Source organism: Porites lutea, chromosome 13, assembly GCF_958299795.1.
Source record: "Porites lutea chromosome 13, jaPorLute2.1, whole genome shotgun sequence".
Taxonomy (NCBI): Eukaryota; Metazoa; Cnidaria; class Anthozoa; order Scleractinia; family Poritidae; genus Porites; species Porites lutea.
Window position 1 is genome coordinate 10536176 of NC_133213.1, and position 72089 is coordinate 10608264.

At 38.4% G+C, this 72089-nt stretch overlaps 3 protein-coding genes across 3 annotated transcripts in view; all 3 read left to right on the forward strand.

The window, feature by feature from the left end:
- The first annotated feature begins 14857 nt into the window (after positions 1–14857).
- LOC140922352 (tetratricopeptide repeat protein 28-like) lies at positions 14858–17939 on the forward strand. The gene is made up of 3 exons (XM_073372343.1): positions 14858–15175; positions 15234–15896; positions 17735–17939. The coding sequence occupies exons 1-2, from the start codon at positions 14858–14860 to the stop codon at positions 15876–15878; spliced, it is 963 nt and encodes a 320-aa protein (XP_073228444.1). The 3' UTR covers positions 15879–15896; positions 17735–17939.
- A 13200-nt stretch (positions 17940–31139) lies between these two features.
- Positions 31140–44912, forward strand: LOC140922353 (uncharacterized). Its single transcript, XM_073372344.1, has 3 exons — positions 31140–33576; positions 42039–42401; positions 44875–44912. Exons 1-3 carry the CDS (start codon positions 31140–31142, stop codon positions 44910–44912), a joined length of 2838 nt encoding a protein of 945 aa, XP_073228445.1.
- A 14446-nt stretch (positions 44913–59358) lies between these two features.
- LOC140922354 (fibroblast growth factor receptor 2-like) overlaps positions 59359–72089 on the forward strand; it is a 20661-nt gene continuing 7930 nt past the window's right edge. Inside the window, exons 1-9 of the mRNA XM_073372345.1 lie at positions 59359–59637; positions 64800–65111; positions 67026–67313; positions 69319–69351; positions 69618–69737; positions 70193–70211; positions 70637–70670; positions 71109–71370; positions 71622–71732. Coding sequence (XP_073228446.1) covers positions 59520–59637; positions 64800–65111; positions 67026–67313; positions 69319–69351; positions 69618–69737; positions 70193–70211; positions 70637–70670; positions 71109–71370; positions 71622–71732 — 1297 coding nt within the window. The 5' untranslated portion in view covers positions 59359–59519. The remainder of the gene's footprint in view (positions 59638–64799; positions 65112–67025; positions 67314–69318; positions 69352–69617; positions 69738–70192; positions 70212–70636; positions 70671–71108; positions 71371–71621; positions 71733–72089) is intronic.

Consider the following 72089-nt stretch of genomic DNA (forward strand, 5'->3'; position numbering starts at 1 on the left):
TTCTATGAATTTCTTCAATTTTTTTCGGGAAATCATCTGAGAAACCGATGTTGGTTCCTTTTAATTATAGAAGGAGCGAACATATTCTTTTTCCTATTCATATTCACGACTAAGAGACGGGAATGGGTGGGCAGCTCTAACTATGGAGCCTGAGTGTTTAATGCCGTCCAAATAACATACAAAGTTTAACATCCTAACTAAAGAATGGTACACAAATATTCCTAAATCAAGTCACTCAGGCTAAACTATTCACGTGCGCCGCCTGATACGAAAACCCAAAAACCCAATGGGAAAAAATTGGGAACGTATTCCCCAACCGATGCGGTCGCACAACCACCGGGGGTTAAAGGTAAAAAATCAATCGATAGATGAATAAAGTAAGATATAAAAATAAAATTTTATAGTTCGAGAGCTGAGATGAATACATTACAACTGTCAAAACCTTATATGCCTTACAACAATAGAGTCAATTAACGCCATAGCGGCTCACGTGCGTTCATACCAATAGGAAAGTATTTACATTCTCTGTCACTGGCACTACGCTTAGCTCCGCCGAATGTAAATACATGTCCTGATAATGACTGAAACGAGCAATAATTGGTTTGGGATAGGACGGAGCTCTTAGACTAGAATTATTAGTGAAGATTCGGTGAACTCGCTTGAAGCGGGTATCGTTGACTTTATCCGCTGGAATTTTCAAATTAGCGACGAAGACACTTCTTACCAGCTCTTCAGTATTTTCATCCTCTTCTTCCTTGACATTGAAGTTTCTTACATTCTCACGTCTTGTACAGGCTTCCAACTTGATGTTTCTGCGTCTTAGCGCTCCAGTGTCCTCGAACAAGAAGTCAATGTCTTCATTGTTTTCTTTTACTTGTGCAGAAGTTTCTTTCTGGCTTTCTTGTAGACTTTGAATTTCTTCCTCGGCAGATTGCAAAGATTGTTTAAATTCTTTACTTCATCTCTCAGCTTGCGTATTTCATCTTTTAGTGGTGCAATTTCACCACACGCTGTTAAAACTTGATCTAGTTTAGTGTTCATATCCTCGAGGCGTGCTGACATCACTCCACCGACGCCCACATGTTCATCATCTTCATCCGTTTGCGAGCCATTTTCTCTCAGCCTTTTGCTCGGATTCTTGTCCGCCTTGTCCTTCCCCATTTCTGGATTATATCTATTTGTAGGTTTCCATGACAGGTACGTTATTAAAGGGACGCGATCACGGTTATGCGTATGCGCACCGTTTGCTTCTTCAGAATAAATTTGTCGGGTGAACACTAGATTCGAAATCGCCATTACTGGTACAATCATTGAAAATCCTTCGTTTTATTTCGACATCCGTCGCTTTGGCTGGCCTAGTTATACTTCGGTAGGGGTGATTAACGTGTGGTTGTGTTATTTGACTGGTTAAGTTTTAAGAAGACGTAAAAAATAATGTTTTGATCATGGAGGTTTAGAAGAGCATCGTGGCCGTCCGGCAACAGGACGTTCTCAAGAGTCTTTGGAGACAGAGAAGCTTAGCTGATCGATCTGGTATGGTTCTAGGAGTAGTGTGGCTTACGAAAAGAATACACGACACTTGGAAAGTGGTTAAAGGCATGAGTTCGTTCAACTTTGATTTGATTTTTGACTCCGACCTGTAGTTATACCGCAACAGGCCGCGCGATCTTCACCGATCTGGTACACTTGAAATGTTCCTTGCATCTTTGATTTACGATCGTATAGGTTTAAGAATTGATGTTTTTAAAATAAATTATTGCCTGAATATTCTGTTTATAATCTAGTTTATTTGTGTGTTCTACTCAATAACATTTATGTTGCGGAACACTGACCCGATGCAACGCGAATGAATTTGTTCATTTGCTGATAAGCAATTGAAATTTATGCTCAAAACGAAGGATAATCTTTATACTCATACGTTATGTGTTTATGTCACCGGTCAGGCGCTATTTGTAGGTATTTTTGGGTTTATATAAGGCGAACTGACAGAACAGTAATAAAATGTTTGTTTACAAATTTTGTTTGCCGATCGGTGACTGCTTTGTTAGCGTGGGTACGACCTCGTAAAAATACACGTTGGTAAATGTTTGTTTCAAAGCAGGACAGCGCTGTAAATCTTATTCTTATCGGCTGCAACATATATCTGAGGAGTAGCAAAGAATAAACTTGAATTATGGAGATATATAAAATCAAACCAAATGCCCGGAAATACTCTCGCGTCGCGAACAATGAATTTGAATTTTGTAAATTTACTTGCGTGCACCTAACTCGCTTCCGATTGGTTTAAAAACAATCCGCTACTGTCAGAACTCACACATACGCATTACCGTGAACCAGTCCCTTAAAAGCGTTTAGAACAGCATATTTGGTGGAGCTCGCAAAAACACATCCTACCTCCACGAGGTGCACTGCGCATTGATACCACGGTAGTCTGAGTCCTCTAAAGGCATGTCCACTTTGGGGAGAGGAATAACTTTTGCCCAAAAGTACGGCCATGTATGAGTAGACAGCGACAAATTCCAAACGTGAGTAACGACCGGTGTGAGTAGCTTAGCACAGTCTTTCCAGATCCAGTACGGGAGGTTATCTGGTCCTGTTGCCGTTTTCTTTACATCAACTAAAGGGTTCCACACACACCGCTCAGATCCCTTACCAAATCCAACACTGTTTTGAATGTATTTTTAAGCTATTTTTGAAAACTGTTTTTAACCTGTTTTGTGAAATAGGTTTTAAATAGGGTGAAAAGTGTATTTTTAATGTATTTTTCGACTGATTTTAAAGGTGTTTTAACCTGTTTAAAACGCTATTAAAAAAGAATTTTTAATGTATTTTTAAATTCGTTTAAAATATATAAAAAATTCCAGGGCTTTTGCAAGGTTCAAAACAGGTCTAAAATAGTTTTTAAATATCTTATAAATCGGAATAACAACAGGATAAAAACAGTTTCAGAAACATATTTTAATTTGCTATACTATTTTAAAACTATTTTTAATGGCAATTTTAAACGTATTTTGAAAAAAACAGGTTTAAAATAGTTCCAAAAATATATTTTTAATATATTTTTCGACTGATTTTAAAGGTGTTTTAACCTGTTTAAAACGCTATTAAAATGTTATGCTTCAAAATATATTTTAATAGCTTTTTAATGGGTTTCGAAATTTAGTAAAATAATCGTATTTGCAAATACAATAAAAATACTTTGAAAATAGTATTAAAATACCACAGAGGAAGAAAAGCAATAGCACGCGTATATTGTGAAAATACATCAAAAATAGGATGCAAAAATGCAAAAACAGTATAAAATTGTAAGAAAATAGCCTTAGAGTTGTCTGAAAACAGTACAAAAATCGGTCGAAAGAGCATAAGAACAGTACATAAACAGGATGAAAATACCATTTAAATTCATGAAATAAAATGAATACAAAACCGTCGAAAATTACTCTGAAAAAGCAAGATTTACTTCTGTGAAATTTCTCCACACAGTCCTACGCTAGGATTTCACCGGAATTATCTCTTAGCCAATTACTTTACGTTGATTTCCCTACGAATTCTCGGGAAATTCTTATGGAATTTTTCAGAAATGCTGAAATCAATCTTTAGCCTGTGTACAAACCCCCTCCCCTCAATAAAAATCGGGGAAAGGGAAAGGGGGTCGGTACACAGGCTATCAATCTTCCGCTTCAAAAGAGTATTGCGTTACGTTACCGGTAAATAATAATCTACATACATGTAACTTACATTTTTTATTATATTCACGGCTTTACTCAATTATTATCAGAAGCTTGCAGGCTACGCCTGAACGTTTAATTATTGGCTGATAAAGAACAACATAAGAATAACACCATAAAATTTACACGAGCATGAAAGAGGTCGGTGACGTGACATCAAGTGACTGAGAACAGCGAGGGCTGAGTGAGCATGGAACCCTGTAAAAACTAAAATTGCCGTACAGGCGGGAGTATATAAATGTTTACTACCCTTCATTTGTTTCTCATATGGCACATACTTAAGCGTCTTAGTAACATGTTATGCATATATTGTGTATAATACTCACATAACAGAAGACTCTTGGATTAACACACAAGACAGCACAAGACCGCGTGCTTCGGAGAGAAACTGAACCAGATCCTTTCAAAGTACATAACAGTCGCTGAGGAGTCATACCCATTTTTGATCCGTGATAAATGCAACATCTACGTGTTCAGACAATCCGCAGAGTTGAAATGTATACTTTTGTAAGATCGTAACAAACAGTAAAATCAAGCGCACCCGCCATCACAGCAACCGCCGGTACAATAATTTGAAATGAGCAAAGGACAAAGGACGGTTTGTTTATCACGTGCATTTGTCACATCACCGCGGCGCGAAGTCGTGATTTCAGTCGCGCGTGACATCTTAGAAATAATATGCCATGCATGTGCGGAATAATCTATGAGAGAAAGATAACCATATGTCGGAGTTTATTCATATCTGAGCTTTGTTTCTTGATGCAATATATATGAGGTGAGATCTTAGCTTGGATAATTTATTTATTATGTAATTTCAAGGGCTTATTTTAGATAAACCTCTGTTGACCGCGTGCATCCGGCTCTCGGCCCGCGGCTTCGGCTGTTTGTGAAAAAATTTCTATATGAAATTAAAATGCGATTTTAAGAAGTTTCTTTTAAAAAACTTATGGAAAGTCCCGTAACTGCATTAATTGAATCACGGCTAAAATCTACGCGGAGATTTTCGCAGAGAGCTTGCAGGTAATGAACAGTGAGGAACGGATAGATCTTTTATCGGAACACTGTCACAGTTACGTGTTGTCAGTCAAAGCTAAAACCTATTCCTAATTTTCTTCTCTTTTTTTATTTAATTTAGATTTAATTTTTCGCTCAGCTTCGAACTTTGTTGGGAGGAGAATCCGGTCCACAATATGTGACAGCTTGTTTTGAGTCATTTATGAGTTCGTGACACCATGAAGGCTTAAAAATTAACTTTGTGCAATTGTTACTTTTATTTATAGTCTGAGTATAAGTCTCCCAAAAGACATTACAGTATTGCACCCTAGTAATAATAAGTTATAAGTACACTACTTTAAAGTATTTACAATAAGGTAAGCATTTGATGACTTTAAGCAGACTTTAAATAGTTTATGGATAATCTGTTTTTATAGTCAGAGTGCTGTGTGCCCAAAATACAATTCAAATAGACCTCAAAACAGTGTTTAAGTACCCTATTTAAAAGTATTTAAAATGCGGTCAGTTCTTAAGGTTTTAAAACATATTTCAAATAGTCTATTTGAACTCTGTTTGTAACTTTGTCAGTGGATGCGTCTCAAAATACATTTTAGATACAACTCAAAACCGTGTTAAAGTACCCTATTTAAAAGGATTTAAAATACGGTCAGCATTTAGGCTCTTAAAACATATTTCAAATAGTCTATTTGAACTATGTTTGTAACTTTGTGAGTGGATGCGTCTCAAAATACATTTTAGATACAACTCAAAACAGAGTTAAAGTACCCTATTTAAAAGTATCTTAATTACAGTCAGCATAAAAGCCCTTAAAACATATTTCAAATAGTCTATTTGAACTCTGTTTGTAACAGTGTTAGTGGTTCTATGCCCAAAATACATTTTAAATACTCTATTTTAATCATATTTATTAAACAAAATACATTGTAAATTGATGAGAGAGGTTTTCCTTTACATGAAATACAATTTAACTACACTCAAGATATATTTCAAACAGGGGCGAAAATTTAAATTTTTTTGTCAAATAGTATTAAAATACAGGAAAATAGTGTTCAAATACTGAAAATACATTTTAAATACTTTAAAATCAGTTTCAAAATACATATGGTTTGGTAAGGGATAATTCCGGGGGCTTTACACTGTCCCGGATATCCATATCAATAGGTCTGGCGTAGCTGTCATTATAGAAAAGGTTGGCGAAGTAGTCGTTCAAACGAAAGAGAGAGTTGTTGTCCAAATTTATCGACGGTGACCTGCGACGCTGCGATAGGGCGTCCACACCCTTTCACCAATCACCGTCGGTTTTCTTCTGTTCTCGGTTATCACCTCAGAAATGCGCTTGTTAAATAAAGACAGGCGTTGCTTGTTGTTTAATGATATACGGGACTTAGTTCTCACACTTGACTAATGGGGACATCCAAACTGGGTCACGCGATGACATGCGTATGGATTTTTGCGGCATGCACTTATCCATCACTGCAAGAATCGTTTCCTCAAGCACCCCGACCGCCTTGTTTTTGTTTACCGCGTTTAAGACGTCACTCCAGTCCAGTGTAGCCTCCAGTGTAGCCAGTGCCATGTAAAATGACTTTTTCCGATGTTCCCTACACTCCCGCACAAGAACTTTTCGGCGCACAGGTTTAAGTTTTAGTCCCGCCGGTAAAACAAAGCCTTCATGGTCTGTCTTAATAAGCATATGTACGGAATATGCTTGACCTAACAGATCCGCTCGGTTGGTCAGACAGTTATCCAACTCCACGCGTTACCCCTCGCGTTATCCCGGTAGCTATGCTTGGGAGGGTTATACAGGCCACAAATTAGCATAATGTGATCGGACGGCAACAGCACTGTCAAAGCAATAAACTCATATAAATTGGACCGGTAAACATCCAGGACTTAAGACTGTCTCTCACATAGACCGCAACACCCCCTTTTTTTCCTTTTGTGCTAGTCTGCCCAGCCTCTGTCCCGGCTGAACACATTGTAATTTGGGATATTCACCACGGCGTCCGGCATATTGGTGGAAAGATGAGTTTCGCTGACAACACACACATCAATGTCCTGAGATCTCAGGTCAGCCTCAAGCACCACAGGTGCTCGTACACGATTCTTTGTTTTCGACAAGCCACAAATGTTCGTAAACAAACACTTTGGGACAGCGAATCCCGTTGATTTGGATGTGGATGTCTTGTTAGTTGTGTTGACGAGCGGAATATTTATTAAGTTACTCCGATAAACTTTCCGACCTTCAGCCTTGACGAAACGGCGGCCTTGCATCACCGGGATTTTCTTGGTTGAGGTCGATCGTGAATTTCCAGCCCCAAGTTGCCCACGGTACTTTAGAATGCCGAGTGACTTGAACTGAGATAGAACGGCCAGAGATGGATTGGAAGCTTTGTTTCGGAGATACAAGAGTTCAGAGCGTTCCAAAGACGCTAGCTTAGTTCGCATTAACGTCAGGTAGTTCTTATTGACTCCTCCGAGACTCCTGTCTGTCTCTGGACCAGGTCGAGACTCGACGTCCATGTCTATAGTGATATCTAGCATGATGTATTTCTCTGGTACTGCATGCAAGGTTAGGCCATGGACGCCCCACAACACCTAAATTTAGGCATAATAGACTTGGATCAAATATTTTTGAGAAGCCAAGGACTTTCTAATCAACTCCCCTAGAGTGATAACTGTAGGAGTCTTGGGCAGCATTCAGAACGAGAAGAACCGTGCACTAAAAATAGTAAATAGGCGAAGAGCTCCTGAAGACGTGGCAGCCATAATGGCGCCTTGCACGTGAAACTTAACTATTCGTGTTCTTCCACTGCCACCGCAAAATAAAATACATCTGGTATCAAGATTTTTCTGTCATTTAAAGCTGGTTTGTTTATTTGGTTTTGGGCTGAAGAAAGCTTCGCTACGAAATTCAACGAGAGTGAAAGCTGAACAAGTTGGCTTTTGCGGCTGGGTACAGGAAACGTTTCTGAACTCACTTACTCCATTTCAGGAGTTGCATCCCAGGTTAGCCTAAGCAAATCTAATCTTTTAGACCAAAATAACCCCAAATCTAAATATTAGTGGAAGAATGTGTTGATATATATCAGAGATTTTGAAGTAGTTTAAAAAACTTACAGTCGTGTATTATCAGGTTCAAAAAATCTCGGCTTCGCCTCGAGTTTTTAAACCTGATAATACACTCCTGTTCCTTTTTAAACAGTGCTTAAGAGTAGTTGTCAAAGAAAACCGGGCAAAAAGGTAAAAATGTCAAAGAGAGGGGGTCAACAGAATAAGCTCATACTAACATCAAAGATAGGTCAGGTGGAGTATTGGACAAAAATATTCCAACGTAGGTTCTTCACTGCTCTTGTACTAGAGATACGAGCATCATATTATTTGATACCCTCGGACGTAATTTTTATAAGCTAATTATGAGCGTTTTCTGAAGCTCACAAACTCCTCAAAATTAAACGAGCGAAGTTTATTTTTTTTATGCGATACAACACAACACCGGAATATCTTCGAAAACCATCATCTTTTTTTTATCTAGCTACGGGCGAGGCCAAAACTTTCTTATTTCACCTGACCTAAACTTAGTGTCTGTAAGCGAGCCAAAAATCGGTCATTTTTGAATTAATATATAGCGCACAACTAAAAGGATATTAAAACTCTGGCAGCCAAATTGCAGTCTACTATCATCCATGCTACCAAAACACTAATAATCATTTTGGCTCGTTGAAACAGGAAGAAATTAGAAAACTCACATTTTTCATAGTTGCCAAGAACCTCTTTCTTGAAAATAGGCCGATCCCTTCGTGTTTGTTTTAAGTCCTCTTCATGATTTTTCTTCCGTATTTCGCTGTAAGTATGGACAGCAGGTAGAGGAAATATAGAGAAACTTGAAATACTGCAACTATTACATTTTGAAACGGTAAAGAGCTGAACCATATCTAGTTTACCCTTACTTAACTTATCGTGTTTCAGTGTGGGGATCGACATATCAGTCTAATTTAAATCGGATTATTAGTCTGCAAAAGCAAGAGAGAATGAGCTAAGAGAGCGAATCCCTGTACCCCATTATAATTTTTTAAAATCTATTTAAAGTTCGCGCGCGTGCTGCGTAGGTTATTTTTATCTGTTGTTTCCGTGACGCGCGTGGTCTACTTTCACGTGGTCGTGACATGTTTCGCCGCCAAAACTTTGACGTTTGACAGCCATTATAGTAATTAGCGCCAGGAGCCGAAACTAATCGGCTCCTGTTGTTGACATGTTTTTGACCAGCACGTTCCGCTCATAATTTAGGAATGAATTTCATTTACACAGGAATTGCAGTATTGGACTCAAAATTTCACTTTGCGATTAAAGATTGGGATTTTCTAACGGCTGGTAGCCATTTAAAGTAACCAATGTTGAATTTTGACACACGGTGAAAGGCAAAGGTTATCACGCGCGAAACACGAAACCTTGAATAGGTGGCTGGCCTCAGTTGTTTATGCAAATGTGCAAGATATTTTTTCTCTTTTCCAGGAATGTTTTTCGTTCAGAAACGGCACATTTGCTTTTAAGAATTATTCTTGAGAGTTTCAAACTGCATTACTTCTTCTTAACGCCTAATACTTGCGATGAATATTTCGCCCTACGAACTCAAATCAGGTCAGATACTTCAAGCTGTTAGACAATCGCTAACCTGGATGCCAGAGACCTTTTTATGCGCGGTTTCCGGTTTCGGTCAATTCTTTATGGTGAGCGGTGTGCCCACATTTCTCTAGCGCCCTCTCAAAATTCAAATGTTTGGTGGCCAAACATTCATGTCTGAACCCACTTTGAACCTATTTTCGCGTTGTGTCCACGGTTTGATCCAAACCACGGTATCCAGCTCGCGGGTGTGCGTAGATGTCGCCAGAAGAGGCAGTTGTCGTCTTTGTACAATGTTTTTATACTGATGTAGCGAAAACCTCATTTAGCAATTTCCGTCGAGTCGGAACCGCTCTCCCCGCGAACTTCCACAAGCCAGGATCGTTTTGCTCTTCGGCAGCTACTCTGGCCAGATTATTCCATGCAGAAATCTTTTGACTCGTCAGCGAAAGTAATACCAAGTTTAACCATACCAGAATGAGCACAATTCAGTGAAGGACACCGGAGAAAGAAGCAAAAAACCATGTGACATTGACCTGAAAATCTCCATGAAAATCTTGTTCCATTGCTCACCTACCTTTCCTTTCACCTAATCCTAAAATCCTAAAAGTTTTCCTAAAAACTCTTCCCACCAAAACGAAGCCTACTAAATGCCCAGCAAGAGAAAAAAAAATGAGGCAAGAAAAGCGAAAAAAGAGGGCAGGAGAGAAAGCGAAAAGTAAATTTTGCTTTCTGCCCATGTCCGAAATTCTCAAGCTGATATTTTGTATCTGGATCACAAGGCCGCGAAGTGTACGACCTGTAAACCGGTTTGTGGTACGTTTTAGCTCTTTGAAGCATGACAATGGGTTTGAAAGATCTCTTCACTCTGCACAAGTTAGTGGACAAAGTTGTCCTTGACCGTTAAAACTGATGACGTCACAAAGGGTAGAAAGTACGTGGATCCGTACGGGCGGTTACAGGCGGTTCAGGGGCGAATGGGTTAATCTTGTAAATAAAATAGTTGGAATATTGTATATTATCTTTAATGTATTTCTGTGCACTGTTGTTGTATTTCTGGTTAATGGCAAAATAAAATGAATGAATCATTTAAAGTAGAAAATAACAAAGCGAAACTATCTTGAAAATTGAGTATTTTGCACTCCTTTGTTGGTTAATCAAAAGACACCTTGTTCGCGGTCAACAACTCGCAGAGAGATTCAACTCCGCGATACACTCACATTATTTCGGTAAATAAAGCAAATCCTGAGAAGATATGAACAACCATCTAAATTTTATGAATTTCCATGGCACATATTAAGGCATATTTTCCTACCAAAAGACCAAAAAACAATAAAAAGGACAGCCGACGGCGGATCATTCGCGAAAACAACCATGCGAGGAATAAGCGCTTTCAACTTCCGTTGATTCCAACAGCCAATCAGCGTTGCGGCCAAAATCGGCCCGTAGTGAGCACAAGCTTGTGAGAGTTTGTATCAGGCCCAACGTTTAGCGGTAAGGGTTAGAGAGAATGTATGAGAACCGCTAAAACTGGGTCTGATCTCAGGTTACTTGAACGGAGGCTTGAAAAGTCCCAACCCCGGTCTTAATAGGGTTTAAAAAAACAACAACACCGACAGTCCGTGTTTAAAAATAATTTATATTATACTACAGCCTGAGTTTTCAATATATACCAGGTTATGACGAAAATATTCTGGGGAGGGAGGGGTAAACGGACTGCAAATTAAAGTTGAAAGAAGAAAACATACTAGCAGCATGTAAATGTGAAAGAAATTACACTCTCCTCTCCCATAATTCTTAAGATCATACTCAGCCTATTATTCAGTGATTGCTAATTACAGTTGCTTCCTTTCTTTCGCCAACGAAAGATCATGTAACTCAAGATAAATTTTGCAACGATGTCTGCTCTTGTAGGTTTGATTGGATACAAGAGAGCTAAAAACAAATTGTAACATACAACATAAATCTTAAATTCAGTGTTTATTCCACGCGGTAAAAAGGTTGGGCGAAAATGAGTCCTATTTCCTCCTTCCTTTTTTTGTGGTCCGGAAGGTTGAACACTTGATGTTCTACCGGGGGGGGGGGGGGAGGGGGGAAATGCAAATGCAAATGAAATAGGCGTTGTTGATGGTGACCTTCCACGGAGCAAAGGTGCTCGCCGAATTTGCCTCCTATCCTGCGACCAGTGTATTCAATGTACATAGCACGACATTTTTTACAGGTGATCAGTTGTGTAGATCACACTTGTCGTAGTGTAGCTATAGCGTCCTTTTGGTTGTACAACTCCGTTCACGTGCTTCTTAGTAGCAAACTATCGGGTGTACGCACATCTAGAACGTTGAAAAGGACATGTGTTATTAGGCTGCTCTTTCTCTCGATACACAGAAAAGGTACTGTAAACAAGGAAATCTCGAAGGCTAGTGTCGCACCGATAAGCGCACAAGAACTTGATCACATCTGACGATCCTTGAATAACGAAAAGTGTTAAGTCCAAACCCATGTACCTTTTGTGTACTGTTGTAATTAAGGGGCCCAGCAATCAGTTGTAGTGTCGTACGAGTAGACAAAAGTTTTGCCTAGTCCTTAAAAAAAATTGAGTGAAAAATGAATTACCTTAAGGACGATTAGAATCACGGTCAGGGAGATTGTATAAGTCTAATGGCAGATTCTTGACAACCGTAAGCTCGCATTATTGCAAGTAGATTATGGCACACTGAGTCGAATAGTTTGGAGAAATAACTCGCGATCACTCCTACATCCTTTTTTCAAGTCTAAGGTAAAGAGACAGACTTCTGTTAGGTTTTTGAGTAACGTAGTACAACGCGAGTGGCCACAAAGAAAACCGGACTTACTTGTATTGTTCCAAAAGAAACGTGACAAATTCGGATACTGGACAAGTCAATTTTCAGCTTTTGGAAGACTTTAGGGATTGCTGATAAGACGGCTAACTGGGCGATATTTGGATTTTTTTATGATTCTTCCTCTTTCTTAAAAAGTCGAGCCTCAGCTCACTTATCATTTTAAAACTAAAGCTTAATTTCCTTTATAGCCAAAATACTTGGTTGGTACCTACAGTCCTTTACAAATAAATTTAGAACTGACTCGTCAGTTATAGGTGCAGTGAAACGATTGAACAATGCACGGGCATCAGGAACAAAAGTTCATCTTCCAGTAAGAGGACTTTAACTCGACTTGTCACCTAACTTAGCAAATTTGTTGGCAATAACTGTACTATTCTGGTCCGAAACAAACCTGTGATCCACCACATGAATTACAAGCTGCGTTAAAACCTTTAACGGCCTTCCTTTTTAGGGCAGTAACATTATTTTGTTGCTGTCTCTGACTGAATAATCCAGCTTTCAATTATTGGGAACCGGTGAATAACTTGTAAAAGCGGTTTCTCATTTGTATAGATGAGTTAATCCTGGATAGATATTATTTTCCGGAAGCTCTTGCGCTTACTTGTAGCGTGAATATTTACCACCTTCTAAAACAGGTTTTTCTAGTGAGACAAGATATCATCTACTTCATCAAACACGTACGCACTGTATAATCAGTGTTGTGATTGAGGATGAGCATATTCAACCTGCTGTTACCAGAATAAATGTAAACATTTTTTTAGATTATACTTTGAACTAATAAAGGACTAAATGTAGGTAATATTAAGTTTGTGGCTATATTTTATTCTTTAGAAAGTCATTTCAAACGTACAGGGTTAGATATATTTGACATACCTCAGAGGAGCACTCTTGATTTGCTGTTTAAACCCATAATGATTTAGCCAAATATTTCCAATGTTCAAAAATAACTCACGTGAGTTACTAAGTCTTGGGAATGATAATGATAATGTAAGGTCTATCAGTGTGCCGAACTCCAAGTTAGTTATGACCTATTTGTCAAAGAAATGGTCGAAACCATTTTCGATTATTACAAACAGTTGCGGTAAACCTAAAACTACTCCAGTAAGAAATTTCTTCTCGAAATAAAATCTGCGTCCGGAAAGCAAACAAACTGCGTCAAGTAAGTTAAGCCACCCTCTTCTCGTCAAATGAGCCCGGTTCAGCAGGACTACCTAAATTACAGATATCTTCCCTCCACATTTTCTTATTCACTTGAGATCAGTATGTTCATATAAACAGGCAAAATAGAAGAGTTAATAGGGTTTCGGTACCTCTAACCGCAAGCATGGTACTCAAGCTGGGCATTTTCTTATCCAAACATATTTTTTTTTTTACTTAATTTAACTTCAGAAAACTGCAGGCACGATGGTGACACACACACATGAACGATCGAGGGAAGATAAGACGCATGGCAATCTCGGCAATGCCCATCCCAGTCTGGGAGATTTTAAAACAATCATGCACTACTATGAACGTCACCTGAAAATTGCTAAAGAATTGGGAGATAGATTAGGCGAAGGAAATGCGTATGGCAGTCTTGGCAATGCCCACTTCAGTCTGGGAGATCTTAAAACAGCCATAGACTACTATGAACGTTACCTGAAAATTGCGAAAGAATTTGGAGATAGATTAGGAGAAGGAAAGGCGTATGGCAATCTTGGCAGTGCCCACCTCAGTCTGGGAGATTTTAAAACAGCCATTAACTACTATGAACGTCAAATGAAAATTGCGAAAGAATTGGGAGATAGATTAGAGGAAGGAAATGCGTATGGCAATCTTGGCAATGCCCATTGCAATCTGGGAGATCTCAAAACAGCCATAGACTACTATGAAAGGCACCTGAAAATTGCGAAAGAATTGGGAGATAGATTAGGAGAAGGAAAGGCGTATGGCAATCTTGGCATTGCCCACCTCAGTCTGGGAGATTTTAAAACAGCCATAGACTGCTGTGAACGTGACCTGAAAATTGCGAAAGAATTGGGAGATAGATTAGGGGAAGGAAATGCGTATGGCAGTCTTGGCAATGCCCACCTCAGTCTGGGAGATTTTAGAACAGCCATAGACCACTATGAACGTCTCCTGAAAATTTCGAAAGAATTGGGAGATAGATTAGGGGAAGGAAAAGCGTATGGCCGTCTTGGCAATGCCCACCTCAGTCTGGGAGATCTTAAAACAGCCACAGACTACTACGAACGTCACCTGAAAATTGCGAAAGAACTGGGTGACAGATTGGATGAGGGAGTAGCGTGTTATCATCTTGGGCTTGTTTTTGAATCTCTAGGCCAAGTTTCAAAGGCTATTGAATATTTCCAGACCAGTATTACTTTGTTAAATGACATCAGGGATCGTCTTCAATTGAACGATGGATGGAAAATAGGCTTACGTGATCAATACCAAAAAGTATACGTGGCACTGTGGCGTGTGATGTTAGCGGATGGCAAGGTTACGGAGGCTTTGTTTTCTGCCGAGCAAGGACGGGCGTAGAGTCTGAAAGACCTTTTGGCATTAAACTATTTATTTGTTGCAAATGATGCTGTTCAAGAAAACAGTGCATTCGATGAGTTGTCCAGTCACCTTCCTCTGAATACAATATTTATGGCAATTGGAGAGAAGGAATTAATTTTCTGGGTTTGTCAAAAAGGAAAGGAGGTTGAATTAAGAAGAAAAGAAAACAGTTCGCAAGATGAAATCCAAACGTTCTTTCAGTCTCTTGTGGACAAAATTGGTGCACGTGATAACGTAGAGTGTGAAGATCGCTCACTTGAATTGGCTAGAGATAAAATGTCTGCAGTTAAAAGACCACCTCGAGATGACAGACAAACCCAGTACTTACATCTTGAAAAAAGAGCCCTGTGTACTTTGTATGACACTATCATTGATCCTATTCAGGATCTATTTTCAGGCAGTGAACTTGTATTCATTCCAGAAGGTTCACTTTGCTTGGCCCCTTTTGCTGCATTCATGAGCCCAGATTCCGGTAGATTACCATCATAAGTCGGGCGTACTTCTTGTCGGTGATCCGTGGGTCCAGGATGTGACAAAGCTGCCGACGTTGCCATTTGCCAGGAAGGAAGTAGAGATGATCGCCAAAAGGCTTGGCTGTACGCCTCTTCTTGGAAGACAGGCCACGAAGGATGAGGTGTTAAGACGACTCGGTTCTGTTGCTTTGGTGCACATCGCTGCTCATGGGAATATTGAATCAGGTGAAATTGCCTTGGCGCCAAAACGCACAGTGAGGCCCAGTGAGGCGGAATTCATTCTGACAATGAAAGAGGTAAAGCAGATTCAGCTGCGAGCAAGATTGGTTGTACTCAGTTGCTGTCATAGTGCTCGTGGCGAAATCAAAGCAGAGGGTGTGGTCGGCATAGCACGGGCATTTTTAGGTGCTGGTGCTCGTTCTGTTCTGGTATCACTGTGGGCGATTGACGACAAGGCCACTCTTGAGTTTATGAAAAATTTCTATCAGCATCTTGTGGCAGGAAAAAGTGCAAGTGAAGCCCTCAACCGGGCAATGAACTGTATAAGAGAATCCACAGAATTTAGCGATGTAACTCACTGGGCGCCGTTTGTACTCATTGGTGATGACGTCACATTGGAATTTGATGGGAGCAAATAGACCACTCACAATGTCGAGGTACGGTTTTTTTTTTCTGTTCGTAAGGTGCCAAATTTATTTTATTTCTTTTTTTTAATTGACTGTTCTTTCTTTCACTTTTAATCTTTAAAAAACGATAAGAGTTCTTACACACAAACGTTACCGGCCACACTACAGAACAAGGACGCAAACAATAGTTACTAAAGATAAGTAAAGAGGGAGATAAATGTATGAATCAATGAATCAACGAATAAATCAGTAGTCTAAAAAAACTAAATAGGCGCCACACTACATCTATGACATTAATTTAACTCCTTTGAAATTAGTATAGGTAATAGCATGATTTGTAGTGATATTTGGCATAAATACCACGAGTGATATTTCAAAATTGTTATACGTAATTTCACGAGCCGTTAGGCGAGTAAAATTTGAGACAATTTTGGAATACCACGAGTGGTATTTATGCCAAATATCAAGTACAAATCATGCTATTATTTGTTTATACTACTACCCGGGAAAGGTTTGTAATTTTCACATGTAGGTATTTCAAATTAAGGTGAAATACCACTGCTCTAAGCCAATCAAATTGCAGAAATTTCTCATGTAGTAGTATAAAGATGAAAATCATAGTAATTTTTTTTTATTCCTCATTCTCAGTGCTAGTCTTCGACTGATTTCTTAAGCGGGCAATTTACGTGAATTGCGCAACAACTCGCATTTATAAATGTTCACCTGACTCAGGGATTTGGGTTACAAGTTCGTTATAGTACGAACCTCTCAGAGTTTATCAGTGACCTTAATTCCAGTGACACATCTGTCTTGCGGAAACCTGGCTCGGGCTTGAATTGAATCTCCTATTGTTTCTATTTGTTGTTGTTATTATTATTATTATATGGCAGTACAAACGTCTGGCTGGATGCCCAGAGTAAAAATTAAAAGCTTTGGCTGGGTGGCAAACCGTAACCAGCCGCAGCATCGACTAAAATTTGTGGTAACTGGTTAAAAATGATTTGATAAGAGTGTCATAAAAATATATAAATAAATAAATAAAATCTTAAAAGCGTTATGGATGTCTTAATTACAAAATAAAAATGTTCGTTAGTTGAAAAACATCGTTCATATAGCTGTCCATTTTCCTGTGGGAAAGTCTAAGGTATGTTATAAAATTTCGATGACGTACAAGATAAAGTATCTGTTAAAATAGGTGTCCAAAATTCCTGTAGATATCTAAGCGCTCAGCTTGAACATTCTAGCAATGTGTAATGAACTAGACTTATTATTATTATTATTATTATTATTATTATTTTTATTATTATTATTATTATTATTATTATTAGTATTATTATTATTATTTTGTTGTTGTTGTTGTTGTTCAGTCATATATCACACCACTGGTTGTATCGGTGGTCACGTATCCCTAGATCATCAAACTATTTCCTATCGCCTTAGGTACCGGTGTCTAGGTTCCTTCTTAAGATCTTTGCTGTTCCCAACAAGCAGGGTTTCTGCAGTAAGTTCAAGATCCCAGGTGTTCCTGTCTTAGTAACCCACATCATTAAGTTTTTGGTTAATGCTCCAAATGCCCCAAATACAATTGGAACAGCAGATACGCTTTTGCAGTTCCACATCTTTTGTATATATTTCGACTTCTAAGTCCTCTTATTTATATTGTTGTTGTTATTATTATTATTATTACTATTATTATTATTATTATTATTATTATTATTATTATTATTATTATTATTATTATTATTATTGCCCCTCACTTCTACTTTTAACTCTTGTTTGCCAATCCAGGCAGACTTTATTAGTCGACCCTAATAGAATAAGGATACTATCATTATTTTTTATTACACTGTTACAATTTTCTTTTAAAGGTGCGTGCAAGGAATTTGTATTGTGAGGCAGCTAAGAAGAACAAAGTGTTAATTAGTGCAATTTTATTTAGCTTGTTTTAGAAAATATGTGTAGCAAAGTCGTTCGATTCAGAAAACGAATTCTGTTTCCTTATATTAAGACTTAGCGTATTGTTTACATACATTAGTCTTATATACAATTAAAACTCTAATTTTTCTTGTTCACGGAAAATTGAAGAATCAAAACAAACGGAATTTTTAGAGTAGTTCGAGACTTTCAACTACGTCTATAACACGAAGGGAAATTTAAAAAGTGTTATTCCTCAACACTTGAGTTTCTTCCTTTTTACATTTAACCATGCAGCAACAAGAAATTATTATTGATCGTCTTAAAAAATCGAAATGGTGAATACAGTAATCTTATCGAGTTATCAGTTTTTATTCTGCTCAACATGGGAACGAGGCCTACGATGGTAAATACATATCTGAGTATAAATGGCTGCCTTAAGTTGTTTATCCTGCCCCCACCCCTTCCCCAACTCACAATTGCACCAATATTGATACTCCGCGTAAACTGAAGGTACAGGTGTTCAAAATGATGTGAATGGGATGGGGGTGGGGTGGGCATGTGTAACGAAGTCCTCTGTATAACGAACGATTTTCTTTCGCCCAGTATAGTAAGATATATGAAAAAGAACCTCGAAAAAACGAAACCTTGGTATAGCGAACACGTTTTGCCAGTCGCTTAACTCTTCGCTAACTCGAGGTTGTGCAAAAGAGCGCAAATTTTTCTCAAGACTTTATATCTTTGAATAGAGAATCCGTGCGACCAAATAGTTGGGACACACAACGACATTTCCGTCTCACGTTTTCGCGACACCAGCTTCCTCAACTGAACAATGTTGTACTGAAGCTGATGCCATCTTTAGGAAATGAATAAAACGTGCCAAATTCGGTAGAGATTAGAATGGGATGCCCAGAGGGTTTTGCTTTCAACTGACTTATCATTTCGGAGGTTCGACACTTTATTACAACATCATTTTCGAGTATCAATATTTTCTTTCAAAATATTTTCCTATGTAAAATTCAAATAGTGGAAGATAGTTTACTGTACAGGATGTATTCTTGCTTGGTACGCAGTTTCCACTGAGAGTTTACTCTCGACCCAGTAAGGGATTGCAGATTCCGGAATTAGGGAAATTTTGGCCTGTAGAATCCGGGATCCAGCAAATTTTTGTTCTGGAATCCGGAATCCTAGGCTTTGGAATACGGAATATACATCTCAAGGAATCCGAATCCGAATCCGGAATCCTAGGCTTTGAAATACGGAATATACATCTCAAGGAATACGAAATCCCACAAACGATTGGAATCCGGAATCCAAGTTCCTCTTACTAAGAATCCGGAGTCCATTGCGTGGAATCCGGAATTCCAGACTGTCTTGGATTCCCTTACATGTTGCAATACCTCAGCTTTTGTTAAAACTAACTTATGATAGCACGATCAGTTTACCTTCTTTAAGTCAATAAACCTGACTGGGTCCTTAATGACCAAAATAGATTTTCGAAGCGTAAAGAGCTCATGTTTTCGTCTTTTCATTTATTGGGATGATGCAAAAGGGGAGGTGATACTAATCTTCCCCTCTCCTCCCTCCTGGGCCAAGTTGTTCGAAGGCCGATTAGCGCCAACCCTGGGTTAAATTGTAACGCAGGTTTCTACTTCTTTTGTTCAAAGGCATTTTTCAGGGTAATTTTCTCGATTACTTTTAGAGCATCAAATCATCAAACGGTGGACAAAAAGAATAAAACTAAACTTGCTCTTTAAGCTTTCATATCTGAATTGAAATTTTGCACTAACCCAGGGTTATCTTAACCCTGCTTTGAACAACCAGGCCCAGACCCTATAAAAATATTTCAATAGTCCAAACATTTTACGATTAAATGGTTACGATTTCAGAATAATCATAAACTGAAAATTAAAAAGATCTGCTTCAACCTCAAGTGCTAATTCAGCCCTGCAGGCCAAAGTCTGATTCAGCCCCTCCTGGAGCCATTTGAGCCACAATTTAGGCCGAAACAGCCCAGTCAAGAGGCTATCCCAGCCCACGCTGACGTTCATTTCAGCGCTGTGGGTGCAAATCAGCCCTACGTAATTGGACTGTATTAGCCCCGATTTAAGAAAGCCAAATTAGACTTACCGAAACGGCCCCATTTTTAGTGCTAACACAGATCTTTCTGATTTACAGAATAGTTTACCAGTTCCTAATTCAAATCCTTAGTATTTAGGTTCAGTTGCTAATTATTTTAGCGAAACTGTAGTTGTTGCAATTAATCAAATGTGTTAAAGTAAACGTATAATTCGCTAGCTTTTGTTAGCTTTCGACACGAATGTTTTCTATTTTCGCTGGTCTTAAAAAACCTCGCTACAATTTTCCATCGAAAGGAAATCTTCCATCCTGAAAAATTCAACATTTATTATTCAATTTCACTGCTTTCTCTCCTTCCTAGTTCTCAAAGTTAACGATTTTAAATACAAAATTTTTATTCTCAAGAGAACTGTTGAAGATTAAACAAGGAGAACGAGTTCTAGAAAGGCTTTGTTTTCCACTAGCACGAGCAAGTTTGATGAAAAATGATTTAAAAAAGAACGTTTTGCGCGAAAATAGAAAGCATTCGACAGATCAAGAGTTAATCATTATTTTTCAGTGGACACTAGTTCTAGGTATTTAAAAGTTTTATTTTAAGGACGCCAATAAATGTGTTTTCTTGTTAAAAGGTTGGTTAAGATAAACGTGTCACTGAAAACAAGGGCATTATTTTTTTTTCCAATGAGCGGTAGGACCTATTAGAGTTACTATTTACAATGAGAGAGCAGTTGCTCAGGTGGTCAAAAGAAAGATTCCGTGCATTCTCCTCTTTTGCACCACAAACCAAACGAATTCACGAATTCTAAAGCATGCAAGCCCTTCCCCTCCCCTCCCCCTCAGAAGAAAACCCTGCAGGCTCCACACAGTCATGTACGAGACAAAAAAACTGTTGCGATGAGGAACCTATCCTGAGCTATATTTCGTTAAATTGCAAGTGTACTCATCTCTTGGGACATTGGCCTCTTTTATCCTAGAGACGTTTAAGTCGTCAAGACGCATTTAATGTCTGAGACCTGACTATATCCAGTCATTTCTGGACGAGTTGGGCATAAATGCGTCCCGGTTAACGGCGTCCTGTTTTTATACCAGGCGCATTTAACGTCTCAGACGTCTGTTAATTCGAACGACGATCTTAGGGGGACGGTTTAAAATCGTCAGACGTTAAATGCGTGTGCCATTTTTACCGTTTTTATACTACACGTTAAATCGTCTTACGTTTCAGTCGACCTTAACGTCTCTAGCATAAACACTGCCATTATCAAATGAATTAATTTTAAAATCAAAACAGTGAACTGATGCTGCTGACCCTCACTGGTTTGTCGTTGTGGTTTTTATCACTTCCTTTTTTCCTTCAGAACGTTATTCGGACTATATTTGAAATCCAAACTTCTTGCGATACGGAAAAATTCTGAAAGCTCAGTGGCTGACTAGAGTATTCCAACCGCCAATGACGCACAGGTAGGATGCACCGTATGACTTCCTTCCCCTTAGTGAATATTCCTTCAAGTCTTTTCTTAGAAAGCTTATTTCGATTTATGTAAGTCGTTGTCTGGACATTATCGAGTGTTGAAGATCGCATAAAATTTTGCTGCTGTAATTTTTCTATATTCTCGCCGTATAATAGTGAATAAACACAATGCTGACAGTAAAATGATCTCAATTTTTCAATGCTTCACAAGGCTATTCGCCGTACAAAAAGATTATACTTTTGACGTAAAACCTATTATAGCCGGAAAAACGCAGATGCGTGTTACGTGAGCCCGGATTATTGACACACCCGTCTACACCCTTCCTTCCCTAGGGCCAATTCAACAACTATGATGGTGTGACGTTACAATGTTTCAACGTCCGCTTGAGTTTGTCACGTGGTTTCGCCGACTACGACAAGGTTAATTTTACTGCTCATCTTCTCTTCAGTTAGAACATTTACTTTTTGTGATTACTGCCAAGTGAACACAACAGTGAGGCTATCCTCGATGTCATGTAAAAAGCGTTAATACGCTACAGACGGTCATAAAATGCTTCTTTCGGCTGGGCTGCTGATGCTAATTCAGCTACTCGTGTGTACAGGTAAGCTCACTGACACTTTAATTATTTTCTTTTCTTTTAGAATACGTATATACTCTGCTACCTTGAAGCCTGCCTCTAGCAATTGCCAACGAGTGGCAGTACCACATGATAAGCTGAATTAATTGAAAACCTTATATGTCCCCTTCATTCATTATGGTTTAAACAAGCACTTCGTTACAACTTCCGCTTTTGTTAAAAATCATGTAGGAGGAAATGTTGCTTGTGCTACATAGAAAAATATAATGTTCAAGTTAAAGCATGGCTGATGATCCCACCTAAGTTTTTGCACTGCTTTGAAATAAACACTTACCCTGAGTTGTAAATTGCATGAATTTTAACAGAAAATGGGATAGCAACGATTTTAGGCGCGCTTAATTGTGACGCGATGATACCAGATTGGAAGCAAAATTTAGTTTTATGTTTCGCTTCATGTGTAGGTATTTAGGTATTTTATTTATTTGCCACACGATTACGATAATTACAAAAAGATGCCAAAAAAAAGAAATGTAGGAAGAGATGGCGAGGAGGCCTAAAAGAAACATAACATAACATAACATAAACTTTATTAATGTGTCTTGGAATGTCTAGCCGATGGGGTTAAGAACCCCTCTACTAATTGGGGACACCTAACAATATAATATAGTTAAAATCCTACTAACTATCTACTAATGAAATAATTGATTTAAAAAGATTAAGAATTACAAAGGATTAAGAATTACAAAGGATGCAATTATAGTTACCTAGCAATATCATATAGTTAAAAAACCTACTAACTATCAACTAATGAAATAATTGACTTATAAAGATTAAGAGTTACAAAGGATGCAATTGGGGCAATTGTCGTCGTCTATCATTACACCTAGATCAAATTTACGAATACAATTTTTGAAACTAAATAATGATGGGAGAGTTCTGATTTCGCTTGGCAGCTTATTCCACAACTTTGGTCCCAGGTAGGTGAGCGAGTGTTTACCATATTTATTGGTCCTAAATCTGGGAATGGCGAACTCTGCCGTCCTCAAGTTGTAGGGTGAGCATTGCGCGTGAAATAGCTCGGATATTTTGATGGGGCATAGTTTGTGTTTCACCTTATACATAAGGATAGCAATATCTTGCAGTCTTCTGTTCTGAAGAGTCGTTAGGTCACTTTTGTCCAGCAATGCTTGGTAGCTTGATTGCTTATCTAGGAAAACTGCGCGTAGTGCTCTTTCTTGGACCCGTTCAAGCTTTCTTTTGTCGGTAGCACTACAGAAATGCCAAGTCAGGTGGCAATAGGTTAAGTAAGGCAATATGGCTGATTTATACAGAGTTAATTTAGCATTGGTAGGGACAAGTTTTTTAAGCCTTAACATTACACCTACTCTTTGACTCGCCTTCTTACATATTTCATTAATGTGAGTGTTAAAATTCAACTGTTCATCTATGGTGACCCCTAGCAACTTAAGACACTCAGAAGATTCGATGGTGTTTCCTTGAAACTATAGAGCTTATGTTAATTAGGCCTCCCCAATTACAATTTTTCGAAGATGGCATAAAAATTACGGCGACGGATACAATATAATATGAGATGAAAAATTAAACTAATCAATATTACGGAAGTTTACAAATGTTGAATATTAAAAGGCTTTTTCCCAAAATTTTTGTTGGAGTATACTAATAATTATTACAAATAAATGCCTTAAGTGCTCTTTTAAAGGAGAAAGGTGAGGAAGCATTGATGATGTTGGTGTTTAACGTGTTGTAAAATTTAGGTCCTTGATAAAAAACGGAAAATTGTTTGGTTCGAGTACGACAGAAAGGCAGACGAAATTTACACGAGTTTCTTGTATTATACGAATGAATTTGACTTTGTAAGGTAAATTTACAATGAAATTTTAAAGGTAGAGTATGGTTTTGATAGGAGTACATGAATAAGCCTAGTTGTATTAAGTATATATCATGAAATTTTAAGATACCAAGATTTTGAAAGATTGGATCAGTATGTGCATCGAAAGTTGTTTTAGCTATAGTTCTGATCACTCGTTTCTGTAAAATCTCAAGACGAATAAGGTTAGTTCTGTAACTAGAGGCCCAAACTAAGTTGCAATAAAAAAGGTATGGATAGACTAGAGAAAAATATAGTGTTCGTAAGGTTTTCGTGGATAAATAGAAACTGGATTTACAAATAATTGCTGTGCATTTAGAAACTTTATTGGCGACATGTGAGATTTCAGATTTCCAATTTAAATTTTCATCCATGATTACATGAAAACTGTTTCTTTTACTTGATCAATTTTTTGATTATTAATTAAAAGTTGAATAGTTTGATTTGTACGCTTTTGAGATGGTTTAAATGCAATGAATTTGGTTTTTTTCAAGTTTAATGAAAGCCCGTTAGCTCTAAACCATATTGACAACTTATTTAGCTCAGCGTTCAGTATGTTAGTAAGGCAGTCTTTATCCTTGTGAGACACAAATACGTTTGTATCATCAGCAAATAATATCAGTTGTAATATTGTTGACGTGTTGATTATATCGTTGATGTAGAGCAGAAAAAACAAAGGCCCTAGTATTGAACCTTGGGGCACGCCACACATGATATTAGCACGATACGAAACATAACCATTGTATTCTTCATTTTAAGACCATGTAACGAAAGTTCGTCTCCATGCCTTTTGTTAACATCAATCACAAGGGAATTTAAGCAAAAAACCAGTTGAATCACAGCGTTGCACAGCTTTCTATTAGCCTAGTTTCAAGCAGAGTGGTAACCCGTAACTGGCTTCTGAGAGAAAAAATATACAAAACTAAAGGTTCCATACTGGAAGTGAAGTGCGGCCCCATGTGGAAAGATCAAGGTTTTGGAACGGTAGTAGATAATCTATTGTATCTCAGTTTAGGATATCACCTGGTCTTCAAGGTTGTAAGATTAAAAAACAAGAGAGTAAATTGTTGTCTCCCTCGCAGCCGTTTTTGTCTCGTCTTCCAAAGGTAGGAGCATTGCGTGACGAGACCAACTTTTGTCTCGTAACTCAGCTTTTGGTCAGTATCTCATGTAAGACTCCGTAATATGTCCAGAATATATATTACTTTTTAAATACGTTATTGTCTGTTTTCCCATGTTTTCCTATGTTTGCCCCTGTTTTTCTATGTTTTCTGCTGTTTACCTATGATTCCCCCTGTTTTTTCCTGTTTTCCTATGTTTTCACATGTTTTTCTCCCCTGTTTTCCTATGTTTTCTCCTGTTTACCTATGATTTCCTCTGTTTTCGCCTGTTTTCCTATGTTTTGCCCTGTTTTTCTTTGTTTTCCTCTGTTTTCCTATGTCTTCCTATGTTTTCTCCAGTTTTCCACTGTTTTCCCCTCGACCGCTCACCGTGGTCTTCTCTGAAAACCATAGGGGAAATAGGGGAAATCATAGGAAAACATAGGAACCGCAAGAGAAAACATAGAAAAACATTCTCATGACATTCTTTATATTCGGCACATATTATGGATTCTTACATGAGGTAACCAAAAGGGGAATAAAAAAACAATCACAGAGCATAATGTGAGCAGTGAATCCCCAAAATATTTTAATCAATAACAACAAGCATCAATATATCTCACTAATATATTATCCGTATGTTTTTAAAATTAACGCTGTTTAATGAAAGGTTGTATATAAAATACATACTCCAAAATCAGTTTGGATTGTTCTTGACAAATACACAATAAAGACATATTTAAAAGAAAGGTTTCAAAAAGCATCTCGATTTAGTGAATTGCCACTGAACTGTACAAATTGGTTTCTGTTGTATTTATTTTTTTTATTTGATGAGATCAATACAAAAGTATTTTAAATGATCAGGAAAACCTTAATTCAGTTTGCCCACCTCGGTAAGCAAATCGAGCGCTTGTTTCATTCGCCTCTTTGCCGGGGCAAATTATGACCTCAATTGCTAGTCAGTTTGTTCGCCTCGTTGCTCCAGCACTCCTTAGAAAAAGTAGTGAACTACAACAGGAAGGTTATCTGCTAAAAACAATTCTGCTGAGTTGATTATTTAGGGCGCTATGAAACTGATTGTCTCCTCGTGACATGATTTCATCAATTGTGCCCGTGATCCACAATGCCCGGGGGGGGGGGGGGGGAATCCGCATATGAAAGGGGTAGGGATGCTCGTCGAAAATTTTGAATTAAACCCCTAAAGGAGACCTATCTGGGCGTCGCTCAAGCTTTTTTTGTCCCCTAAAAGAGACCACGTTATAGGTTATATTTTTATATTTTTTCGCGTGCAACCCTAAGCGAGACCTTCACGGCTAAATATGATGGCGTTTTGCCCAGAACACCCTAAGTGAGACCAAAATCCCAAATTTACACCCCTAAGCGAGAAGACGAGCATCCCCACCACTTTCATATGCGAAGTCCCTCCCCCGGGCCACAATGATCCACAGCTGATAACTGGTTGGGCTCACGGAATGACAGTGCTGCGAAAATGAAAGAACATCTCCCCCTGGAATCTTCAATTAAACGTTCGCTTCCTTCCCCAAATACTTAACTTTACAACTGACATGACAAGCAAATGAATAACTTACCGGCTGCATTACAAAAAATATTAAACTGTCCCTCGCACTCGCGTCCGACTCTCGACTGCCAACCTCATTATACATAACACTCACGCTCTCCTCTAAATCTCAGTTTGACCCAACAAGAAAACACCCACAACCATTGGGTGCGGCTCGCTTCAAGCCAAGAACTAAATCACAAGCTAACTGAAATGGGGTCGTGGAACAACAGCTGGGTGAAAAACCTCCCCGTACGTCCACTTGCACCTAGAAGGAAAACCGAAGGCCAGCTGTACCTCGTAAACAACGGTCCCCCGGGCAAGACCAACTAAATAGAAACTAGAATAAATTTAAAAGTTGTACGAACGAGAAGACCAAATATCTAAACCATTAGAAACCGACAAAGGTGAAGATAACGAATCTTGGACATACCCGTCCTTAGCCGATTCACTAGCCCCGCGGCCATGATGCGTAAAAATGTCGGTCTGGTACGCCAGCATTTGCGGCAGCAGTAGCTCCGCCACTCCTAAAGCTATGCGTACCAATGGCAGAAATATCAGGTACAATATCTTTAAAAGCCTCTAGCACTAATTCTCTTAATCGTGAACAGCTTAAACCTTTACATCTTAGAAGTCTTTTCTGCCCTTCATAATCATCAGCACTGGGATATTCTAGCATTTTCAAAAAGTTCTTACTCTGAAACTTGTAAAAACGCTTAGTTCACGACAGCGAGTTTTATATTCACGGCCTAGCGCGGAAAGAATAACGTCATAGTTCGAGATAACGAACCGATCAGATTGCTTGAATCACCAAGATCGTTGAATGTGTATATAACAAGAACATAACAAAAGTAAAGCGCGCTCTCTGATTGGACAGTTAAGAAAAGCTAGCGCAAATTCAGCAATTATCCTCTCCTGTGCGGTTTAAAATGTACCGATGAAGCGTACAAATGAAAAGTGGAAGTTGAAGAAAATACTCAGTTGTCGTTTTGAAGAAAAGTCAAAAGATCAAGCGACAAATTTGCCCTGGAGAAATTCATCACTGTTTTCTTCGCGGCTAGGAGCTCAGAAGAAAAGCCAAGTGAGTGAATTTTTAAGGATTTAGGCCCGAGATTAAGGTTCATTTTGTGTGTTTTCACAGAAGAGAAAGTCTGTTTTGAAATGGAAATCGACCAATTAGCATTGTATTAGTGATTCGAGACAGCTTTCTTGTGTAGCTTTCATCGATTAAAATTTTAGTTGAGTTATGGACACATTACGCTGGAATTGTAGTGCGAATTTCATTTAAGTACAGAAACACTTCGGTTATCAAATAAGGTTTCAAAAAATGACCTCTCTGTTTATAATTTTGTTTAGGTTCATTCATAACAGTAGTTCAAAGAGCGGTAGTGAAACAACAGAATCTAAGGGGTATTTATATGAGACCGGGACGAACTCAGGCCGGTATGAGTTCGTATCGGTCTCCACACATTTCTTTTCATGCGTTTACATGGGACCGGCCTAAAAATGAACTGAGATCGGTCTGACTTCGTCTAGGTCGCCGGACCCGACACGAGTTGTGTTTACAAGAGAAAACTTGCACCGGCGCGAGTTTCATACCGGGATGGCTCTTTGATTTCGAATCGCGTTTGCACTAGAATGGTTTGCGCCGTACCTTGCGGATCGTACGCAGCGCGTCACTGTAAATGATGGCCTAGCTATCATCTGCTTTTCCACTCAGAAAAGAATTTTCTCAAGGGAGTTGTCTCGGGCCTATTCTGTTTACGGTCTACACCAGTAAGCTGTTTGATATCGTCAGCAAGCACCTCCCAAGTGTACACTGCTATGCAGATGACACACAGCTGTATTTGACATTCAGTCCTGATGTGCAAGGGGAGGACGAGGCCGCGCTAAATGCTATGCGTGACTGCATACATGACTTGAGGAACTGGATGATTGAAGATCGACTGATGTTAAATGATGATATATAAGACTGAACTGATGCTTATAGGTACTAGGCAACAGCTACAGAAAGTCAACTTGAATGACATTACTGTGGGGGACACAGTCGTAGAGGCGAAATCAGTTGTAAGAAATCTTGGGTCATGGTTGATCGTAATCTAGATATGTCATCACACATAAGTAAGCAATGCGCCTCGACATTCTATCATTTGCATAATGTAAGTCGGATCCGGAGGTTTTTAAGTACAGATACCACTAAAGCCATCGTACATGCGTTTGTTACCTCGCGTGTAGACTATTGTAATAGTCTTTTATATGGCTTGCCAGCTTCTCACCTGAATAAGGTTCAGCGCGTTAAATGCCGCAGCAAGACTAGTTTGTCGCGCGCCACGCTACTGTCGCATAACGCCGTTGCTGTACGAACTGCACTGGCTACCGGTTAGGCAACGCATTAGTTTTAAGATTCTATTATTTGTTTTTAAGGCCATCCATGGATTCGCGCCAACGTATTTAAGAGAACTTGTGTCAATTAAAAGATCAGGATATTATAATTTAAGATCCTCCTCGGATGGTTTGTTGCTTGCTACGCCAACTTATAGAAGTAGGGTTACATTAGGAAACAGATCATTCCAGGTCGCAGCTCCGGCACTTTGGAATGTATTACCACGTTAGATTCGCAGATCTAGGGATTTTTAAGTGCCATCTGAAAACGCACCTCTTTAGGGAAGCTTTTTATTAATTTTATTGATTTATTAATTTTTATGACGATAATTACTAGTATCTTAACATATGTTGTATATTTTTAATTTTATCATAGTATATTTTAAATAATTATCAGTTAGATACCCTGTATTAAATTATTATAGATAGAAATCATGCAATGCGCGCTTGATCATTTCATGGAAAGTGCGCAATATAAGAATTAAATTATTAATATTATTATTACATGATGATGGGTCATTTCATATTTCGGTTATTAGAAGGGAGACTTCCTGTTCATAAAATACACGTGCGATTCTAAATCGCAAACATAACGCATGCGCAACCCGTTCCAGTCCACCGGCAGACCGATTTCACACCGAAACGGGTGGTCATTTCGCGTTTACATGATACCTTTGCAAAATTTCGTCACGGAGTGAAATTGTCTCCCCGGTACAACAACTGGGGTGAACTCACGCCGGGGTGACTCGTGCCGGCATGGCATTTTGTGGTGGTATCATGTAAACAAATATAGAACCATGAGAGGGAACCAGAGTGAACTCGGGCCGGCGCGAACGTCGCCCCGGTGTCATGTAAACACTCCCTTACTTTCGTACCGGTCTGAGACTGCACCGTTCTCATGTAAAACGGAAATGAATCTCAGACCGGGTCCACAAAAAACATGTTTCTCCGTATGGCTCCATCATTCTTGCTTTTTCTTAGCAAAATAAGAACACTGCTATGAATAACTGCTGTAAATAACACTTCAATTGAAATATGCTTCGGTTAACGTGAGGGATTGCATTTTTGAGATGCTTGATGCTGTGCATTTGACAGGCCACCAGATGAGCGTTAGATAAAGTTTACAATTTTGAGGGAGAGGTAAAATCTACGGTTCTCTACTTATTTTCTTGACTGGCGTAAATTGTGTACCAGTTAGGACAGTTACCTATTAAAATAATCGACTTATCAAAGTTATATAGCTCCAAGAATCTCCTGTTTTTGAGTTTGTACCGGTCTCATATAATCAACGAAGCGTTTCGTCCCGGTCTCATGTAAACGACTGCAAAAATTACAAATTCGTACCGGCCTGAGTTCGTCCCGGTCTCATACGCAATTCGCTTCAGCGCCGGCTCTGTTTGCGTTTTTTTTGCAATTTTGACTTTCAGCTCGATTTCCCCAGCAAATTTCGATAGGAAGCTAGTTAATTTCTTTTTAAAATTAGTGTTACCTGTTATTCTAAAGGAAATAGAGTCAATTTTTCTTATTCTACTCTACATTTATTACAAAAACTGTCACACAATTAAGCTTATTTGTTGTACTTGGTCACGTGATCAAATTTCTGTAAACAAGAAAACAATTTGCTTTTGAAAAATTTTGTTAGCACGAGCTTAAAGAGCATATTAGGTAACCTGTACATTTTCAGCCATATATCTCAAAAGCAGCGATTGCAACGGCCGCCCAAGAGATTTAACCTGACATCAGACTCAATTTTCGTTTCGCTTCGTAAATAACATTCCGGCGGGCAAGGCGAACGAAAAGAGAGCCTGATAAAAACCTTCTACGAAACGTCTGCCGTCCACGTTTTTGATGCGGATTGACATTTGCTGCGGAATCAGCCAACCAAAATTACTTCCGGGCTTGTTCTTTTAGTATGCAAATTTTTCACACGTGGGAAAACTGCGGACTCGCTGGCTTAAAAAATAGTTTTTACGTTTTAATTTTTCAAACTAAAAATAAAACAGTGAGCACAATCACATTTAACTTCTTACGAGATCATAGGAGATCTCGGAGGCGTAGAAGGTAAACAGTTTTCGAAAAGCCATGAAAGACGGCGACACGATGTTCTAGTTTTTATACTACGCTCAAAATATTTATATTTATACGCTCAAATATTTATATTTATACGCTCAAAATATTATTCCCCACACAGCTTTGCGCAGTTTATTGACAGCAAACAGTTGCAATCAAAAATCTCCTTTTTACATACAAATATACGTAGCTTAAAGAAAAATTTTGAAGAATTTCAACATCATGTTTTAAGTGAAATGAATTTCCGTTTTACTATTATTGGTGTAACAGAAACTCGTATATGCGATCGTGAATGTAGTTTTAATTTTGTACCAGAATTACCAGGATACTGTTTTGAATCGGTCCCAACACCTTTATCTGCCGGTGGTGTTGGCCTGTTCATTGATCAAAATTGTAAATACCGCGTCCTTGAACGAGTCTCCAATTCTTGCTATCAAGCCCTATGGATTGAACTTCATCTGCCTAACAATAAGAAATCTGTATGTGGTGTTACTTATAGGCAACACAATAACGCTAATGAGTTTCTAGAATACTTGACAGATTTTCTTGAACGGCAATGCCGTCAAAAACAAAATATTTTTCTCATGGGAGACTTCAACATAGATCTGTTAAAATATGAAACTTGTAGTTACACACAAACCTTGCTCCAAACAATGCAAAGTTTTTCAATGTTCCCAGTGGTTGATAAGCCGACTAGAGTCTATGGTAATTCAGCAACTTTAATTGACAATATTTTCATAAATAATCCAGAGAATAATATGGTCAGCGGCAATATCGTGTCCGATACAACAGATCACTTCTCTCAGATGTGCATATTAACGTCGCACTGTAAACCATTCTTTCCAAACAACAAAACTAAGGTTCGTGACTACTCTACCTTCAATGCAAAGTCTTTCATTGACGACTTGCAGAAGATTAATTGGAATAATATTTGCAAACATATCGATGCTAATCAATCGTTCTCCAGGTTTTACAAATGCGTCAACAAGACAATTAACAAACACGCTCCTTTAAGAAGTATATCCAATCGTAAACAAAAATTCCTTGCTAAACCATGGCTGACTGCGGGTTTAAGAAAATCAATCAGGGTAAAGAATAACCTCTTCTATACCTCAGACCGTGACAAATACAAATTATACAGAAATAAAATCATTTATCTTACGAGATTAAGTAAAGCGAACTACTACCAAAGTTTCTTTGATCTCAACATATGTAATATGCGTCAAACTTGGAAAGGAATTAACGAGCTAATTGGAAACTGTAAAAAGAAAAACAAGCGCAACTCAACTAACTCTATTCGCTCAAACCCGAATGAGGTTCCAACTAGTGACCCGAAGGAAATAAGCAATATTCTTAACAAATATTTCGCCACTGTTGGGAGCAAACTGGCTTCTAAAATTCCTCAGACCATAAATACATTCTATGATTATTTAGATCCGCCACTTAATCGCACTTTCTTCTTTGATCCTATTATTCCGGAAGATATCAATTTAGAAATTTCAGTTTTGCAAGACAACAAGGCCCATGGTCTTTACTCATCTCCAGTTAGGCTGCTGAAATTGGCAAAAAGGGTCATATCCGTACCTCTAGACACGATTTTTAATCAGTCTATTTGCTCAGGGATTTTTCCATCTAAACTAAAGTGTGCTAAGATTATCCCGATATTTAAGGACGAAGATGACACGCTGCCCGAAAACTACCGACCTATTTCTCTGCTCTCGATTTATAACAGGATTTTTGAAAAACTTATGTACTCCAGAGTTACCAAGTTTGTCAAAGATTGCAACATTCTCTATGATCAGCAATACGGTTTTCGCAGTAAGCACAGTACTCAGCATGCTGTACTTGATATTGTTAACACAATTCTCCAAAACATGGACAACGGTAAATTTTCGTGCGGTGTTTTCATCGATCTCAAAAAGGCTTTTGATACTGTTAACCATGAAATTTTGTTAGCTAAACTTGAAAATTATGGTATTAGAGGTGTAATCAACTTCTGGTTCAGATCATACCTGACTGATCGGAAGCAAACTACGGAAGTTAATAATGTTGTGTCTGAGGCTGAAACGACCTTGTGCGGCGTGCCACAAGGCTCAGTTCTCGGACCACTCTTATTCCTACTGTACATCAATGATATTTACAAGTCCTCTTCGTTATTTGCCTTTTATCTATTTGCTGACGATACTAGTATAATACTTGCAAATAACAACCTAAAGGAACTCGAAACACTTGTTAATCGCGAGCTTGGCAACGTCAACGAATGGCTAAAGGCCAACAAACTGTCCTTGAACATAAAAAAATCAAATTTTGTAATCTTTCGTCCCCGGCAAAAGAATATGCCCTTCATACCTAGGATTAGAATTTTTGACTCCGTGACTAACACCTACGCAAACCTTGAAATGAAAGATTATGTAAAATATCTTGGCTTAATGATTGATTCAAATCTTTCATGGAAATACCATATCGAATCTATCTGTCACAAAATCAGCAAGTCGATAGGAATTATAGCTAAAATTCGACATTATGTCCCGCGTCGTGTTTTACTTTCAGTTTACAACTCATTAATTGTCCCTTACTTGACTTATGGTATTTGTGGTTGGGGAAATTGTGCCTTGACATTTCAAAGAAAGATCGTAACTCTACAAAAACGGGCCTTACGTCTCATTTACTTCAGTAAGTCTAAGGAACACGCCGTACCCTTCTTTCTCAAATCAAATTGCCTTCCCCTGTCTAGCATATTTTTCAGAGATTGTAGCTATTTATTGTATGATATCAACAGACAGATAGCACCAGTTAGTATTCTCAATCAGTTCGTTAAAACAAGTCAGATTCATAACTACAGAACAAGATCTGTCTCTAGCGACTCGTTTTATGTTAAGTTCTCTAGAACCGATAAAATGTATGCCTTTTTCACGAGAATCGGTGCCCAAATTTGGAACTCTATTCCGTATTCGATTAAAATACTTAAACGTTCGTCCTTTCGTAAAAAAATAAAGGAATTATTACTAAATTTTTTGCGGTCAGAAGATGATTATGTCGAAGTCTCCCGTCTTATTAAGTTATTTAATACTTTAGGTTAGCCTCTCTTCGTAATCGTTATGTACATGCCTTGTTTTATGTTAGTTTAAATTCTATTTACTGTATTGTAGTGTCTTCACTGTTATTTAGTCCATCTATATATAAATCTTGTTTTGTAAATTGTGTTCAGCTCCCCCCGCCTCGATTAGTTCATAAGCTATTTGCGGGTGGGAAAGTAATGTAATTAGTTATTTTCCGATTTTCAATAAAATTTGTTGTTGTTGTTGTTGTTGTTATACTACTACATGAGAAATTTCTGCAATTTGATTGGCTTAAGGCAGTGGTATTTCAGCTTAATTTGAAATACCTACATGTGAAAATTACAAACCTCTTGCGGGTAGTAGCAGAGCTCTCGCGCGCGCGAAGCGCGCGCGCAGCGGAGCACCATGGGTAAGAAAATTAGGTAAACTATCCATCAGAGAAAATTTGGTTATGACGTAGCGTACGCCCGCCCGCCCACCCGTACACACACTTCATGTAAGCAGATGTCAAATGTCACAATAGATCTTGCACAACTTGACTAGCCTCTTAGTTATGTAAGCCATCTGTATGAGTACGATTAGATTGACAGCTGTCAAAATCAAACATCCGCTGACAATTATCACATGACCATCTCGCGGGCCCAGATGAAAGACCAGTCGTTTTGCCCCTACATATAAGCTGATATAATATGTCACACTTACCAATTCAGCATAAAAACGAAACTACGCCGGGCAAGGCTGTCAGTTGGCTGACAGTCGTTTAAAGTTATATTGGCAAGCCAAATTAAAGTCAATTGACAGCTGTCAAAATGGAACATGCGCAGACCACTATCAGAAAACTAATAACGTGGGCTCAGGTTCGCTCAGGTACACGATCTGGCATTTTCCAATACATGCCGGACGGATATGTCTTACTCACACTCGTAGTCTGTTAATTCGAACATTCGCCATTCTAATGAAGGTTAATTGACAGCTGTCAAACTAGAGTATACGCTGACCATCGTTAACTGAGTGTATCGCGGGCTCATTTTTCTATCCATTGAAGTGCTGATATTTTATTTGATCACGGGCTCAATTCGAAGCCCCATAGCTTGGAAAATCTATCCATCCTAGAAAATTCGGCAATCACGTGACCTACACCGACCACCCACCTTTTGTCCGTCCGCACCACAGGCATACCAATGTTTACTCTCACAGTTTCTAGCTAGTTTGGGAGCCTGCAACCTGATATTGTACATCCATGTTTTGATTAATTGACAGCTGTCAAAATAGTGTTTCTGCTGACCAGTACCGCCTGACCGTATCGCGGGCTCAGGTGTGGACCCACTGAGTTCGAGTGTTTTTTTGAAGGTATCCGCTGACAAGTTGCTACTTTTCAAATGATCGCAGGCTCAAGTTCAATTTTTTTAAAATGCATATGAAATTAGTCGTGTTCATGAGCAGCACTTCTAAAATGTTGATTTCGAACTGACCTCGGACGCGAAAATTCAACCGTCTTTTCCATTTACATGCAGGGAGGGCAATTGCTTTTTACTTTTCTCACTGTCACGCGTTGATCACGCTCTACGTCCAATTGTTATGTTCTGATTGGTCAAAATTTGACAGGTGAGTTCATGCGGAAAATTTATGCAGCGTGTGGTAACTTGCTCACTGATAGCTGGAGCTGACAGAGTTTTGTGCCATCTTGTGATGTTTTAAACTGTCTTTTTCTACTTGGTGTACAAAATAAAATACAGCTGCTATCAAGATTGTTCTGTAATTCATGGCTGGTTTGTTTATTGCGCTTTTTGTTGGCAAATGCACCGCTTGTCAAAGTCATTGGAAATCCGATTTAGGATGGCATCGTTTTCGAAAACGAGCTTACTCACTTGCCTTTGCTTGAGGCATAAGAGCGTTGAAAAGTCTCAAGCGATTCTGGAACACTTGATGACCTTCAGAAGCAGCATCTCGACTGGTAAGCCTGAGCAATTATTGTCTTTGATGTTTTTTTTTTTTTCGGTTTCCCGAAGTCGAGTGTATGGTTTATACACGAACAATGATCTAACCTACGATAGTATCAGGTTTAAAAAGCCTTTTTAGACATTTTTTGACCGCAAATTCAAAGAAAAGGTTCCGAAGATTATTTAGGTGTGATTTTGGCTGTAAACAGAAAGCTCTGAGCGATTTTCTTGGCTCGAGTTCATCTTGAAAAAGAGCAAACACCGGGAAGCCCCGCTTCAAACACAAATAAGCTTGTGCTTACCTGACTCATGATTTTCAGAGACACTTTACTCTCAATACTTCTCTTCGTGAATGAAAATTATTGTCTCTGTACATGTTTCACCGAATTATATTTATTTTATTGATTGTTTGTAGTCCCTCTCGCAATTTTTATCGCTGCACCGGTTGTTTACATTGCATGCAGGAATACTCAAAACGCCGCGCGTAAATATCACTCGCTTTTAAAGATTACACATAACAAAACCATACACAGTTTAATAAATAAAGGGAAATAAAACCTAAACATAACAATTTCTCTATCATGTTGAAGCGTAAATGGTAACTCTATTAATCGCACTGCAAATTTGGTGCCTGTCAAAGGTGAGAACCCGTCCGGCTGGCCGAAAAGTGATTTTGGGAATTTTTTTTATCGTTTTCATTAAAAGCCCATAATTATTACCCTGCATATCACATAGGACCAGATTTTTCTAACTGAAAAGTCCCAGCATCATAGAATTCTCTTCATGAAAACCTTTTATAATTCAATGCCATAATTTGTTGTGCAAAGGAAGCGCGTGCTTTGATCGTCGTGGATATTGAATGAGTGCAAATTCTCTCGCAGAATTGTGAAAAACTGCGGAATTATAGGTTTAAATAGGGCAAAAAAGAACAAATTTTGTCCGAGGTCTGTATGATAAAAAAGGGTCTCATAGTACTGTTTACCTGAGACGTGATGAGAAAAAGTATGTTTAAAAGGCTGGTTTACACGCCACCAGATTCGTCGCCAAGATTTACTGGTAACCTAAACTTGTCGAACACAAAAAATCCGGCCTGATTTTTATTTTGGCCTGTCTTTTAGACAGAGGAATGCAACATGTAAATTGGCTGCCACCAAGGACTATTGTGGCGCGTGTGTTTCTTAAAATTATATTTCGGGGTTGTCCAATAATTATCCGTTGTCTCTCTAATGGAGCAATGTTGGAGAGACAGGTGAATACCACATTATGATGCAACAGCTAATGCAAATACAATACTCGAATAGGTCTACTTGTTTTCCAGGCCTAATTCACTGTGATCGAACATGATTGCTATTTTTGGGTGTACAAATAAGACTATTTAATAATTCGATGTAAAATTTGTTTCACTCTTGGACTGTCTAATTATTTTTCTCTAAAATCACTTAGCCTTTGCCTCAAAAGTCAAATGAATGTGCCCTGATCTGTGGATTACAAGTTTATTGTTTGATTTAAATTATGAATTTATTAACGAGAGCTTCGCTTTTAGCCCTGGCTAAATCTATATATTAGTATAAACAAATAATAGCATGATTTGTACGTGATATTTGGCATAAATAACACTTGTGATATTTCAAAATTGTCTCAAATTTCACTCGCCTAACGGCTCGTTAAATTACGTATAACAATTTTGAAATATCACTCGTGGTATTTATGACAAATATCACTGCTAATCATGCTATTACCTATACTAATATTTTGGCTAGGCGCGTCGAATTTTAAAAAAAATACTGAAATTTCTATTTTTCTGTTGCCTTTATATTTTCCTCGGCAATTTTGCCCGATTTTCAGTACATAAATCTTTAAAATCTTCGAGAAAAAAAAAAACGCGAACAATATCAGAACAAACCAAACCAGTTCTCAAGTGCATTTAATTTAGCTGATTTAGTCCCGTGAGTACACTTGTAATTTGCGAATTTACTAGAGAAACAAACGTCTAAAAATAGACTTTTTTGTAAATTCAGGTAAACATTATCTGCTAATTTGGAAAGACGAAACGACAATACTAAAAATGCATACTCAACTGACCTATAAACAAAACGAAAAACAATATTATTAACACACTTTGTAGTTGTCTTTAGTTTTGTTGTTGTTTTACTGCAAGTATGAAAAGCTCGCTAAATTTATTAATCGAAATTAACAAACAGCAAACAGCTAACGAACGAGGACACCTGTTTTCCCGGTTTGTTTTTTAAAAAAAGCGAAGGCAAACAACAAGTCTGTTACTTTAAGTCTAGCGCCACTAGCTTATAATAATGGCTAAAAAAAATTCCTTGAACAGCGATGCGATATTTTTCATCTAATACTTCACCGTCGGCGATTGAGGTTTTCTTCGCAGTGAGCCTGCGTTTGCGTGCTCCGTTCAGAGAAGTCATTCTCAGCTAAATTTTCAAATGAAACCAGTTTTAAGATGGACGGTATTTTGATTTGCACTCGGTTTTTTAGTAAATCAAAAGGCACATACTACACATTGTTCGCGGTTAACAACTTGCAGAGAGATTCAACTCTGCCATACACTCATCCTCGGAGACCCAGGGGCAGTTAGTCGGGTCGATAAAATATTCGTGGTGAAAATTTACTGTAAAATCGTCTCTATCTTACAGTAATCTTTTACCACGGACATTTTATCGACCCGACTAACTGCCCCTGGGTCTCCGAGGATGCCATACACTCACATGAGTTCTGTAAATAAAGGAAATCCTGAGAACATATGAACAACCATCTTAATTTTCTGAATTTCCATGGCACATATTAAGGCATATTTTCCTACTATAAGACCATAGACTGGGACTGGGACTGGAAGGCGAAAGCATGTAGACGTGTTTCTGTGCGCTCCGATTAAGAGCCTTATTTTTTTTCTTTCGTTCTATGTTATGTAAATACATACAAGAATTGTTCATCTACACTCTTTATGTAATCAAAAAGGCTTTTTAGGAGTGTTCATTAGAGTCGCGATTGCTGTAATTCCATATAAGCTAATCTCTAGATCTCTTTGGTCTACACATTTCTTTTTTGTTTGTTTTGTTTTGTTTTTGTCTTTTCCCGCTAACCCAAGTCGCAAAGTCGCGTTTAGGATCATTTCTTGCGATCTTTTATATAAGTTTGTGCGTGCTTACATGTGTATGCGAATTGTAGTAGTGTCTCCCTCGGGGTTTATATGTAGTGCAATGTTTTTGTCATTATACTTTTTAGGTACAATACTAAATAACTGTTTTCTCACATTCGCCATGCTAACATCTTTAATCATTCTTGCTAATTCGGTAGATGGAATTATTCAACATTTAATCAAGTACAGTGGTACAAGAGAATGCTACTTTAGATTTTAAAATGATTTCTTTAAATGCTCGCGGTATTCGCTCCCCTGAAAACAGACAGTAAACAAGAGAGCGAATCCCTTGAGCATTTGTTAATTATATGTTCCTGTACTAAGAGCTTCTGCTCAGACTTTATTACTTGGAGTAAACAATTAAACATATCCTTAAGAGACCTTTCAGACAGCGATATACTTTTTGGTTTTTGGCAAAGGAAAGAAGACTGCTTGTTTATCAATCACATGTTAGTCTTAGCTAAGCAACATGTTTATGAATGTCGTAACAAATGTACTTATCCTTCCTTTACAGTTTTTTCAAATAAAGTCAGTTATGTTCGTCAGTTAGAAAAGAAACTTATGAATTCAAATAACAAAGTTGCCGATCAGGAAAGTAAATGGGAAAAGTTTCAGCTATTCTGCCGTGGTTGTGAGAATTAGAATGCAAAAAAAAAACTTATATCCTATTTTATAGTAGTAATTGTACCTAAACAGTCTTTGTGTCAGCCATTATTTATGTATAGTAGGAAGTGTATTTCGTGTACTTGTAGTAGTATTTTATTGGTGTAGATGTAGTAGTGCTTGTGCAAAAAAATAAAGGAAAAATTAACAAAAAAAAAAAAAAAAAGACCATAAAACAATAAAAAAGACGGCAAAATCGATCCTTCTCTCCGCCCACCGCTGATCATTCGCGAAAACAACGACGCGAGGAGTAAGTGCCTTCAATAGGACAATTGCACGATGACGTCATTTGACTACAACTACCAGAATCCTTCAGTTTGTTGTTTTCTTCTGCAAATTAGGACTATTGTTCTTTAATCCTCAGCGGGATTGACAAATTTCAATAACAAAGCGAAAACGAAATGAATTCTGGTAGTTGTAGTCAAATGTCGTCATCGTGAAAATGGCCTATTACCGTTGATTCCAACAGCCAATCAGATCTTGTGGCATTGCTCTAAGAGCCAATCAGCGTTACGGCCAAAATCTGGCCGTAGTGAGCACAAACTTGTGAGAGTTTGTATCAGGCCCATTTTTAGCATTAGCCGTTAGAGAGAATGTATGAGGACCGCTAAAATTGGTCCTGACCTCAGGTTACCGAATATTAGAAAACAATTCTTGCCACCCAGACACGCTTTCCATACAATGTCTCTGTAAATTTTTGGAATTTTTAAACTGTCGTTAAATCTTTCCCTTACGCATTTAAGGGCTCGAATTGCCTGTTATAAATTAAAAGGAGATTTGGGCTCCGTGATGTTAAAGAAAATACTTTACGACAGTTTGAAAATTATTTCTAAATTTACAAAGATTTGTATGGAAAACTATTCAAGCGTGACTGGGTGGCAAAAGTTGTTTTTCTCATACAAATCCTTCTAATTTTAGGCGGCCGTTGCAATCGCTACTTTTTTGTTATACAGCTGGAAATTTACAGGTGACCTAATTTTAATATGCTCTTTCCACTTGTGTTAACAAAATTGTTTTAAAAGCGAACTGTTTTAGTGTTTACCGAAAGCTGATCACGAGATCAACTAATGCAAAAGGCCTATTGTAGAGAGTCTTGTATATTAAGGGTGTGTTCCTTTCGGCGAATCCAAAAACGGATTTTGGATCCTAGATTTGCCAGATTTCGCGGTCGAAAGGAACGTGAAATCCGAAATTGGATTTGTAACCTTGGTAACCTTTCGCCAACGCGTGCAATATGCACGACAGCCTCTCAAGAAATGACGTGTTTTCTACTGTTTGACAAATTATGCGATTATACCGTGCAGAATTTAGTGGTCGGCAGTTCAAATAGCGACGATGGAACATATAAAACAGACAAAGAAAGAAGCGCATTAAAATTGAAAATTATCTAAAGAATGTCGGCCAGTTTGATCCAGTTCCATAGCTCGGATTTTTTTATGTAACACTATCGAGTGCCTGTCGCGTCTACAAGCGAGTTTGTAGTTAGATAGCAGTTCATTTGTTACTTTTACTTATTTCTTATTTCAAGCAATCTTTAGAGACAAATGGTTAGTATATGGATATTTTAATGTACCAGGAACAATCTTCTAGCGTCTTCAGATGTTTTGGGGCAAATGAAAGCAACGAGGAAAGTATACGGCCTCTATGGGAATACGTCAACTGGAAATACCGCTGGATCATCTGACTAATTTCGGATCCACTGTGAATGGAACAGCGTAGATCACTAATCCGTTAATTTGGATTTGGATTCTTCGGATTTCAAATACAATGAATCCTTTTTCAAAAAGGATTCACCAGATCAAAAATCCGGATTTGGATTTGCCGAAAGGAACGCGAAATCTGTTCTTAGATCTAAAATCCGTTTTTGGATTCACCGAAAGGAACACACCCTAAGATGGGGTTTCTTATTTTTACATACCCTGATATGATGTCTGGCTAATAATAGACAAAAATTTATTTGATTATGGTTTTTTAGAGGCCTCTGGTGATTCACGTGTTTTCAATATTAATGTTTTTTGTAATTTGGGTATATTAAGGATCGCTTTCACAGAACCTGGATTTGTATAAGTGACAAATCAAATCAACAACAGTTTTTCATTGCTTGTCATAACACTGGACCAATTAGCATGCGAGAAATCGCTCAGTTATTGTGGAGTTTCTTTGAGAAAACTTTGCTGCTTTTCATCCTTCTTATTTCTTCTTTCTAAATTTAATGACCTCAAACATAACCAATGGATTGCATACGTGTATTTCAATGGCTGAAATTATTTGGTCAGCAGTTAAAAAATTAATAATATTTTTTTCTTTGTTCAGGGCAACCATTCTCAGATTATTATGGTGGGAAGACTGTGAAGGGAACTACTGGTTCGTCTATGAATTTCACATGGACCATCCTAAGACCTTTTACCAGGGTTGAGTGGGGATTAGCATCCTCTCCTAGCGCATTTGATAATCCAACTCGATTGCTAGTGTCTTTTTTTAAAGGCAGTACATTTCAAGTTACACCCCCAGCAGCATATACTGGAAGAGTGTCGGGGAACATAAAAGGAAGTCAAGTTTCATTTGCTCTTAGAAACTTAAGAAAAAGTGATGGAAGGTTGTATGGCTGCAGGATTAGTGACACAAACAATGGAGATGACATACCAAGTTTTGACTCCGTTATGTTAGTAGTTGAAGGTAGGTGCGACTGCTTTGTTGTAATTTTGTGCCATCTCATACAACAAATGCAGTTATCATAATGAAGCTGCATAAAGAAAAATACAATTAACACTCAAAACTAGTAAAAGATATCCCACAGTTTTTTGACCGAAAATGGCGAGATTGGCGAGAATTCAAATGAGATGGCAAAGGCCCCCCCTTAGAAAATAGAGATTTTCACGAAAATGTCGAAGTGGACGAAAATGGCGATGATTCCCCATATTTGATAAAAGTGCAAATGTGATGGCAAAAAGCCCCTTGTTAAGTGGCGGTTGGTTAATATGTACATATTGAATAACAACCAATTTAATATAGAGTTTTTGTGAGTAGGTAAGTAAGTAGTATTCGTGATCAGTAAAATGGTGCTCACCCTTAAAGGTGGCCTAAGTCCAAAGTCTTCACAATATGTTCATGTTTTTTTTGTAAAATGTTCACAAAGAAAGGGCTCTGTGCAAGCACTGCCAATGAGGTGTTAACGAAATGACCTCACTACAGGAATTGCTTCACACAACCGAAAGTCAAAAGAATCTTACAAGACACTATTATTAAATTAGCAGTGAATCTTGTATTCAAAATACATACGAGGCTAATAAGATTTTTACTTGTAGTTTCCATTGGAAAGTGAAGTGCTACGGGTAAAGTTTATGTAGAAATAAATTACATTTCATGTAGTTTGAATAAGGTTTTAATAAGTTGCAGTTTATTTCGAATACAGTCGAACCTCCCGTAAGGGACCACCCAAAATGCGAAGACTTAGTGGTCGCTTTACGGGAGGTGATCGCTTACGAGAATCGAACCACAGGGGTTTTCTTCCGAGAAGAAGTCTGAACACATCTACTTTAAGGAAGGGAATTTATTGCATGCAATTTCCAAGTTACGACATGTGCAGTTCCATTTTGTTACTAAAGTTCTTCTTATAAGTAGGATAGTGCACACAGAGGTGTGTAGTGGTAAGTGTGGTCGCTTACAAGAAGTTAAAAACAATAGAAAATCATTAAACCGTCAGTCCCAAAAAGTGGTCGCGGTCGCTTACAGGAGGTATTCGTTTACGGGAGGTTCAAACTGTAAGACTTAAAGTGGGAAAGTTTTTTGTGTTTTGGATAGGTGGCCCCTTACGAGAGGTGGTCGCACATGGAGGTTTGACTGTATAAGATTCCGATTGTTTACATTTGACAAGACAGAGTCAAGTTGTTGGAAACGCAACTCTGCATGTAATTCAACGCGACACGTAGGTTAACTATGAAATCTGAGCTTTGAACCAAGATAAGTCATTCTATATGCTTCGCGTATTCACTGACTTAAAAACAAATCGCCTTCAATCTTCGCTTCTATCGTGCCACACTTTTCAGAAAAGCTCTTAACAACTGCAGCAATCTATCAATTAAATAAATAAACTTACAACAAAGCTTGAATGTGCAATTTAGCCAAAACACCAGTCAACCGTAAAGTGCCGGGAATTGCTACAAATATTCTGAGAAACATCATTTTAATTCACGGGAATTTGTATTACCTTCGCTTGCTTCCAAACTCTTCGCTCGCGAAAACGTGGCTTTCTACACGAAAAAGGATTTCTGGCGCCTTTAAGTTTTCCACGTCCACATCGATGGTCGAGTGTTCATGAGGGCGAACCATAGAGCCTCGATTTGGACGACAAAACTTGGAATCGAGGCAAATGCGGTGATATGCACACATTCATACATGCATATTTACATCCAAGATAGCTCAAAAGCGGATGGTACCGGGCATAGGCAACCCAGCCTGGTCACGTACGCGACCTGGATTAGTCTATTGCGAAGCGTGGTGGCTTCGCAGCGATTATATATGGCTCTCTGTTTGAGGGACTGGAAACAAGTGCAGAACAAGTGCACGGAAACAATAGCACATTAGAAGAGAGAATGAGCTAAGAGAGCGATTCCTTGTCCCCCATGAAAATTTTTTTAATCTATTTAAAGTTCGCGCGCGTGATGCGTAGGTTATTTTTGTCTGTTGTTTCCGTGACCCGCGTGATCTACTTTCACGTGAACGTGACATGTTTCGCCGCCAAACATTTGAAGTTTGACAGCCACTATAGTATAATTAGCGCCAGGAGCCGATACTAATTGGCTCCTGTTGCTGTCATGTTTTTGATCAGCGCGTTCCGCTCGATAGGAGTAAATTTCATTTACCAAGGGATTGCAGTATTAGAGTCAAAATTTCCCTTTGAAATTAAAGATTGAGATTTTCTAACGGCTGGTAGCCATTTAAAGTAACGAATGTTGAAATCTGACACACCGTGAAAGCCAAAGGCCAAGGATATCACGAGCGAAACACGAAACCTTTAATAGGTCGCTGGCTTCAATTGTTTTTGCAAGAAATTTTAACTCTTTTTCCAGCAATGTTCTTCGTTCAGAAACGGTACAATTGCTTTTAAGAATTATTCTTGAGAGTTTCAAACTGCATTACTTTTTCTTAGTTCAGATGCTTCAAGCTGTTAGACAATCGCCAACCTAGTGAACAAAGATAAAATAAGCCCTGAACAAAATCATATAAATAAACGCTCACCTCTCGTGTTGCATGAAGAACCAAACGCTCAAGAAATTCCTCCACATCGTTATCTTACGTTTATAAATCATACTGGATGAATAAAATTTGCTCGACTTAACACGCCCGGGGACTTTCCGCGCAATAGAATCACGTGGTAAAACCACGTGCTAAGGAACAACGCATCTATGTATTTTAAAATTATGGCGGACGGATGTTGATGGTTGCAACTTGCGTTGCGTTGCTCTTTGACTTTACTGCGCAAAAAGAGTATTTGTCAACTCTGTGGACTGTCCAGACGCGCAGATTTTGTTTTAATAACGAATCAAAATGTCTCCGAATTGTCAGCGACTGGCTTTTACTTTTAAAGGAACGGTTCTAAGTTCAACTGGTGGACACACGTACTGTTTGAGTCTTCGCGATGCGAATAAATGTGAGTACGATTCTTCCTTATTTTAGAATAATCTGTTATTGGAACGTCTAGGCATACGCGTTATGAAAAGGACAGTTGGATATATGGCCTTTCGAAGAGCGCTGTCAATACGTTTATTACCAAGAGCCATTTTGGTTTATGTTTATGTGTGTTTGCCTACCGGTCGTTTTGATGCAAAGTGATTTCGATACACCAGGCGATACATCTCGTTCAGACACAAATTGATTCAGTCGAGGTGTACAACCAATATTTCGCGACATTTGTTTTTCTTGTTCACGCGCAATAACTATACATCAGGTAATCGCAATATTTCTGCAGTTTCACTGCTTAAGTTCGTATCGAAATGATTCTTTTCTTTAATTTACAGTTAATTGATCAGATTACATTCTTGCTCTCACGCCAAATGTGTCACGTTAATTAAGCTTTGTGTCCGTCCTCTTTCGCTCACACATAGCAATACCAGCCACAAAACCAATAGTGAATGCTCTGGCTCAGCCCTTGCAAGCTTCATGATGATTTTTAATAATAGAATCAAATATTATTGTGTTAGGTCTTGCGAGAATGAATGTATGTATTGATAGTTGGCAAGTAAAATTTCAATAATGAAATTATATATTATAGACATTTAACCTATTATATTGACTCAGTTAAGCCTAAAATGGTTATTTTTCTGCTTGGGAATTCCTAAAAGGTTTCAGGAACATGATATTTTGACATTTAGTTTGTTACATGTAAACAATCGGGACCTTATACATAGACTGCACACATGTACAGGTGGTTCAATAAAAGTTGCTTTGGGCATTGGGAATTGAGCAATAGTAAGCTATTGTTTGGTGGTCACTTAGGGAAATCATTGCATTGCTTGGTATGCCCAAATGCCTAATAGCCAATCTTTACTTAATCAGCCATATACAGTGTAGCTTCTAGAGAAGCGACAACCACAAGCTATTTATGACATCCAGTATTTTCATTGATTACATTTTAAACAAAATCTTCCAATAATCTCTTGTCCATACAAAAAAAATGTGCAGTGACTTTGTTGACCTCTTCATCCTGCATTCCTGATTCATAAAAATCCCCAAAGGTGCAAAATAATTATATTCATGGCATGCATTCCAATGGATGCAAAGATCCATAAAAAATCTGAACATGTGTATTTGTAGAAATATCCCGTTTGTGTATTCTGTGGTAGTTATTATGGCTGTTGTTGAAGGATGCATATTTCCTTTAGCCTTTAGAAGGACTGTATTTAAAATTCAGGGTACAACAGTTTATTTTTTTCTACTGTAGACAACTAGAAGAATTTACAACAAAATAATTATAAATAAATAAATAAACAGCACATACAATACAGTAGTGGGACACCCAAAATAACTAAAAAGCCAAACTATCTGGGTGACCGTAATTATGATAATTAAAACTGTGAAAATCGGAAAAGAGTCACAACAAATACATTGGTACACATAAATATCATAACTTGGCACAAAGGTAAATATACAGAACAAAACAAAATATAAATAAATAAATAAATAAATAAATATAAACCTTCAAAATATCAGTAAAGATTAATAGAGACTAATGAAATGCGAAGTTAGTTCTTTTTTAATTGATTGGAAGTGCGACACTTGAATCTTTCATCAAGTTCATTCCATAATTTACATGTAGGTCCGATTAATATCAATCCATAGAGATTTAAACTCTTCGGTCGTTAAACAAAGTTCATCTCGAATATGAAATTGAATCCCCCCTTTGATGAAGAACCCGACTTCACCAGCATTAGTCAGAGTTGGCTTGGAGACAAAAGCATATCTTTCAATAGCAATGTTGTTAGTTAGATCACAGTTACTTTTTATCTTTGTTTCGGAAAGGCCAATAACATCGAATGAATGCTGTAGATCTGATGGCAGCAATGTCAAACCATCATGGTTAGCAGAAAGGCTTCATGTTGAAATGAATTGTAGAAAAGAAGGGCATAGATTTGCTCTGATTTGCTCTTTGTACTGCAGTAATACAGAGTTTTGGAGTCTGTCAAGCTAATAAGTCAGATTAACGGTCTGGTTACACAAAGGCCCAAACATTTTCATTTACAGACTTGTATCTTTTTTATATCTGGGACTCAATGTTTCTGGACTGGGACTCAATATTTTTCACAAGATGAGTCCCAGGACTGTCCATAACTATTTGTAACCAAAATCACTAAATATATATTCACGTCTCTAACTTTTCCATTGAAAAGCAATACCACCCAAGCATTTTGTTGCACCATTCGTGTACTTAACTCTTTGAAAATAGACAAGTAATGTCCTAATCCCAAAGAACTGTTGTATATTTTTAGCTACGCAGATATCCTGGCCAGTTTCTTGTATAGCCTGTGCTACACTGTATCTAGCATCAATTTTGTTTGCCTCGTTCATATTCCTTATGCACTAAAGAACAGTAACGAAAAATTCCTAAAATAAGCCCCTCCATGTATAAGCCACTCCAAATATAAGCCCCCAAACTCGTAACGCAGAAAACCCTCCGTTAAATCTCCCCTCCGAATATAAGCCCCCATTACCATTAAAAACAGATTAAAACACCATTAAAAACAGATTAAAACACCATTAAAAATAGAATTTAGTGCCTGTTTTAAATTAAGTTGTCAAATACAATTAAAACAGTTTTTAAAAATATATCAAAAATATGTTAAAAATAGTGTTTGGTTTGGTACGGGCTGGATGCCAGAGACTTTTTATGCGGGGTTTCCAGTTTCGGTCAATTCTTTATAGTGAGCGATGTGCACAAATTTGTCTAGCGCCCTCTCAAAATTTAAATGTCTGTCGGCCAAAAATTAGTGTTCTTTTCAGTTTGAACCTATTTTCTCGTTACGTGTCCACGATTGGATCCAGACGACGGGTATCACAGCTCGCGGGTGTGCGTGGATGTCGCCGGAAGAGACTGTTGTCGTTTTTGTACAATGTTTTTTTTACTGATGTGGCGAAGACCTCAATTATCAATTTCGGTCGAGTTGGAACCGCTTTCTCCGGCGAACTTCACCAGCCAGGACCGTTTTGCTCTTCGGCAGCTAGTCTAGCCAGATTTTTCCACGTAGAATTCGAAATCTTTTGACTCGTCGGCGAAAGTAATACCGAGCTTGCACGTCATATCGCTTGCTGTGCGTGATCGGCAGTGAAATGAATTACCCGCCAAGTTTAAAATTAAATGACGCCACTCTAACCGACCAATAACGTGACGTCCTTAAAATAACCACGCAGTATGATACAGAACCAAGAATAGATTGAAAATAGTTTTCATGGGGAGAGAGTCATGTATGGGGGATCGCTCTCTTAGATCATTCTCTCTTGCACATTACAAAGGCTTTCCGTTGAAAGTAAAATCAAAATGCAAATGCATCATGCTCAAAAAGTTTGTTCGGTCATAACTAAGAATACTGTAAGTATTCGCTCTCCAATGTGACGCTGAAGTCGTTCGAAAACTGGTTATTATGTCTGACTCGAAGTCGCTTACATCGTTCTTTGGTTGGTCTTTGAAAAAAACAACTGAAATGGCCAAGGAGCTCTTCAAGATGATCAGGTGCAGGGATGTTTGTTATCATATGTGACCCTCCACAGGAATTTGATGGTAGAGGTGAAAGCACGCTCACAACACGCTTGTACGACACGCTTAGCTTGCCTTGGATCACGGATATGTGCATATTAAATTGAAAAAACAACAACGGACACACTTGCCTTTGTTTTGGTAAATTTAACACGCTAGACCTTTTGTTTTTTTGTAGCGTGCCATATGTCACAGTAAGTGTGCGAGTTATAGCACGCTTTGCTTGCAATTTGGGTAAGACACGCTGAACACGCTTGATTACTGAAACTGCTAAAATGATAAAAGTGGCCTGGGTTTTCAGCGGATTTAATCAGCGTTGATAACTGGTCGAAGTGAATCAAATATAGCAATTGAGACTGTTTTGGAATTTGAGCGTAACCGTAGCCATTTGAAAATCACCACTTAATAGTCGTCTAGCCTGGAATTAACGCGAAATCAGTGTAAACCAATTCCTGCGGTTGTCGGCTGTTGACCGGAATCGCAAAAAGGCCTGCTATCGCAAGCGAGGCACTGAAGTTATGCGCCTGAAAATTATAGTTATGCAACGGGACTATTTATTAGCAGTAATGCACATTGTGAAAATACCGGTATTTTGTGTTATTGCCGCCCGGGTCAATTAAGCAACATTGAAACTGTATTGGAATTTGCAAATGTGTTTTAATTAAGGAAAGTTAAAATAACCTTTGCACTTCTTCGTCAGTAAACAATTCTGAAAAGAATTATATTTTTCAAGCGACAACTATCGCTGCGATCCCTGCGATCGCTGAGGTAGAACTTTTTCTTTCTCGATAGTTACCAAATAAGGGTGCCGTTCATAATCATTTACGGTTCCTTTTTGTAGAGGAAATTTATTTAGCTTATAGATAACACGCCTTGCGAGCTTTTGCGCACACTGAAAGCGTGTTGTGCTTTTTCGCACGGGGTTTTTTGTTTGAAAACTTTAACACTCTCTTTTGTTCGAATTCTTTTTGTTTTAAAGTGAAAACGTGTCATGCACGTGCTTTCACCTTTAGCATTAAAATCCTGTGGAGGGTCACATATTTGTTGAAGAAATCGCTCGTTTTCTCTTTGACAGAAGGTCTCGAATCTCTGCTAGTAGATTTTCGTCTTATTAACTGTGAACTGCGATAATATTTTCAAGCACTGACTAGAATCCCCTTCTTCGGAAAGGTAACGAATCAGTTTCTTCATCGCCTTTGTTCACAAATAATCACTGGTTAAAATGTTGAAGGACGTGGTCAACATACAAGTCCTCAAGGTTGGTAGACATCTCATAACTTTCGTTAAACCTTTTTTCGAGATTAAGAGATTTCGAGCTGCGAAGTGAGCATTTAATGTTGAGATACTGGTCCGTCTAGCAAGTTACGGACTGCAAATTCGCATGGGAAAACAGACTTGGCCATATAATAATGGCATCTTACGTACGAAAAGTAATGTGAATTAGCTGAAAAAGTTGACAGAACGTTCGTCATAGATCAATGCGCCTTTTTTAATATGGGAGTTACCTTAAGAACAAGGCATATATACATTTTTAGTTTCATGTTTGGTTAATGTGAATATCAATCTTATTAATAAAAAGCTGGACACTAATTACGGAAAGGCCTTGACTGGTAGCTAGCGGAGTTTGTAGACGGTCCTTTTTTCCAGATTGAAAAAAATACACATTGTATAAAAGTCACAAGATTTACGATAAACAATTTTGTAATACATTACGCTGGCACTATTTTATGTAATTATCATCGTTATTAGAGACCTTTAGCATCACGTTTTTCATGAGAAACTGCAAACCGCAAACCGCAAACCGCAAATGTCACGTGACCACGGCCTTGCGGTCACGTTTACAGTTTGCAGTTCACGTTTGAACCGCAGGAAGGGCTTCCAGCAGTAAGTGATTTACGGCAAGGTTTTTTTGCCACAAAAAATTGTACAGCCTCGCGTTTAAAGGTATGAACTAGCTTCTTATATCCGTTTGCGACGTGTTTGTTGGATTTTTCATCTCGAATCATTGAATTATTGCTGATTTTTGGGCGATTAAAGTGATGCACTTCGACTTGATGAAAACAACATGGCGGCCCTAAACAATGAACGCGAAGTCAAAATGAATTTTGTATTCCTTTCTGCCGTACTAACAAAGGAAAGTATTCTGTTCCAATCCAGAGTTAATTTTTTTTTTCTATCTTGTTACTGAATTCATAACTTAACTCAGTCTCCCTTTAGTTTCTATTTTTAACGTATCACTCCGCGAATTTCATTTTATTTTGCTTATTTCTTTGAGACTTGTCAGCCCAGGCTTCATAAAGCCTTCTGGTTTCTTCTGGGCTCCCTTGCAACATTACAATTCCTATATGTATTCTTGTATTGTATTATATTTTGGCTAAATAAAAAAGAACTGAACTGAACTGAACGCCTTGCTAAAGTTTGAAATCTCGCAAACGCGTAACTGCGGTTTGCGGTTTGCGGTTAACCTGATGCTAAAGGTCTCTATTATTCTTTTTTATTCACGGCACAATAGAAGATTATGAGAGGTTAGGCTACCTCGAGCTACTGGCTGTAGTTGTTTACATCAAGCCAAGGAAAATATAGCGTAAATTAAGATGGGATAGAGAGTTGACAATTTCGTTTTCAAGTGAATCAAAAATCTTGGGTCCTTGAAAAAAACTGAAAACTAAGAATTGCAACAAAAGTGGCAGAAATATTGCTTGTGGCGGACGGTGCTTAAACCGGCGTCCACGTACAAATGTTCTAGGAGAAAGTCTGAAGCGTCGTCCAAACTCCTCTCTGAGAGTTTCTGCTGTTTGATGTAGGCAGAACTTCAAGGGGTAGCTACGCCAGGTGACAATGCTGCACCAAAAAGGTGTACATTCATTCGGTATTCAACAACTGGTTTTGTGAGGTCGTTGCTTTCGGACTACAGGAAGCACAGAAAGTTCCTGTCCTTAGGGTTAGCGTAAAAGCTGTGAAACATTCGCTCAATGTCACAAGTGAAAGAAGCTTCTTCTTTTCTAAATCGTGTCAGCAATCCGATCAGTGAATTAAAATGATCTGGACCTTGGAGTAGGTACTTGTTTAGCGACTCGTTCTCGAAGGCGGCACTGCAGGCAAACACGTCTTGGATTTGATCCGGTTTTCTTGGGTGGTAATTCGTGGAAGTGGGGAAGGTGCAATACTTTGCCTTCTCTGAGCTGAGTTGATAGACAGGAACTTGGCTGGCATGGTCATTATCGAGTGTCTTTTTCCTAACGACTAAGTAGCATTTTCTAAGTTTGCTTTCATTTAAGAGCCACCTGTTAAGAGATAGAAAACTTCTTAAGCAGTGTCCTTTATTGTCTGCTAAAGATAGATCATCAGATTTGAAGGGTAGAGGTGCTTCCCAGCTTCCATTTGCCTTTTTGTGCAGGCCCATAGTGAGTATGTCTCCTAATCGTTTATCTTCTATAAACTCCGCTTGTTCGGTTCCACAAATCTTGCCACTATGGTGAATCTTACTGTAATCAAGCTCCATCATTCACGTACTTGTTTTAGACTGGTTAGGTCCTTAGTATTTGTTACGTCTCTAGGGTGGTGGTCTGGATGTTTCCTCGCTGCAATCTAGGAGTGTCTCTCTTTCCACTGTTACTCGATTGACAGGGCTCTTCATGTCTCCTTCTTAAAGTCGCTTATGCACATGCAGGATCTTGAATAAATCGACTGTGCCAGGAAAGGTTACATGTGATGATGATTTATGTGGCGAAGAGAGAGTTGTTGAGAGAGAGAGAGAGAGAGAGAGAGAGAGAGAGAGAGAGAGAGAGAGAGAGAGAGAGAGAGAGAGAGAGAGAGAGAGAGAGAGAGAGAGAGAGTAATTTCATGATATTTCGCCGGTATTAAGTGTGGAGACATTTTGCCTGGTTGGTTGTGGATGGTTTTATCAGTGCTGCGAATACGGTTAATTGTGTGATTTTCTGACGTTGTTGACAGACAGAACTCAGGTATGCGTGTTGCTCGTGTTACAATATTGTGTACAAGCGTGATATATAGATCTAGCCAGGGCTAAAAGCGAGGTTCCCATTAATAAATTTATAATTTACATCAGATAATAAACTTGTATTCCACAATTCAGTTAGCCTTAGAGCACATTTATGTGACTTTTGAGGGAAAGGCCAAGTGATTTTAGAGAAAAATAATTTGCAAACAGCCTAAGAGTGAACCAAATCTTACATCGAGTTGATAGCCTCATAAATTATGTACACCTAAAAATTGGCAATCAACTTCGATCACATTTAAAAGCCATAATGGCTCTTGATCACCGTAGATTAATTAGGTCTGGAAAAACAATCAGGCCGAATTTTTTGCGTTCGACAAGTTTACTTTGCAAAATCTTGCCAACAAATCTGGGCGCGTGTAAACCAGCCTTTTATACCATTTGTACATCACATCTGAGGTGAAACAGTACACAATGTACTGTTTTTATAATACAGACCTCGGACAGAATGCAGTATTTCACAATTTTGCAAAACAAATTGCACTCATTCAATATTCAGGACGATCAAAGCATGCGTGGGCTTTTAGCTAAACCGTTAAAAAAATTTCCAAAATCACAGAGACAACAATTTCAAGGTGTCCAGTTCCTATTTTTTCCTATTTTTTTAGCCTATTCCTATTTTCTCCTATATTTAAACTAAAACCTCCTATTTTTCCTATTTTTTAGTGGGTAGGCCAAATTTTGTGACAAATTTCAAAATGAAATCATAGTTGAATGTGTTTTAGAGTGACAATTATCATAACGCAAGTAGTATGTTGACTTGATGTTCTAATATTAGCAAAAATAACAGTTTCATTTCTTCTTTCCATGGCCTCTATTGCCCATTAGAATTCTGTTAACAACATTGTTATATTGTTACTTTCTGTATAATTTTCTGGTGTGAATATTAGTAAAATCCAACTAGTGGTCTATTATCAATGCTGCGTTGTGACTGGTTGAGCTACTACTAGGCTATATGTTATAGCCCACTAGTAGCGAAAAGCGTGGGTTTTTGGCGGCAAAAAAGGATTAGTCTAGCTTTAACTAGCTAAAATTTTTTTATTCTCGATATTCTTGACCAACTAGTTGAATTTTACTGAAACATTATTCCTCTCGCCCTCATAGCATGTGAGTCGATAGCCCATTCCGGCTCCAGGAATAATTGTTAAATATTGTGCATAGCCCACTGAAACTGCATTTCAGTATCTGTACATGTTATATTTTATTTTGAAGTCTTGCTCGCTTTTATGTTCATCTTTGAAACTAAAAACAGGATCAAGTAGTCCTCTCACAACACAGGTCAGATAAATCATTCCATCAGCTTCTTGGTTTAAAAAACCAGTCACTTTGACCAGCTGGAGTCTGTATGCTACATGAAAAGAACAGACTCATGTTTAGTTTACAGTACTAGCTCTCTTGGTGAGCTTTTGTTAACAGCTATACCTACGCAACCAACTGACGAAGGATCCAATATTTTGGTTCCAAAACTGGTCTTTTAGTCATAGCTAAGCAGGAGTGTTACGTTCTTCTTAGAACGTTGACACACTTACAATCTGGTACCAAATAGATCAGTGTCACTTTGAATACCCTGCAGAAAGCCTGGCTCCGTACTTAAACTACAGTCAAACCTGTGTACAACGGTCACCTTTGGGAAATGGCATGCTGACCGTTATATACAGGGTGACCACTATTATTATACTATATACAGGTCAACTTTGCAGAAAATATAAGGCAACTGAAAATTTTGGGAAGTTGTCCAGTGACTGTAATATACAGGGTGACCACTTTATACAGCGCTCTTACATAGAGGTTTGAACGGTATGCTGTCTTTTGACTCAAACAAGCATATTCTCAACCAGCTATCGATTGCAGATTAATGGTTGAAAAGCTTTTCTCAGGACCTTTTAGTTCAATATTCTTCAATGACAACACAATCGTAAGAAATTTCTATCAAAGAAATTTTAACTCTTCGAAGCTTTTCAAAGATTTGCAGCCAACTTAAAGGGAATTGCATATGATCACCTTTGATTAAAGAATCACGCTTGACCTGTAGTCAAGCATATCATTCTGATTACAGCGTAACTGAGCCAACAAACTATTACATTACTGATCATTTTCACTTCTTCTTAGCCGCGAAAGTTGATCTTAACCCTGCGAACTTAGAAGCTGAGGACTCGTACCTTTTATTATAACCGGATGAGGTGTAGGGAGGCTATCTATGTCGACGAAAGTACTATTGATTTTCCTATTTTTCTCCTATTTTTTAATACAAAGTTTCCTATTTTTCCTATTTTCTGAATCCCGAGTTTCCTATTTTCCTATTTTTTTGAGTGACCAGGCCGCTGGACACCCTGAAGTCTGAATCAGGGAAGAGGACCGTAATGCAATAAGATTTCATTGACTAAAGGACCTGAACAACAAAGAAGTTGAAACGCGGAGGTTCACCAGAGCACTCTTCGGCCTCACATCTTCGCCGTCCCTCTTAGGAGGAGTGATACAACATCTGTTAGATAGCTGTAGAGAAACGTACCCAGAGATTGTCCGAGAGATCGAGAAATGTTTATACGTAGACGATCAGTGGAGCCCCTACACGTAAAAAAGCGAACGTTATCAGATCAACGTCAACAAGCATAGTTGCAGAAGGGACATTCGAGCTGCGTAAGTGGCACTCAAACGTGAAAGAATTAGAAGCAGCAAGTTTGGAGCCTGTTCCCGAAGAGGAAACTTATGCTTAGGAGCAGTTGAACATCCCCAGAAGAGAAGGAGCTTCCTTACTTGGCTTACCATGGGATAAAGAAAACGACACTATTGCCGTGAGCTTACCGCTGGAGAAGGCTGAACCTACAAAGCGTGGAATCCTTAGCAAGGTCGCAAGGATATATGACCCACTGGGACTGGCATCTCCCATCTCACTGGGGGGTAAACTCCTTTACCGTGACGTGTGTGACGCTAAACGTAACTGGGACGACAAGCTACCAAATGAATTGATGCAGAACTGGGTACACTGGGAAGAAAGACTACCAGAGCAACTTACAGTACAAAGATCCTTAGCAGTCCATCAAGAGGAAGTTCAGTCCATTGAGTTACACGCCTTCGGAGATGCTAGCGGGAAGGGTGTGGCCGCTGTCGTGTATGCTGTAGTCGTACAAGAATTGGGCGTTAACCAGGGACTTGTGGCCGCACGATTAAGGTTGGCAAAGAAAGGTTTAACGATTCCTCGTCTAGAGTTACTGTCTGGTTATATGGCAGTTAATCTCCTGACAAACGTGACTGAAGCCTTGAAGGGATTTCTTTTAACCGCAAAGTACTGCTGGCTCGACAGCACCGTAACATTGTACTGGATCAGAGTACTCTGGAAACTACAGTTCCTCGCGATCGCAAGTTTCAAGCGTTTCATTGCCCGGAGGGGATTACCCCAAAAGGTGTATTCCGATAACAGGAAAACTTTTGTCGGTGTAGCCAAATGGATCAAGCAAGTAATGCGAGATGAGAAGTTCCAACATTTCCTCGCCCACCAGGGGATCCAGTGGCAATTCATTTTGAGTCGTGCGCCCTGGTGGGGAGGACAATTCGAGAGAATGGTGGGACTGTTCAAAGGAGTCCTTCACAAGTGCATTAGAAACGGGATGCTGTCCTAGCCTGAACTTCAAGAAATATTGTTGGACATTGAAGTAGCTCTCAATAACAGACCACTGAGTTATGTTGACGACGACATTCAGCTACCAATCCTTACCCCAAGTTCTTTCCTGTATGGCCAACCGAACATGTTACCACAGCTAGAATAACCTGAGATCAGGCGTTAGTTTTTTTTTTTTTTTTTTTTTTTTTGCTTCTTTGCTTCTTTGGCTCGAGAGGGGAAAAAAATAACGCCTGATACATTTATTTAGCAAGCCATCAACCGCCCCCTAATCTACATAATCTAACGTCTGCTTGACCTGTCATGTTATTAGCCAATAAGCGTTTACCATACGGGAATCAAATTTTGGCGCGAATAATGTCTCTTTTGAAATGAATTTTAGGGAAAAGAAAATTTTTAAGTACGTCCATGTTCAGACGGCCCTTCCTAAAAAAAATTTTAATGTGTTGTTTTTGTGATGAAATACTGCTAGCTGCAGCTGCCGTACCTTTATTTAACAGCTACAAAAAATAAAGAATTTACTTGTTAAAGCTCGTTGACTTCGTTCTGTGCCGAAAGCAGTGAAAAAAAAAATTAGGCTGAAGTACCATTTTTTTACGAACTGAAAGGTGTTGTGAAAGCGAAGATCGCTCAGAATAACTCGCAGCATGATTTCTGAAGGAGGAATTACAGTCAAACCAGGTCAAGATTCCATTCATGAATTGATTATTTGAAAAGTGAACCCGTTTGTCGCTTCTGTAACTTGTAGCCAGTATCAAATTGCATTCAAATGATCGGTGAAGTTTTGACTGCAACTGTTTTAGTATACGATGAGATGGAAAATATTTAAATGGATGAAATTTCTATTTAGGCATTCTTTAAATTCAAGAAAACTGAGCCGGCAGAAATTTCATAACGAACTCGCGTGTGTATTCACTGCTCATTACGCAAGCAAAAATGCAGACTGAAATCAACAACAACTAACGGATGGCGGCATTTTGGCCAATCGGAACAGCGCAAATCATCCGTATTGTTTCCTATCCAATCAGAAAAAAGTCCAGATTCTGGCTTTTTTACATGTGATCCGACAAAGAAATGTATCATGCCCTCTTCCCGTAAGAGACATAAAGGGATAATAGGGAGAGGGCATGATCTCAGGCTACAGCTAGAACCTCACTACATCCAAGAAACTGACCTTTGGAAGCGGGCTAAGTATTTGCGCAAGTGTAAGGATGCTCTGTGGTCGAGCTGGACAAGAGAATACCTGCGTGGGCTCTAGTCTTTCCAGAACCTACTTCGTCGTTCACGTTTTAGCGAGGTGTTTTTGTACAATGTGACTGTTTATTGGTTGCAAAGTCCCCATACCTCTAAGTGCATACAGTTTAAAATGGATGAAATCTATGTACAAATGGCAGAATGACAGGGATATGTTTTGCAGGTGTATTTATATCGTAGCTGTTTATGACTAAACACAAAAGAAGACCAAAAAGGGCCCATTTATAATCCAGATACCTGGATGGTGGGTACAGATATACGGCCTTCTTATAATTCCGACTAAGCAAAGGAGGTTATCACATTAAATATTGCGCCATTTCTGATCGGCTCAAATCCCCCGGCTAATTCTTTATAACCAGTTGGCCCTTTTATTTGGAAGATGCGAGCTATATACCATCACTTCGATTGTATAAATTATCATATACCGTCGATTAACCTCGTTTCCAGGCACGGCAGTCCAGCTCAGTGTTTATTCCTAACTGAACTAAAGAAGAAAATGGCGTTCACGGTTATTTCAAAGACGAAATAGTTGAATTTCTAAGTAACTAAACCGAAGAAATGAAAGAACACGCAAAATATATCGCTCAAAGGGTGTTATCTTCTTTGTGAGGAATATCTACAAGGAAAAACATCTGTCTACGAGAGGGTAAATTTGTCAAGAACTTAAAAATATTTTAAATGAATAACAAAACGATTACTGAGTTTGGCTTTCTTATGAGTTGAAGTATTATGTGGATCTCGGAGGATACCCGAGGCTGAAAGCCGAGGTCAGGTGGATGACGCGCATCCTCCTCGATCTGCATAATTCTTCACATCCTACTCAGCCTCATTCAATAATTGCTATTCGGCCTGTAGATTTCACTGAGGAACACAAATGAAAACAGAAGATAGGGCTTAATTAAAATCTAGTTGGTTTATTATGGTAATGCCTATTGCCATATGTCTTTTGTGTCCTTATTTAAAGGGGTAAACCAAAGGCTAATAAATTTAGTCTATTTCTGTTTTTTATGTAAAATATTTTCGGAGTGAGGCCTTTAACTGTTGCAATTAAAAGTAAGAGTTAAAACACGAGCTTTCGCCAATCAACTACGTCATCATCTTTTGTTTATAATCAATGACAGGGTAACGCGGTTCTTAATCTTTGTAAAAATCGTCGAAGACAATATAGTTGGTTCGTAGAGCTCTCCATCTTTGCGTCTTACCGATTTATTCTACTTGTTCATCCTGCTCCTGTTGACTATGTTATTTGTGGTTCTCTCTTTTTCTGTGTATTTTAGATTTGTAGCCTTTCTATATATTCGTCAGTTAACAAGACAAAATGTAGCTGCGAGCTATAGTACGAATTTCTTTAACGTCTAATTTTAAAATGTGAGTCCCGGGCCGAAAAGTTACCGAAAAGGGTCCCTGATTCGCACAAGCATACAAACTACCGACTTGCAATCCCCCCTCTATCGTGCATGCATTTGTGCGGACCTATTTTGTTTTCCCTCAGAGGCACCAGGCTCACCGACCTTCACAGTGGACAGTGAAGCAACGTCAATAACAGTTCATTGGACAAAGCCAGCTGATGATGGAGGAAGTCCTATTACAGCATACAGAGTTTTAATACTGCGGGGCAACACGGAGATAGAAAATAGGAATATTACCGATTTAACGGTCATGCAGCTAGATATTGGAGGTCTAAACAAAAGCACAAACTACACTATCAAGTTGTTTGCCAGAAATTACGTGTTTGAGGGAAATGCAGCTAAAAGGAAAATCCAGACCAAGTATGAAGGTATGAAAATCTGTACTAAGAATGCACTAAGAGTGCATAAGAATTGTAGTCAGACAGTTGATTATTTAAATATTCATTTATTTTTCAATACAAGTGACCAGCACAAAGCATACGATAAACCCGTCTGCCCGTAAACTAAATATTGCACTTTATATGAAGCTAGGAATGGTATCATCGACCTTCAAGTTTATTGCCGTTCACACCCTAGTAGTAGTTTATATAAAGTGAGTTTCTTTAAATCTGGAATTAAACAAAAACCTGTCATAAAAACCTGTTGTTAACAAGATACGTAGCTGTGTGCCGCTTGGAAGTATTTAGTACACGTACACAGTTGATTTCTCATTACGGAACAACGAAACTTAACAAACAAAACCACGGAACAGCAAAACCATAACGTATCTGGTGGAAATTAATGCAGGAAAAATGCAGTAATGTTCTTAAACATGATACCCCCGGTATCATATTGTGTGGTTTATGCTTCGGAGCCAATCAGCATACAAAGATAACCGACTTACAGAATCGTTTGTCGCGACGATGATTTGTCGATGGTCCTCGATGGCAGACGAAATGCTTGGCTGGCTCGTGGTCTGCGTTGATAGCTTGTGAGACAAGTTGCGCTTTTTCAAGTTCGAAAAAATGTTGCCGTGTAACCGAATGAAAACGCAGTGAAATGCATCATTTCTCAAGAAACGTAGCTTCACTTCTCATCTTCAAAACAAGTCTAGAACCACAATATTTGTATAATGGATTTCTCCACTCCAAACCAAATTCTGTGAAAACACTTTCGGTCACGTGCTAGGCAACGAAGTAGTTCACAGGATCAGGTTTCACCGTATTTTAGAGTTTTTGTTCTTCACACAATTGATCGACTTCCGAACGCGATCAAGGTAATTTCTGATGTTCCTGTCAATCATTTGTGAGGTCTTGTGAGTCTGTCACGAAAGATAAAAAGTCGTAGGGAAATCTTCAACCGAACCGGAGAAAACTGAAAAGTTCGTCGGTTTTCAGCCTCCTTGCTTCGCCGTGTTTGCTATTTTTCAAGGTGAACTCCAGGCAAGAATATCGCTCAAAGCTTTCTTTCTACAAACAATAGGATAACTAAACTATTTTTATTTTTCAGAACGTTTTATTCTTCTAGTCGCGGTCAGAAAATAGGACTTTTTACCTCCTTAATTAGGTCAGATAAATTGTCTAAATCTTACAAATGTGCGTAAAATAACGGCATAAACATGAAACCAGACGAAAACACATCAAATGCAATATAATTACTCAAGCGTACCGGTCGAGATGCAGCACGGAAACCCATCAGGTAAGAACAGAATCGCTTAAGACTTTTCGCACAGTCCAGCAAGGCGAAGTAAGCTTACTAAGAGTAGCTTATTTTTGAAAACGAAGGTATCCGATTTCTTTTTGTCGTGCGGCGCATTTGTCAACCATAACCCAGTAAGCAAGCCAGCCAAGAATAACAAAAGAATGCTGATAGCAGCTGTATTTCATTTCGTAGATCCAGTGCAAAAAGACAGGTAAAAACATCACAGGATGACTCAAGACTCTGTCAGCTTTAGCTATCAGTAAACAAGTCTCAACTGCATAAATTTCCACTTGAATCCTCTTCGCTAGCTCGCCTGTTAATTCTTGCAATGTGCCTTTCTCTTCTTTTACTTTCCCGTCGCTCTACACTTAAGACCAATTATAACATAACACAAGTAAATCGCGCGCTCTGATTGGTCAGTCAGCCACTACCATTTGCCCGTGGGTGCACGCCAAGAAACTGAGCTAGCGCGGTAAAATTTAGGCAAATTCAACAAATCTCCTCTCCTGACGGTAAAATACACCAATGAAATGCACAGATGAAAAGTGGAAGCTGAAGAAAATACTAAGCTGTCGTTTTGAACGAAAAAAAGACAAAAGATCAAGCGACAAATTTGCCCTGGATGAATGAATCACTGTTTTCCTCGCGCTAGAATCGGCTGAAGGAAAATCGAGCGAGCGAAGATTTAAGGTACATTTTGTGTGTTTTTTATAGAAGAGAACTCTTTTTGAAATGTAAATTTATCAATAAGCATTGTGTTATTGACTTTTTGATCAAGCTGATGCTAAATTCAAGCAAATATTTTAGGAAACACGCTCAAATTCTAGACAGCTTTGTTGTGAAGTTTTCATCGCATCGATTAAAAATTTTAGTTGAGTTTAAACGGGCACATTACGCTGGAATAAGCGAATTTCATTTGAGTACAGAAACATTTGGGTTTTCAAATAAATTTTTCAAAAAATAAATTCTGTGTGTATTATTTTGTTCCTCAGTGTTCATTCATAACAGTCGTTCAGAGAACGGTCTAAAAACAACAGCTTCAGCGCCGGCTGTGTGTCGGCGAATTTCAGTTGCAACTTTGACTTTCATAGCTGGATTTCCCAAGACAGATTTCGATACAAAGCTAGTTAATTTCTTTTTGAAATTAGTGTTACCTTTTATCCTTAAGGAATTACGGTCAAATTTTCTCATTTCTACTTTACGTAATATATCAAACATGAGATGCAGTGTTTCATCACCAGATGAAACACCGAGAAGAGAGTTGAAAATACGACGCGCAGCGGAGTATTTTTGACGAACTCCGAGGTGTTTCATCTGGTGATGAAACACTGTGTCGAATGTTTGATATTTCTTCTCAAACAAAATCATTTTTGAAGGAGAAATTAAGGATGCAAATACTAAGCAGTGTTTCATCCGATTTCCAAACACTCATTAAACATTAATTTCCTTTGTATTTTCTTAATGAATTATTAATGAGTTTGAGAAGTTTATTTCAAAAATTGTCACATAAATAAGCTTGATAATTATTTCATTTATTTAGTTTTAGCTTAGTTTTTAGAGTCTTTTTGTTTATAGTTGCAGCTATAGTTTTCCCTCAAAGTTTTTACCCTAATATTAAGAGCAAGTAGACAGATGCCATTCAGAATAACAACGAAAAACGTTTTTGCAATTTACCTGAAGACGGAAAACGGTTGATTCAGCGAAAGGAAAACTCAAAGGCAAGTTTTTGAAAAACATAGAACGTGATTTGTTTACGCGCGGGCAGATGGCAGCATACATGAACTAGAACCGATGACTCAACTGAAGGCAAATGGAAAATAATGTTTTTCTCTTTTGATTATGTTATAAAAGAAATGGTAAACGTTGCAACTGTGCAACCATGGAGTTATGGATGCACTTGGGAGGTTTGCTAAGCACTCAAGAAGCTAGAGTCGCACTCGGCTATCGCCTCGTACCACTCTTACGCTTCTTTCGTGCTTAGCAACCTCCCGCGTGCATCCATAACTCCATGGTTGCACGCTGCACATTTACCATTTCTGAAATAGGTTGAATAAAATCCGCTATTGTTTGCTGCCATAACAGTATTATCGAAACAGTTTACTAGAAACTGAGCACTACGGTCACAAATCCTTATGCTTAAAATACTTGAAAACAAGTTTCTAAAGTAAACAAGTTTTTGAACGCGATGACGTTGACCACGCCATTTCTTGCGCGATTTCCCGCCAAGAAAAACGCGGGTTGCACAAATGCATCGCACGATTTATTCCAACTGTAACGACTTTATAATCTCGTCGCGCGCTCGCAGTCTGCTAACCGCGCGTGGTCTAGGCCAGCTGCAAAATTCGATGCCCCATAAATCTATGAATAAAAGCTTGGTGTCCGCCAATGACGTCATGTAGCGTTTCGTTATGGATTATTTTGCGTTTCCAGGCAACATAGACTTCGCCACCGATGACCAGGGCGCATTTTCACGTATTATTTTTGAAAGGCTGTTGTGTTTATTCATCGTCTGTGAAACAGTGTTTACCATCGGTGAATCACGAACAATTTCCCATGCAAATGACACACAAACACAACATATGGCTCCAAATCCTCGCCCAGGAAGATTTTCCACCGAAACTCCTCTGGAGCAAGAACGCCGACTTCAAATTCAGCGTGAACAACGAGGGAGAAGACGTCAACACGAAACCGCGGAGCAGAGAGAACATCGCTTAGCATGTACAGCGAAGGCAACGCCGAAAACAAGAGACAGAGGAACAGAGGAACAGGAGACTGGAATATCAGAGGCATTATGATCGTTTTACACTGTGGAAAACCCAAATTTATTAGTTTGCCGCTTTCCCCGCCGATAAGTCTGCAAAGTTTCAGCTCTGTACTACGGCCCGAAGTATAATTTTCAAGCGAACTGCACTGCCACATTTGTGCTTTGTTTTTGTTTGTTTTTTTTTCTAAATCCGGAGGCCGAAATAATGCTAAATATGCTATACAATACACTTTTAATAATAACACCACACAATACGCAAAAAAAGAAGAAAAGAAAGAACAACGTATGGACCTTCACAACGATATTCGCGGTAAGTCACCCATCCAGTTCTTAACCCCGACTGACTGGGCTTAACTTGAGTGCTGTTACCAAACCGAGTTTTGCGAGGGTTATTGCGAGATACAGGCTGACACCTAATTCCCTTCCCTCCCCCTCAAAAAGTGTACGGGCGTACGCTACGTCATAATCAAATTTTCTCGGATGGATAGTTTACCCAATTTTCTTACCCATGGTACTCCGCTGCGCGCGCGAGAGAGCTCCGCTAAAAAGCACATGTTGGATTGACTATGTGTCCCGCATTGACCTTAATTTGCTACCATTTTGTTTGGAAACATTGCCAATGCGTTGAACAACGTTGGAAAACTATTCTTTATCATTTGACAAAGTTGCACGCATTCATAGGAAACGTTGCAAATGCGTTACGAATCATTGAGAAACGTTACAATGCATTTTAAACCATTCAAATGTGTTGAACGATACATACTCATAAATTTTTGGGGTTATACGAATATGCACATAAGGATGTGGCATATGTTGCACCATTCTACCATTTTCATTTTTTTTACTCTTCAGCAGGAGTCACATGCGCTTCTTGAGCGCCTATTTTGTTTTTTTGTTTTTTTCGGATAACATAGTCTTGTTTACAATTTGTTACAAAGCATGTCTTCATTGAAAACGAGGTAAACTTTTAAGAAGGACAATTGTTCACAGACTTGAACCAACTGGAGTCCAACGTTGTTTAAGTATCGATACAACTGAAAGTAAACTAGTGTTTGTTTGCTTCGTACTATTCATCTTTTAACCCAGGAGTCCCAGGAGCAGCGGAGATCACAGATTTACCGGCTAGAACAAAGAATGTTAACATCACCTTACAATGGAAAGAAGCTGAAAATAATGGAGCACCTATAACCCAGTACACTGTGTACCGAAGAACTGTCCGTGAAGATGGCACATCACTGAATTGGATCAACATAAGGGAAATTACAGAGACTTCAGATCGTAAAGTTGTGGTTAACTTTGAAAAAGGCAAAGAGTATGAATTGGTAGTTACTGCTACAAACAGTTTTGGAGAAGGAGCGAAAGAAGAGAGAAAAATCAGAAAAACAAAAGTATTAGGAGGTAGGTGTATTCTGACCCAGGTATCTTAACTCTCTTTACACAGATTTCGTTTTTAATTTCCACTATAAAAGTAGACATAATGTGCGGCATTGGACTCCATCCAATGGTTGTATAATACCATAGTTATTAGAGGAGACTGGTTATGAAAAGCGGCAAACATCAATGATAAAAACAACAGTGCTGCAGTTTATGTTGGAAGCACCCTGAAAGTGCACAATCCTTTGTTTTCTGTTGGCAAATTGTTGCGGAATAAATTAATGCAAAGTTTTTATTGGTCAATACAATCAAAATGATAGGAATTCCTTTTGAACGTTGTGCACTTTCAGGTCCACAAAAACATATAACAAAGGACTCTGACGGGTTTCATAACCATTCCACTCAATTAACTATGATAATACGTAGCATCCGTTTGTTGCGAAGTGTCTATACTTCACCTTCGCCCAGTGTTACACCTTGTACACCCAAAACAAAAGGGAAGGCGTGTATTAGTTATTATTGAAAACTGTATCATTGGATGATGCAATTCTAGAGCTCTCATTGGCTTAGCCATCATGGTACATGAGCCATTATACCATGCTCTTCAAATATGGTAACTGTACGCGTCTGCTCAAAATTAGAAACAATCTGAAAATCGATTTTTTTTTAAACAAATAAAGTCGGGAAGAGTTTTCGATATTTTTGTGGGCGTTTTTGACACAACAATTATTCCACTCGCGCTTGTTAGATATGACATGATTATAGCCAACTCGTTGGCCATCTACATGTACCATCTCATATCCAACGAGCACTCGAGGAATAATTGTTAAATAATACGCGCCTTTGTCTTTAGCCTACCGTTTCCCAGGCACTTCCGCTGCCTCCATCCATTGATGAGGCTTCGCTTATTCCAGAAAAAAAGTATACGTGTCTTGCTACATACCGGTACTTACATGTTTGTCGATCATTAGTCTCAAGTCTTAAAGTCTTAAAACTATGGATTATATTGTGTAGCGTTCCAAGTAAATCTGTTGATTGCTTTCGAGGCGACTTAATTATCCGATGATGTCGTGTCAGAAGAATGCCGGAAAGCACACTAATCTTTGCTCAGGAAAAACGTTTTGATAGAAGTGAAGAACTAAATAACACATTGTGACAGCATTAAGCGTTTTTATTATTCGTTCAAAATATTTCCCCGATTCTGATTGGCTAAAAGCGCGCGCGTAATTCACCATAACCAGCTACTGATTACCAAATTTTGGAGAATTTTGCGAGTAATGAACAGATCACGTCAAAAGTGCAGCTTTCTTGCAGGTCAATGCACCGTTAACCGTGAAGCCGAGGTTGAGTTGTTTTGGTTGTGAAAACAAAAGTGGTGGACATTTCACTCGTGCGCCTTAGGCGAAATAATAGCTAAAAACATGGCGAAACACAACAAGAAGACATCTCGAAGGGCAACATCTGCTATTTGGAGAATATTTGCGGAGCTGAACAACTCTAAAAGTGCACTATCAAAGATGAACTTAACATCGATGAATGTTTTTAAACTAGGAATTATTTTGAATGAATAATAAAATAATTATTGAATTCGGCTTTCGTATCAAATGAAGAATTATGGAGATCTCGGAGGGTGTTATCCACCGCGGCCTACGGCTAACACACTCCTCGATCTCCACAATTCTTCATAAGATACTCAGCTTTGTTCATTAATTATTAAATAATAACGTGGCCAGAGTAGTTGGCAAAGCCAAACACGGGCAGACATTTCATTTACAACTGGCCAAGCATTATCAAAACCTTAATTGTACCGTCTAAAATTGGAATTTGTCTTTTAACGTCAGCAATGTTCAAAAAGTGGTACTCCAGTTACTTAAGAAGGAACGAGTAAAAATAGTAAAAGGCAAATTAACAACTGTGTGACATTTCGTTGTGTGTAAGGTGTTCCGTCAGCAGTGGCCTTCACATACGAATTAAACGCTGATGAAATAACCTTGAAGTGGAAGGAACCAAACGGCAACGGAGCAGATATCACAATGTATACCGTGTATTATGGAACCCAAAGTGATGAGCAGTGGAAGGAGACTACAAAGATAACTGATGTCTCAGAACGTAAATGTGTTGTGAAAGTCGTAATGGGCAAGAAGTATAAAGTACTGGTAACAGCAAGCAACAAGTATGGAGAGAGTTCCAAGGAAGGCAAGATACAATTTGTTGACGTACTGGAAGGTGGGTTAAGCGCAAGTTTTACTGAACGAGTACGCTCAGGGGAATATACAGCAGATCACTAAATAACTTTTATCTGTTCACTAACTGTCACCTTGACGTTCAGTGATGTTCACTATTACGGTGTTATTTGTTGAGCCTCATTTTTTACTCCATACGCGGGGATTAACTTATCTGAATAAAAATGCCGAATTACTATTAGGGTTTTCCGATTTAGCGGAAGTTCTGCGGAAGTGAAGCTAGCCAGTTTTTAATGAGTTCAATTTCTAGCCTTTCTATACGTGAAATTCGTTTAACCACTACTGGTAAGTAAATTGCTGCTGGTTGTTTATAACTAGGGTTTTTCCATTTAGCGGAAGTTCTTTAAAATTGCCTTTCTCTTTCTCTTGTAACTGACTGTTTAGTAAGAACGCTTATAAGGAATGTTAACGAAAATGTTTCATACCACGCGCTTTACACGTTTTTGAACAAATATCAAGTCTTTAATTTTGATCTTTCTTTGCAAGACGTTACCTTTTTCGTCAGTTGCTAAGACTTTTTACCAACTAAAGAGCAACAAGTGAGAAATTAGAGAGGCTCTGCCTTGACCAAATTGTTATTATGTAACAAGTCAACAAAAGCAAAAATCAGATAAACATGTCAAGTATGTTACGCGATTTATTAGTAATATATATTAACTTTGCACGAGATAAATATTTTTTTCGACACTAAAGTTACTCAATATTAACTTTAATCTATATTTTCATTTCTGGTCCTCAGTAATACTATTGTCTTCCAGGAAATATTCCTTCGTAATTTGTTCACGGTTGCCGTTTGGAAAGCCAGTATTCCCAATATATAATGTAGTGGGTCGTATTCTGTTAGATTTGAAGCAAACGTCGTAAAGAAATTTTGCAACCAGAGTTCTTTGAAATCGTACATGAAAACTAATATAAGGAAACTCTCGAGTCTGACAATTACTTTATTGAAGCAAAACATAAACAATAGAACGTCCCAGGACGATTTTCCAGTTACTGTTAGCAATCTAGCTGGAAGCCTTACATGTGAAAACTGTAAATACTTTTAACCACCGAGTAATTAAGACGAGAGAATCCGACTGATACAATGTCCTTGTTTTTACACCCGCCTGTACCCTCTGAATGAGTTACTTGTACTATGCAACGAGAATGTGCTTTGCAAAGCTTTTCCCCAAATCAATTCAAATTAACCTTCTGGTAAGACGTCCAAACTGATAAACCAATTTTGTCTAAATCTCACAATAGCCTGTCGTTAAACCTAACTGACGTATAACTTTCTGAGCGCCATTTATATAATAATGAAACAATGTTTCAAGGGGCCCCGTCACGCGATTATAGGAAATTCCAGCATTGTCACAAAATATCGTTATAACGCCTTTTTAAAATATCAAAGAACCCCCAAAACGTACAAAAGGCCAAAAAGTGGTATGCCTTGTATGAAGGGCATCGTCAGATAATTTTAAAATAGACTGAATTTTTGAAAAATGTATTGCGAACTTCCATCTTTAAAGATTTTCTTCAATATTTTACTCATAAATACTAAGGTTTGTTTTAAGGCCTGGATTTTCTCACCCTCGAACGAGGTTGGGATTTTCTCAATAAAATAATGAGGTCTTTCCGGTAAGATTTCCGTATAAGCACATACAGTCATTATGCATGCAGCAGTCTCATACTATTTCACAGAACAAGTTTATAAGAAATTAAAAGAGTCCTAACATGCATGCATAACAAATGTATGGGGTTATACGGAAATCTTATAATGTCACTTAATCTGTGTCGGAGGAACTTAGAAGACCAATTTTTGTTTCCCATTTGCCAAGGGCAAAATGTGAATCGTTCATGCTTTAAAGGCCAGTCAGTTAGTACCAAGATAGGATTTAATACGACAATAATCATTAAAAAAGTAATTTAGATGGAAGTGGTTACAAAAGTGAATCATTCCCTTGTAACTCGTTAGAATAACAGTGTACGTTGTTAAATATTTCTCTCAGGTTTCTCCAAACCAACAAGAAGCCAAACAGCAGGTTAGTTGCTGTTTCTCATGAAGACGGAAAAAAACCATGATTGAACTTCACTTGTTCTGACATGCATTAGTGCCATAATTCATTTGCTTCAGTAAAATCAGAAACGCTTGAAGGACAACAATTGCAATATGTTACAATCCAGAACGTTCACAGGCAATTGGACACTATGTTCTGTATCTTCTCTTTCTACTTGTAGCTTTATGATAGTGCATCTGTATTTGTGGCTGCGCTATTGCTTACAACTAACGGCAAACATTTTGTGTTAGGTTCCTCGTGTGATAATCAAAAGGAAATTCTTCATGCTGTTTATATCACCATCATCTGTGTTTTGTTAATAAGTAATCTTATTCTGATATTCTTCGTCTGCCGAATGCGCACCCTTTCAGGTAAGTGGGCTTTTATATTAAAAGCATTGGTCTTGTTTCTTTATAATTCTCTACTGAATTCGCCTTGATGACTCAACATGCTGACAGGGGATGATAGAGGTCTAAATTCCCAACTGGTATACATGTAAGCCCAGATTATTTTGCAAATCGTTAAGATTTTTTTTATTTCTTAGAACATCGCCTCGATTAGGTACTGGATTTTAGAGGCTTTTTCCAATTTTTTGTTAAACTATAATAAACCAGATCCTGCTACAGAGAGATTGCGGCCGTAATTTTGTATGTAACGTTATCACTATGGTTATTACAAAGAAAAAGACAAACTGGATGTAGTAGACGTTAATGTGAGGACTAAAGATACCCGCGCCCTGTATTTTGTATTGAGCCCCAGAGATATATCAATAACTAGTTGTTAAAGGTAACAACACTTAACAATACTGAAAATATTTTTGTTTCAGGAAAGTTACGGGGGAAAAAGTAAGTAACATCCCTCGTTATTATCCTTATAGTTTTCCGGATTTATCGCCTCTTCGTAAATATAGAAAAATAATGTGTCCGCTTTTTCAGCTGAAAACTTGTCTACGAAGAATCATATATACCACAGTCATTGACGCTACAATTTGCATTAAACCAGTCTGGTTACTTACCGCTGTTTTACCTTACCGTGGGATGTAAGGTTCTACTTTATGTTTCCAGAAATGTTAGAATGCAAAAGAAAACTTGAGTCTTACATCGTACCATTAATGTTTCAACTCCACCATTCCCTTCGTCTATCGGAGTGTTCACGTCTAATCTCAGCAAAGATTGTTTATAATATTACAGATCGAGTAAGCTTGATAGCGTCTCGCTGGCACAAATTTTAGACTAAACGTTTTAAGTGCTATTTACTTTCTTGCCAACAGAAATTGTCCAAGATGTGGAGATCTTCTAGCCATGGCAAGTTAATAAGTTATTCCTAAGAGTATTTATGCACTAGGTATGGAAATTCAGGCGCGATGAAATGAAAAACCGCTGTCGTTTTGCCTTGTCACGCTCTATATTTTAACCCCAGATGCGCCTACGCCTAACGTTAGGTCTTGAAATATACCCAAGCATAGCAAAGCATCGTTGCCTGAGGAAATACTTCTAAGGTTCTGTTCTCTTTTTTCAGCGAATGACAGAAAGCTTGATTGGACGCTCCGTGTGAAACTTGAACCCAGAACATTTCTTTACGACATAGAACACAGGGTTGCACAGCGTATTATTTCATTTCATTCATTCAATCATTTGTCTCTTTAATTGTATGGTTACTTACTGGCCTCTTTAAAAAAGGCACTTTACAGTTTAGCGTTGTTGTTTTACTGCTGAATCTTGCCTTACTATGTTTGACAATAGAATCCCATTACTGTTGAAGTAGAGGCTGATACACAATCCTTAGATATGGAGCGAACGTATGAAGCCCCTACCTTTTCAACCTCAGCGAGTGCAGATTACATGCCACTGCATCCATCAACGAGAAGCTGGGAGATCAGTCGCAGACAGGTCAACATAATTACAGTCATTGGTAAAGGAGCTTTTTCACAAGTTGCCAAGGCGACAGTAAACAACTTGCGTGGAAGCCAGGATAACTTGACAGTAGCAGTAAAAATGCTTAAAGGTGTGGTGTAATTCAGTGTACTATGACTAAAAAAAGGGGATTTGGCTAAGGTTAAGTCCAAAGGTAGGTCAATACACTATGCTTAATAGGACATCTCGTTCACTTGGATGGTTTCGATGCAAACAAAACAAAAAAGACCAAGCGGACAAAGAACACCGAAAACAAAAACGATTACCGCAATAATAATAAAATTAATGGTAAAAAATTGAGAATTTTTTTACCATTACTTCTACCATTACTATTCTTTTTAGCAAATGCTCCAGCTTCAGATAAAAAGGACCTCCTGTCAGAACTTGACTTGATGAAAAAACTAAAACCTCATCCCCACGTGATCAGGCTGTTGGGCTGCGTCACAGAAACCGGTAAGGGATGTGTGAAGGGAGTAACGTTTCAGTTTCTTGAAATTTGTGGCATACAAGTTTTCCTGGTGATGATTATACTGCCAATGATTCGAATGATAGAGCGTTTTCACCAATATGGCCAGAAGTTATCGGTGCACGTTAATTGGAATAAAAGCAAACGTTTTGCATACCAAAAGTATTCAATTATTCTCACAGAACTAGGATGGTACACCAACGTGGCCGCCGTTCCATTGTTTGGGAATACCATGTATGCCACATGGAACAATTTAATAGGCGGAAAGTATTAGAATGGATATATCACTTAGTTGAACAAATTAGAACAAAGAGAACTAATTCCAAAAGTTTTTAAGTAGATAA

What these genes read in the sequence shown, in the direction of transcription:
- LOC140922352 (XM_073372343.1), top strand. Translation starts at nt 14,858, where the DNA reads ATGGCAATTGGAGAGAAGGAATTAATTTTCTGGGTTTGTCAAAAAGGA. An exon ending in TATTTTCAGGCAGTGAACTT is followed by an intron (nt 15,176 to 15,233) that starts GTATTCATTCCA and finishes TCATGAGCCCAG; the next exon opens with ATTCCGGTAGATTACCATCA.
- LOC140922353 (XM_073372344.1), top strand. Translation starts at nt 31,140, where the DNA reads ATGAATTTCCGTTTTACTATTATTGGTGTAACAGAAACTCGTATATGC. An exon ending in CTTACGTCTCATTTACTTCA is followed by an intron (nt 33,577 to 42,038) that starts GTAAGTCTAAGG and finishes TTCTTTGTTCAG; the next exon opens with GGCAACCATTCTCAGATTAT. An exon ending in CGTTATGTTAGTAGTTGAAG is followed by an intron (nt 42,402 to 44,874) that starts GTAGGTGCGACT and finishes ACTTTTTCTTAG; the next exon opens with TTCAGATGCTTCAAGCTGTT.